Below are 72,089 nucleotides of genomic sequence, written 5' to 3' on the forward strand. Positions count from 1 at the left end.
CCCAGACCAACTTTGATGACATTTGAATAAGTGCAACACTCCAATCAAGACCCCCTGTTGATGAATCAGTTTAGACAAAACAAGGCTGGATGGCTTTTATGATGAACTTAAAGGGACGCTTGATTGGGTTAAACATTAAAAAAAATTATATTTGCGTTAAATTCTCCCTCAATAAAAACCTCAGAAGTGACAAGGTCATTTCTGTGTTGGCTTTCTATGAATTCTAGGATACCCCCAAATTGGGAGGGGTCAGCATGATTCCAGACAACGTCAGTGAAGGGAGAGGGCAAACATTGTAATGGTTCGCCCAAAAAATTCACATACCAACACTTGTCTAATTAAAATCGTGACAAATATAAAAACGATTGTCACAATATTTTGCATTTTTTGACAGCCAACGTGAGCCATTGTACACAATAGAAAAGAATGGAATAGAATAGCTGATATACAACTGAATCGGGAGCGCTGCTATGATTGGTGCATATCAAATAAATATAAACAATAAACAGAATAAATATTATAGAATCAAAATCATGGAGTGGTAATAGCTCAGAGGAAAAGCTTTTTGGAGCCCAGGTATACAACAAAATTGGGAAATAGCAGTGATCATTTTTATGTTGAAATGGGCACATGTACATGTGATTTTTGTAGCGCATGGTCATAGTGTTGAAAATTTTTTTTTGTTTTGTTTTTACAGAACGCGAGAAACCCTTTGGCTTGTATACTCCTTCTAGCAGCTAACTAGCTAACAAAGCTTATTAGCTAACCGGCAACTGTCACATTCACCAACATTCAAATGTTGATAGGTTAGCAGGATTAAATAGTCTTCTTACCGCTTATTTGAGTCGTAACGAAGCAAACGTCCGCTCCGTCGTTTAGCAAAGCGCTCTTGGTAAGCGCTTGTTGGAGTGAGTCCATATACGAATTGCAAACAATGTGAAAAGCCATGGTTTGTCTTTGCAAATGTTAAAGTTGGACGTTGAAAAATCTACTACACTCGAGTGCAACCCTTATGGGGATGGATGCATAGATGGAGTTTTTTGAAAAATGTAGGCCATCGGACCTGCCAGTGACAGTGCTGACTTGACAACTGTGTGGGGCCTGCATGAGAAGCATGATTTTTTTGGATCACGGTGCCAAGCATACGCCTCAGAGATGGATGTGGGCGAAAAAGGGTTTTTAAGACGCAGCTTTTCCCCCAAAATGAAGGCCAAAAGTATGGGTGCACCCTATATATGGTAACTTAAAAAAAAATAAAAAATGGTACACTGATGAACGCTAATTATTAGTGTGGCTAAAAACAATGTGAGATTTTGAATGAATTGAGATGAATTGGGTAAATATTTCCACATACAATTTTATCGTCGATTGAGCCCTGGTTTTTGACATTATGTTGTATGTACAACGATTTTGAATGGACAAACTTGATGTGTGTTTTGGAATTTGTTAGGTACTGATTTTCTCAAAACAAATTGATACAATTGAAAATGCAAGCTAATGTCATATTCTTGAATAAAAATATACATATTTTGAGTTTATTAGTACATAAAAACGGACAATCCTGACTGGAGCAGCCCTCTAGGACTCCTCATGAAAAAGTGACTGCTTCCTGGAGAATTTCCTGCTCCACTAGTGCAAAAAAAAAAAAAAACACCTCATGCTCACATCATCATGATGGTGCAATTAACCAAGAACTTTGTTAAGTTTGTTATTTTTTCTGTGTTTATCCAGGTGAAGTGTTGGTAGTCACTGAACATTATTAGGATTAATATGAGCAACCAGCACACCCAAAATAGGGTTAAGGTTAAAATCCCAATCTTGTAGGCTAGGTTTGGAATGAAGATTTATTTATTTTTTTGGTAACCGGTATATTAGGCTAGATATATTTCACAAAGTTCCCCAGGACATACACACAGTCCATTTTCATTAAAATAAAGCAGAACATTTAACTACAAACACACTGTGAGATGCTCTTCAACCACAAAATTCGCTTCTAATTACAACTAAAATGTCACCATGATAAAACTCTTAATCACTGACCGGACAGGGATTGGGGAAATTCAAGTGAATGCATCACCTGATTTGAGATAAAACTCTACTGGGTCATCTCGAACACAGTTAGCATCAAAGATACAGTGCTAGGTTGGCGGAAGTAGGAATAAGACCATGTAGCATGTGTGCACTCCAAATTCTACTACCACAAGAATATTTGGATTTCTACAACAAATCATACAGTTAACTCACAGTTCAATTAGTTACAAGCAGGATTTGCTAACCTGGAGATGACGACTTTCCATAAAGGCACAGTGGTGGCCTGCCCGGGGGCTTTTAGTCTTATCAACAGGTTTGGGTGTAAATGAGCTGGATTGTATTCAGGTCATGAGGGATGGATGGATGTCCCTGGTTATCAGTACACGAGCATTCCCATTATATTTTATAACTTCTTCAGCTACAGCTCTGAACAGCAAAACGGGTTCACACCGAAAATAGCAACGATTGCACTATGATTTCTGTCCTATTCTATTGATTCTTTATTCATATATCATTTATTTTATTTATTATTCAAGTTATTAAGATGCACCAATTGGAGCAGAGCTCCCAATTTCGTTGTATACCGGCGTAAGATGACAGTCAAGGCATTCTGTTCTATTCCCTTATCGCAGGGGTTACGTTGCTGTAACCGAAATCTGCAAAGTAGATATCAAAGTTTTATTATATTTTTTTTTTTTTTTTACATTAAGTTGGTTTATTTTGTTTAAAGAATAAAAACATAAGTGATATTTTTTTTTTCTGATCTGACTTAGAACAAAGGAAAAATATAGAGAAAAATACGCAGTTAAATCTGAAGACGATACGGTCATAAATGGAAATCAATCCTTAATAAAAACAATAGATATTTTTCGTATTTTCCTTTTCTGACTTAAAAAGAAGACAAAATGCAAGAAGCGTAGCGACATAAACCTGCATTAGAGCAAGTTACGGCAGTAAAATTTGTGATAGAGTGAAGATGCAATGACCACACCGTATTTCTGAACAAGAGAACAGAACTGATTTTGCCCAAATTCTACCCGGTTTGGTAATCTAAAAACAGTAAAGAGATATATTAAAAACAAAACAAATAAAATGTTTTTATAGCCTTTTTTTTTAATAGTTCTTTTGTATATTTTGCGAATGTCATCTATTTGGCAGTCCCCATGCGAGTCGGGGGGGTTTGTTTGTGTTTGCTGGGAGCACTTGAGCGTGCTCGCAGTGGGCGTCGGTGACGTCACCGCGCGCTCATGTCGAACCAATGAGGAGGCAGCGGCTCCGCACAAAACTGGCTGCTTCTGGTTTGCACGCACACACACAAAAGCGGTGCCGGTGTGGAGGAGGTGAAGCATTGGCACAAAAGGCGAGCCGGTTGTGCCACAGTGCGACGTTTTGGCAACGGGAAGACGACGAGACACTCGGGTAAGTCCGCCTTGGGACACGACTCGAGCTCGGCATTTTTCATCCCCACGATCCAACGCGTGTCACTTGACGAGAACCCAAACACATCGCTCATTTTTGTTTACCGCAGCTTTCGTTCGTAGAAGTACCGCAAACACTTTGACATCGATGCCACACGCACAAAATGATTTATGAATAGTAAACAGATGATACGCTCTCGTTTGGATGGGTTTCCCCCACCCCCCTCAAACTGGTCACTGAATTGTTTGGTTTATTGTGCACGCGCGATATCTCTCAGTGTTTGTCTGCTTCCTTTTCTATATATTTTTTTTTTTCCCAAACAAAATGTTCTTTGTGTGCTGATGAAGTGAAAACTCAGTGCACTTGTTGTGTTTGTGTCCACTGCCACTGTGGCATCGCAGCTTCTACGTGGTGCGCGTGCGCGCCTGCCACCTTTTTCTACCAATACACAACTATTACCAGTCTATAACAATGACTGCATGAGCTCAGATTTTTTTTGGTTTATCCAGGACACAAGACGGAGTACACTTGAACAGACTCATAGTAATGCCAGAGATTTTTTTTTTTTTTTTAAATTTTATCCTGATTGAAGTTCACTCGCAGTGACGTCGAACCACGGTGTTCCCTCGCTTCATCGCAGGTCGGTTATCGCAGCTTCACTCTATCACGGATTTTCATTTATGACCATACTTTTTTCTATTGCAGGTTTATTTTTCTATTGCGGGTTTATGTCGCTCGGAAAGTTTCTTCCTTGTAAGTCAGAGAAGTTAATTTATATATATATATATATATATATATATATATATATATATATACAGTATATATATATATATATATATATATATATACAGTATATATATATATATATATATATATATATATATATATATATATATATATATATATATATATATATATATATATATATATATATATATATATATATACACACATATATATATATATAAATAATTTTTTATTTAAAAAAAAAAATCTACCTTTCCTACATGGATTTTTATTTATGACCATATTTATTGCAGGTATTTTTCATCCTAAATCGGACCAGAAAAAAATTATTCTCTTTATGTATTTTTTTATGTATTATTTTTTTAACAAAAGAATCAAACTAAAGAAAGGGAAAAATAAGCACAAAAAAAAAAAAGACTGCAAATTCTGCTTGGCTCAGGCAACAATGACAAGCACCGAGTTTCCGGCCCCCTCAAGCAAAGAGCAGTTAGCGACGATAAATTAAAGTATTGCTTCGTTTGCCCGGTTACAGTGTCGTTTTATAACTTGTGGTAATATCAAGAAGTGCTCTTGTACTTTGCTTGACTCACTTTATTTTGCACAGAACACACAAAGGTGGCATCTATACTCCTATTTGGTGTTCTTCCTTGCCTCTTATTTCTTTTGCTTGATCTCATTTAAGTATAATTTAACATACTGCCCCTATGTGTGCTAGATGAGACACCGTATGATTGAAATAACTCGTAATACAGGCTACAACACAGTGGGAAAAATGTTTAAAACAACATGCATTTGGATGTTAAAATGTCAGTCCTGACATTAAGTTATAACTAATTATTGTAAAACAGTCAAATCTTTTGCCTGTAGTTTGCAGCTTTTATTTTTGTGAACATTTAAGCATTAGTTGATGATTTTGTCAATTAATTTTCATTCATTTATCCAAAAACATCATTTTCAAATTGACAGAGCAGAAAATGCAAAACATAAATTAATGACAATTTTGTAATAGGTTTGGTCCATAAGTTGGAAAAAAAAGAACCAAATTGTGTTGACGATTTTTTTAAAGTAAATGCTTTGATATTGATTCAACAAAAAAGATCAGTTAATGTGAAGCACTACAGTAACAGAATATTATAGATGCTGATATTCTGGGATTTGGACAATTTTTATACAATCATTTTTTCAGGGCAGTTTTGTAACTAGTTGACATCATTTGAAGAGAAACGTTATAATTTTTTTTTTTTTTTTTTGCATGGTAAATCCAGGGACCTGAAGCAAAGGTTGTATTAAATAATAAAAATATGAAAGTTATCAATTGTTTTTTCCCTTCATATACTCAACTGTTTTCATTACTTAAATACACACTGTATACAACATCAAACTGCTCTTTGTTGTATAGAAGCAAAAATTAAATTTGATATTATTATTATTATGAATAAAAATAATAACAACAATAATAATACGGTGATCTACTGGAGTGCTCCCCATCTAGTACAGATCTTGCAAGGAATGTGGAGACATTTGTATTTTAGTTCTAAGATAATGACTGAATATCCGCAGCCTTCTCATATGCTTCAATTTATAATCAAATTTTCAACACTAATAAAAAAAAAAGTTGGATCATTGCATCATCATCATCATGATCAGCATCAGCTCTTAGTAATATACAGTCATGATTTCCTTTTTTAGGGAAATAACGGAAACAATTCTGCAAACAACCGCCAGCATAACAAACATACATATTTTTACTGTGACGTCAAACAAGCATGACTATTTTTGTAAACGAAGACTCTTGCTAATCCAGATACAAACACTATTTGTAATTCATTAGGGGCGCAATACAGTGTGTTGCACTTGTGAACTGGTCCGTACTGTATGTAAAGGAGTTGGATTGGATTTTGAGTTCATTGAACAAACGTAATTAAAAGCCAGGACCAACATTGGTGGGGAAATAAGGCACTCTGAACGCTTTACATTGACCGCTCATTTGCGCAGCATCAGGTGCAACTGGGGGTTCAGTATCTTGCTCAAAGACTTTGACATGATTACAACGGCGCTCTATAATGCGCCAACATTTATTTATTTATTTTTTGCTGTCGTGACGTGTCCTCAGTTGTTGTACAATGATAAAGTCTAAGTGTGTTTACATGACATTCCATCATCCCTGGGGCAAAAGTGTGGAATGTCTAACCTTTGACACAAAGCTGCTAAGATTAAGCTGCTTTTTTTTTTTTTTACCCGGTTCTTGCTCGATGCAGGAGGGGGCATGTTTGTTGTCGTTTACGCGGGTTCTTCAAAATGACTGCAGATGTGACTGTGGATGCAGCTGGAATTAAAAGGGGGTGTTGTGTGTCTAAGACTTAGGTAAGACCGACAGTACTTTTTGAAAAATCAAAAATCCATTTGGCGGTGTATTGTATATTACCATTTCTAGGTCAATGGTAGCTAGCCCCCTCCTCCCTCCTTACGCCACCTAACCCTGAGCTCCCGATCCACCCAAGGCCGGCCCACACATTAATCTGCCGTGATGGTGTGTTAACCAGCCACGAAATTTCCACTGAGATGGTGCTTTTACTTTCATTCATCCATAAATCAATGTTTTTCAAACACATCAGTGTCCCTTTGAATCACCAAAATGTAATAATTACGTAAGAAAAAAAATGCCCGAAAATTGAAACGTTTACGTGTGGGTTTATTTACGGTGAAAATGATATTTTGGTAGTTGAAACTAAGTTGAAATTAATGTATGAACGATTTATTATTCAAATAAGAACTGAATTTGTTGAGTAGAAATACTATAAAATTTATGGTGCCAACAATTTTAATTTTGTGAAAAGTTAAAATTTTCAAATGAGCAAAACAGTACAGCACAATTTAAAGAGATGGAAAATGTTACATTTTTGATGTCTCAATTTTTTGCAGGTAGAAATGAGTTACCATGGTAAATCAAATGAGAGGAATATTTTGATTTTATACGAGGAATTAAATTAATCTCTTTTGATGAATCTCAATGGAAATAAATGTTTTTGGGGGGTGGAAAAAGTGAATTTGAGAAAATTTGTGAAACAAAAAAAAGAAAGCCAACCCCAATGGGAAGAATTTTCTGTTAAAGTTGAATATTGAATGAATTGAATCAAATGAAACATGTAAAAGGAAATTAAAGACAAAAAGGCTATAGTAGGCTTAAATTTTGAAGTTGGTCTTGGGAGCTGCATAAAAGTGAGACTAAAAAAAAGTGGGGTGGGGGGGGCTGGTAAAAGACGGAGGGAATTGGGGCACAAAGTTTAAACCAGGACTGTTCCGGCTAAATCAGGACATCTTGCCCCGCTAGTTATGTTACTCAATGCTAAACGTGCATAAAAAAATGTAGCTGCTCTAAATATTGTCACATAACTTCCCAAAAAAACAACAACTCTTAATAATCCATGCAAAACTGACCTACATCCTAGGAGATAGTAACAGCGCCATGTCACATGTGTCTGCAATAGTGGGGTTAATTAGCACATACGTGTGCTTGCTGATGGCACTAAGAAAACAATGTCAGGTAGATTTACATGGCTTTAAAGTGTGACACGGTCGCCTTTTTGTTTAAACTCAGGCCTTGTCTACATGTAACCGGCTTATTTAAATTCGCATAGTCTCCCCCTCATTATTGTTTGTTGATTTAAAGAAATCACGTCTATACGAATCCAGCACAGTGTGGTTTCATTCATTTACAAGCATGCCAAGGTGCTAGGTGGCAGTGGTGTCGCTAAATTCGGTCAAATCAGAAAGAACTTCTGCCTCTGATGTGTCCAATCAGAAAGAATGTCCGCTTCTGATGACACCGGTATCTGCGTCTTTGGCGGGAAAGAGTAGCGCGATGACGCAAATCTACGATTTAAGCATTTGAAACATTCGGTTTTGATGAGAAAAAAAAAAAGCCCTGCCACGTATAGCAAATTGGGCAAAACGGGGACATTTACTGGCGGTTTCCAAGAAGCCCGGCTACGTGTGGACAAGGTCTTAGTCAGCACGTGTTCTGCCTACACTTTGCATGCTAATGTGTCAGCTGGCGCGACTGACACACTAGCCGGCATGTCTCACATCTTGAAAAGAAACAAAATGTTCACATTTGTGTTATTTTGTTTATCGAGTAGGTTTTTGTCACACGCAGCTGTTCTTCACTCATGCTTTCAGCCTTGTGCACTGGAATAATAAGCTTTTTTGTGCGACGGCCACACGGCCGTTGCCAATGTGCCTCAGCCATATTGTGATGTGAAATTGCTTTTTTGTTTGTTCAGTCTTGGACTCTGACCGAAATAGAAAAGAACTTCGGGCCATTTCAGAACTTGGAGTTGGACAGGAACATATTTGAGAAAACAAAACAAAACAAAAAAAAATGGAGTAAAGATTTTTAAGCGCGAGTTACACCATGACAAAAGCCAAACGGCAACAATTTTTAAAAGTGTCAAGCATTATTCCATTCCAATTCAACTGGGCTTTGTCTTTTTCTGACAATTGACTTTAGTCTTGTGACATGCATCCCAATCAACTAAATAATCAGTGTTGGATTGGACTACAGCAAATCAATAATTAGGGACGTCCAAATTTTGATCACGTGATCGGAAATCCCGATCGGTTAGTTTTCAACTGACTGGAAAACAGCGGAATCAGGTCAGCTTTTAGTTATTGACTTCGACCTTTTTTATGTGCTACAAACCACATAAACTTTTTCCAAAAGAAAAAGTAGATACGGTTCTATACATTCTATACTATGTTTTGGTCAGAGGAAGCTTAAATGAAACCAGTGTCACGGCGAAAAGGACAGAGCTGCGTTTAACGCATGTAATACGTCATTAGAAAAATGGATGAATAAAAGAATTTCAATGTTTTAGTTAAACCACTGCCAAACTAATTATATAGAGGTCTCGTTGAGATAATATTGTAAAAACAAACAAACAAACAAAAAATCAATAAGTAAGACAATTTTGAAGCTTTTTTTTTTTTTTTCTCTCTCGATACATTGATGTCCCATTGAATGAGGAATTGGTATTGGCAAATCTTCAAAATTAGGTGACTGAGTCTTGGGTGCTTCGATATATGCTTCGAATTCAGTAGCAACATGAAAAGTGACCGCCATCTTTGTGACACCATCAAGAAAAACATGGAACCTACACTACGATTGTCTATAATGCCCCCCAATAAACAAACAAATCCTGACTACTGAAGAATGTAAACAGCCATATGTTGTCGCTTTCCCAACTAGGTTTAATCAGTAGGCGACTCGATGCTTTTCACATGCAATCAAATCTGACTTCTCATCATCACATCCCTTCACATGATGTTGTGATTGTGGACTGCATTTACCTCTGACACACCCGCTGAGTCAGTGTGCCTGCTTCCTTGATTGACCGACCTTCTTTTATATTTTCCATATAGGCCAAATTGCAGAGGAGCTCGGACGGCATGCAAAGTTGTGAAATCTCCTCAGACGGCACTGATGATCCTCTTAGTGGCGGCCTGCGCACTCCTCGGCAACCTCGAGTAGTCGTAATCGGCGCTGGCTTGGCCGGACTTGCTGCAGCCAAGGTCCTGCTGAAGAGGGGTTTCACTGATGTCACCGTCCTAGAGGCCTTAGACCGCGTCGGTGGGAGAGTTAAGAGTATTCAGCACGGTAAGACAAAATAAATAAATGAATAAATAATGGTACCTTACTACGGTAGCTTTGGCAGATCTTGTCTAACAACTTAACGCTGCCAAATAAAATACCCTTAGGCTGTTTTATGACATATTGGACAAGCATGAGATACTGTCTTTTTTAACTTAAATTTACACTGGGACACAGCATATTATTTCCCTGTCAAGAAACAATAATGAGACTTTAGACGAATATTTGTTTTATGAAACGAAGGGGCATCAAAACCACAGTAGCGATTTTTGCTCATTTAAACACCGCATTGGAATAAGACTGATGAATTAAAAAGTGATCAGTAGGAATGGCAACAGTGTCCGTTGAGGCATATACGGCTCTTTGACTTGTCTCGAGTGATCTCACCAGCTTATATGGGGCAGTTCAGTGCTGCTGGGCACTACCACAAACGTTAGGCCTGCTACTAATGGTTGGCTACATGTATAATATAATGTTAGTGTGATGAAGTCTCGCAATTGAAAAAGATTTCAGGACATCATAGTGTTGTTGACATTGGCACGCCACGACTCGACGCTTGGATCTACTTCAAAATAAAAGTGTAACGAGGCCTTATGTGTTACAGGTAAGGAAGCTAAGGTTTATTTTGCATTTGGCTTTCTCACCACATTAAGAGGGTGTTACTGTGATTAGTGGCATGGGTAGCTGGGGGTATATATATATTTAAAATATTCTATGCATTGTCTTGCAGGTGAAACAGCTTTGGAGCTAGGAGCCACCTGGATTCATGGCGGCAATGGGAACCCGGTCTACCACCTGGCCGAGGACAACGGGTTGCTAGAACAAAGTACGGATGGCGAGAAGAGCATAGGGCGCATCAGCCTGTACAGCAAAAATGGCGTCGCTCACTACTTGACCAATGTTGGCAAGAGGATTCCTAAGGACCTGGTGGAGGAGTTCAGTGACCTCTACAATGAGGTGAGAGGACAGATGTAGCAATTATTCAAGCATGCCTGTCATCATATTATCATAATGTTATTCGGACTTCTCCACGCTGTGCTTGAAAGCATAAAGTGAGGGTGATGGGGAAAGAGCAATTTTGCAGACAAAACATGCCAGTGCAGAAACCATTTAAGTTTAAAGCAGTATTTTTACTTCATATATTTTGACTAATTTTCAATTAATTGAGTCCTCCTTTGAAAATCAGGAGTGCCACATCTGGAAAAGAAGTTTAAGTGACACACAAATAACACAATCACACACTATGCTTTATTTTGCTGTTGTTTTCCCCGGGGCTTTCTTTTCTTTGAAATATTACACACCAAACCACCAAACCAGATGTAACAGATTGTCAGGTTGTTGTAAACATCGGCTGGCACTTTTGATAATATGCCTGAAGGACTGCTTTTTGGTTTCAAGCATGTTAGAAAGCCATAAAAATAAAACATGTTTATTAAAATTAAGCAGATGTCAGCTTGGCTGTATTTCTTTTTTTTTCCCCTGGCATACTATTTCCATTCTAGTAAAAGCAAGAAAAAAGTAAGCGTAACGAACATTCACTCAACTGACCTTGACCAAATAAAAAAAATTAAGAAAACACCCCAAGCACTGAGGATACACAATCAGGTTCTAGCACCAAGGGTCCAGTGTATACGAGTTCACTGCTGTGATGTCCCCTTCCTCATTTGCTCATTTCCAGTCTCCACATCCTTCTTCTTAACACAGACTGATGACTGTCAGTCTCCTTTGCCGTACTTCCTTCCTTTAGGTGTACGAGCTGACTCAGGAGTTCTTCCAGCATGGGAAGCCCGTTGACGCCGAAAGCCAGAACAGCGTTGGCGTCTTCACACGAGACGTGGTGCGCAAGCGGATCACCATGGATCCGGATGATTCCGAGACTACTAAGAAGCTCAAATTGTCTATGCTTCAACAGTACCTCAAGGTGTGCGCGCGTTTGCCTCCACTGTAAATGCTTTAATACATCCTCATCCGTTTGATAAGTTTTTCCCATAGTAATTTTATCAACTTATTTTTTTTTCAGTTTTATACAAATGTGTTTAACTGTCACCGTTGTACATTCTCAAATTTTCGTAAGCCTTCTCAATGTCATTAACTGTTGTGTTCAACTATTGTGTTTATTATAAATGCTTGTGTGAAGTTGTCTTGTATATGAAACGTGCGATATAAATAAAGCCGCCTTACCTTTCTTTAGGTAGAGAGCTGTGAAAGCAGCTCACCCAACATGGATGAGGTGTCTCTGAGCGAGTTCGGCGAATGGACCGAGATCCCCGGTGCCCATTACGTCATTCCTGCGGGCTTCAATAAGATTGTGGAGCTCCTGTCCAGGGACATCCCACCTCACACCATCTGTCTTAGCAAACCGGTGCGCTGTATACACTGGAACTACTCGGCCCAGCGCGACGAGAGCCACAACACAAACCGGGACAACAACCACAATCGGAACGACGGGCGCCAGGAACCCCGCGAGGCGGGGCACCCCATAAGCGTGGAGTGCGAAGACGAGGAGTGGATCATGGCCGACCACGTGATCGTCACGGTCTCCTTAGGTTTGTTGAAGCACGACCACGAGGCCATGTTCTCGCCCTCGTTGCCCGAGGACAAGGTGCTGGCCATCGAGAAGCTTGGCATCAGCACCACAGATAAGATTTTCTTGGAGTACGCCGAGCCCTTCTGGAGCCCCGAGTGTAACAGCATTCAATTTGTGTGGGAAGATGAGGCTCAGCTGGAACAGCTGACCTACCCCGAGGAGCTGTGGTATAAGAAGATCTGCAGCTTCGATGTGCTCTACCCCCCGGAGCGCTACGGCTACATGCTAAGTGGCTGGATATGTGGCGAGGAGGCCCTCTACATGGAGCGCTGCGATGATGAAACTGTAGCCGAGACGTGCACAGAGCTGCTTAGGCACTTTACAGGTCAGAACACCCACAAACAATGTGCATGATCAGAAAAGATAAGATTGAAAGCCATCGTGTAGTCAACGTAGTCTAAATCGCCCTTTCCAAACAGAACAGAGGAAAGAAAGTACGGCTTGACCGATTAATGGTCCGGCTGATTAAAGCCTTCAAACATCGGCTAAATAAATCGGCCAAAGGGTTGATTGAGGCTGATTGATTTGACCTTTATGTAGGCAAATTATTTACACTATTGCAGTTGTTACTTGTATACAACTGCAACTGCACTGGTTTCATTATACAGTATATTAGATAAAAGGTGCCATTGCAAAAAGAGAACTGATAAAATTTTTGACATTTGTTTTTATATAACAGCACATAGCACTGTGACGTTGTTGTTGTTGTGTAATTGATCTACAGATTACACCCAAAATGACTGTTGCTGCTGTGACATTACCTATTTACGTTCTTCAGACCCATCCCCTTGTTACGTTGCCTGCAATGGAAAACAAGGCAGGAGTCTGTATCAGATGATGGTAAATTATAATAACCGTGTGCAAAAATATCATTGTTTTATGATTTTGCAATTACAGATAACAAATATATTATTAAAAACAATTCTGGAAAGTGTTTAATCATTTTGAAACAATTACTTTTTTTTATAGCTTGAGGTTGATGGCCAGGACATGCCTACTGAAAACGTGGCTTAGAAACTTTATCTCTAGGGATGCAGCAGTATTCAGTTATTCTACAGAAAATGTGAACCAAATATTGATTATTCGGATAAAAACAATTCTATTTTTTTGCTTAATTAAAAAAAAAACACATTTCCACTTTTATGAATTCAGATTTATGAATGAAGAACTTTTATAAACTTTTGACTTTTTTTTTTTTTTTTTTAAATTAAATTCAAACTGTGTTCAGCAGTTCACTACTTTTTTCTCATGCTCCCAAGTTGTCCTTATAAATGTTGGTCTGTGAGACAAATTTGCTGGCTGAAATAGCACATTCGAGTCAGCATGTTTGTTAAAAAGTGATCAGTAGGAATGGCAACAGGCTATTGACATCAAAAGCGCAGAGTGATTTACGTCCATCACACCAGCCTATATGGAGCATGCAAGTGCTGCTGGCTTGCGGCTAATTTATGCTAGACATGGCTAATAACGGAGCACGAGTCACCGGTATACACTGGCAACAGATGCCGTGTTTCAATGTCAGCGTAATTAAGTTCTGTATTTTGTATTGTGGCTGTAATTGGCTAGAATATTTTTTTTAAACATAAACACTAATAAGCCAGTATTGGGGCAAGTAAAAATGACATGATCATTTTTTGAGAAAAGAGTTACTCAAAAATCCTCAAGAACATACTGTATTTTACACTACAGCCTCTGATGATCCGCATGAAACTGTTTTTTTTTTGTCAGGTTTCAAGTCGCCACTCAATAAGCAATCAAAAAAGGATCACTATGTGCCCGTCATTTTGAAAAGATATTTATCCGAAGGTTGCGCCAAGGTCACCGTATCAAAACACAACTTCAGAATTGATGCGTGCTGATTATTGTATGTCAACATGAGCTGAGGCAACGATCTTTGGGATCTTTCAAATTAGCATTGAACTGAGTTGTGACGCACAAAACGGCGACATCATCACATTATCCGGTTGAACAATAATATAAAATACAGTACACGATGTTGACTAAATGACTCATTTGACAGGTGTGGCACCACCTCAACAAATTCAACAACTCATTGTGTATCAGATAAAATGCAGGTTTGACTTTTTCAGTTGTTGATATAGACACGACATAATTTCTTACACCTGTAAATACAGAAGTCAAACTAGGCTACCGCCTTCCATTCTAGTTAATTATGTGCTCAGGCGTCCTTGGAAAATGCTGCTAATCACGATGGCATTGCTGATAGTGTTTATTTCCACAGGGAACCCTGACATTCCAAAGCCGCGGCGTATCTTGCGCTCCTCCTGGGGTAGCAACCGATACTTTCGAGGGTCCTACTCCTATACCAGGGTGGGCTCCAATGGCGGAGACTTTGAGACGCTGGCCATGCCCCTGCCTTATGCCAACAGCACCAAGGCGCCGGTAACAGTTGTTAGATATGCTGAAAGTTTATATTTTGGATATTTGTTTCCTAACAAAAGGGTGTATGCTAGTACGGGATTCAAGACACAACTTTTTGTCATTAGTCTTACATTTCACCTCGGTGTTCAACATTCAGTGGCAGCTACTTTCACAACCACCTACCTGAACCATAAAAATAATGTTAACAATAAAAACAAAAAAGAAAGAAAGGACCTAGAAGTGAATTTCTGAGGTCTTAAAAGATGCAAAAATACATCTTTGAAATTGTATGAGCCAAGAGAAAATGTTATGTTCTAGATCTTTTTAAACCAACAACAATGTGCACTAAAGTGCCAACAGACTCTACTGTACTATTAGCAATGCGACAAGAGGCCTGTTCAACCTGAATAAAATGCAGAAAGAAATTTGAAAACTGGATTAAACGTTTTTGAGAAATTGAGACTCTAATGTGAGAAAATGGCATATTTGGGGAAAGCTTTTGCATTATATTGCCTATTGGCTGGCATGTTTGAGTCGAAAATATTCACCAGTTTTTCGTGCCAAGCAATAATTCTGAGACATCAGTGTGTTAAATGTAGCATAATGTTTTGCTAAAAATCTCAACTAGAGCAAATAGAAGCTTATTGGTGAGAAAAACAATGTGGGCAACAGATTAGGTCATGTATAGAAAGAGAATGTATTTGTGATGGGGTATTATAGACACATTTGAAGTGCTCTATGCTTTTTTTTTTTTTTTGGCGTTGTCCCATGTTGTGAATAAAAGAAAAAAAATCACTATAGTAAACGATTCGTTTTAATGTAGACCATTTGAGCCGATTGCCAGCACATTGATGAATATCGACGTCGTCCCTATTCGTCCGATAAGAGATCACTTTAAAACTGAGGTGACTGCAGGAATCCATTTACTTCTTTTTAGATGAACTTTAGAAGAGATTCTGTTAACACTGGTGCAAAAACATGCCCCAAAATATGTCACAATAACCTAGATGCTTTAGCTTGAAATATCTGTCTATCTCACGTTTTCTTTGCTCAGGCCTTGCAGCTCCTGTTTGCTGGCGAGGCCACCCACCGCAAATACTATTCCACCACACATGGTGCATTGTTGTCTGGACAGAGAGAGGCCTACCGTCTGGTGGAGATGTACCAGGACTGGCACCATTCTAACACCACAAAGTCTGATATGTAAAAATTTGAAGGGGGGGGAATGAAAACCACACTTTTTTTCTTTAATACTGTTATGGTTTAATTTATAACCTTATTATATATATATATATATATATATATATATATATATATATATATATATATATATATATATATATATATATATATATATATATATATATATATATAGTGGGCATTATGACTTTTTGGTAATGTTTTTACTGTACTGTAGATACAAATCATGCCACATTTTGTGTCAGGTAAAATGCACAAATGTTGCCAATGGTGCTATGTCATTTCTTTACCACTAAACAATGAGGCTTTATAATACAAAAAGCTATCATTTAATGTCTTTAATAATGCAGCAACCGTGATTTAACGTGTCTTTTTTTTTAACGTTAAGTGCCTTCTGTATCAAATGTTGTTTTGAAAAATAATGTACATATATAGAAATTAAGAAGTTTTTAACAAATTAAAAGGTTTTATTGTCCTTACAAAATCATGTTTGTCAATTGTCTCACTTTCTTGGTTATGAATCAATGTAGAAGCGCAAGGAGTTAAACTTGACGACCATGAATATGAAAATTATGATCATAAATTAGCATTTGATGTCAAATGTGAGAATATTAAACTTTCAATAAAATACATCGTACTCACCAGAGATGCTCATTAACCGACGAACGCCATTCGCTTAGCTAGCCGTGTTGATTTGAGTGGGCTACGTAGTGGTTGCCTTGTAAAAGTGGTTAATAAAATCTTTTACCAGCCAGTCAGGTTTTGTCGAACTTACGCCTGCAATGTACAGGTTTTTTCTCTTTTGTTTTTGAAAATTATGCCATAAAAATGACTTTTCAGTCAGGTTAACTGTTGTAACGTATCCCGGTCGAGTGGCTCCAAACCAATTAGAGAATGAACAGGTGCTGTAGTTTTCGGAAGTATATTTCTGTTAAAAATTATGTGTTTCACTTTTCGTTGAGTACGACTCTCGCGAGACATGGGTGTTTCGGATTTCATAAGAGTACGACTCTCGCGAGAAACGACTCCACGTCTTTTCATGACGCTCTACTTATATGCAAATTAAGATGGTGTCACGCCAAGCGACCAGCCAGTTTTGTGAATCATCCGCCATTACCCAACACGCATGCGTATTGTTGACAGCTAGCCATACAACATCACCTGATTGTTTTCAACGTGAATGTCCAATTTATTCATAAACGGCCCATGACCTGTGACTCCTAATCCATTCATTACTATAAATGATAAATTGGTAAGAGATGAACTGCCACATAACCACAACAATAAGAAAATAAATTATTTTCGTTTGAAATTAATTAATCCTATTTTGTAATAGAATTGGTCTTGATGAGCACACCAACGCTCAAGTGGAATCCTAAAGTATTTTTTCAAATCAACTAGAGTGCTTGGTTCACTGTCCCAAAAAATAGGCCCGAAACGGCCCACAAAAGCTTCATTAGATCCACACATGCAATGGAGAGATTCATGCAAAGACGTGAAGTCATGTCTCGAGAGTTGTATTCATACGAATGATGAAACACGCATGTCTTTTTGGCAGCGAAAGTCGTGTAGCTTCATCCGTTATTTGTCCTTTGCAGTCTTTCTGAAAACCTGAAGATAAAAATGTCCTATAAAACATCGTTTTGTCTTCGTACCACACAGGAAAACGCATATAAATACCAAAGAAAAGTCCATATTTAAAACAGGTTTATTGATGATAACAAATGAGAGATAAAACCATCTATTGCAGTCATCATTAGTTTTGGAATCGTCACCATTTTTTTTTCTTGCCGTCATGGATGAAGTTCATAGATTCTGTTAGCATTTGCAACACACACATACAAAACAAACAAAGAAAAAAAACAGCACACTTAATCGCCCGGATTAGTGTTGAGGTAATATGCAAAATACGATTCAGATTAACGGGCAGAGTACAATCGTTCATACATGAAATACAAGTATGTACAGTTTGACGATAACGTCCATGTGTGACGGTGACATTTGGTTCATCAGTTAAATAAACCAAGAACTTGCTGACATTTGCAAAGGCAGAACAAGAATTTATTTGGCACCTGTCTTATGCTTATGCAGAGCATCTTCAGGGTTGTGTACTGTAATGTGATGCAAAATCCCAAATAAATATCTTGTTTTATAATGTTGTGCATAAGGTCATATTGGCATGAACATTAAAAAAAAAAAAAAAAAAAAATCAAGGATGCTAACTTGTACTACGAATCATTTCTCCGTGGGCTGATGATCATTAAAATAAAAGTGCATTTTATTGAGTCAAATATTAAGAAACAGCCCGACATCGAAAAACAACACTCTTCATAAACATCTGTAATATATTTGTATTTATATATATATATATGTATTTATATATACTATATGTCTATATGATTTTTTCCTCTCACTAGTGCAACAACAGACAGGAGTCAACTAAAGAAAAATGTTTTCAAACAGCAGGCAATTGAAGCTGTTGAACATCACATTTCTTGCCACAGTAGCAGAACATTTAAAAGGCAACTTAATGATGCGTCAACACAAACATGCCAACAATATACATGTCTCGCTCTTATTTTTCTTTTAAGTATTTATATATATATATTTATATATATATATATATATATATATATATATATATATATATATATATATATATATATATATATATATACATATATATATATATATATATATATATATATATATATATATATATATATATATATATATATATATATATATATATATATATATATATACATGTATGAATAAATAGCAGTGTCATCCTCTTTATCTTCTTTAAATAATTTCCATCTCTGTGAATGGTGTACATTTAATATAAAGTATCCAAGACACAATTCAAATACAGCTGATATACTGTACATCACATAATTCTCTCGCCTTTTGCTCAACTTGAGAATTCTCGCACAATGTAAACATAAGTGTCTTCCACCAGGTGATCAAAGGTTGCTGCTCTTCTGGTTTTTTTTTCTCTTTTTTTTTTCTTGTCAACTTTATATACAGGGTAGCTGACAGGAAAGGCAGGATCGTCAAAAATCTAAAAGTAAGCGTGTTTCTTAATCCATTTTCCTGTCAGTGATATTTACGATGATAGTTTAATGAGAAAACATGGTCAAAAGTACACATTTTTAATGATCAAAAAGGATTGAAAAAGATGAAAAATATTTTGGTTAAAAAGTGTGATTTAAATTGCTAATTATTTCAGTCATATTTCCTCAAATAGTGACCTCAGCTCGAACAATGGCTCATTTAAAAAAAAAAAAAAACATATTCCTTTTTGCCCTCCAGGAAAAATATTTTTGTTTAGGCTAACTGGTACAAATACAATTTCCTTCATGGTACAGAATCACAATATCCATAAAAAAACATTATTCAAGTTAAAATATCTTCTTGACTGACATTGACGGCAACAGACAAACATGTGTTTTTACAGGGCTGGCAGTGAAGTGACTGAATTAAATTACAAAATTATTTGAATTTTTAACATGTTTTCTCTAAAATACTATAACAGACGAGTACATTTGTACCAATAAAATGTACTTAATTTCAAAGCTAAATTGGCACAACAATAAATCACGAAAATAGTGGAACAAATACCTAATATCTATTTAAATATTTGTAACTCAAAAAAATACATCAATTAATTTCTCCGAGTGAAGGCCTCATCGCTGCTTAAAATAAATGCCTGATCATCCCTGTCCACTATTTGAGGAAATCACAAAACAAATTGAAGATCCAATTAAGGTTGAACCCAGCTGAATAAAAACGACAACAAAAAAAGAACACATTTCTTAAAGATAACAACATGATGCCTTATGAAGCACTGAAAAAGATAATGTCATGATTTAAGGATGGGTTCTCTTCTGCGTGCAACAAAGTGCGCGTGCGAGCTGGAAAACAAAGTAACGTGCACTAAATATGCCACCTGGGATTAGACGTTTACTCTTTCCACACTCCGTGTCAAACGCGTGGGCCTACAAGCAAATATGAGATGCTTGTCAGAAGCTTTTGTTCCAAGGCGAGCTTCTCTGACTTTATATTGCACTTTCAACAAATCCATGGAATATAACGGACGGATGTAGCAGCAGAAGAAAATTTGAACCTTTTGCTTTTGCCGTTCTGATTTAATTCACCTTCATTTCCTCCAAACAACGCTAACCGGAGCTACAAAGAGTCATGTCCACAGTTACCTGATTCTAAAGGGTAAATCCAGAATATTCCCTTTTATTTGCGGTATAAATTTATTGAAGTATTGCTAGCCTACTGTTCGTGCTCATCCACCTTCTATTGCCATTTGTCCACAGCCTGGTAGGGGGGGGGGGAATACACATATATATATATATATATATATATATATATATATATATATATATATATATATATATATATATATATATATATATATATATATATATATATATATATATATATATATATATATATATATATATATATATATATATATATATATATATATATATATATATATGTCAAAAAGGTGATGTCATTTCCAATCAGAGTAACTCCTGCCTTAAGCAGAAACTTGCCCCATCCAATATGGCTGCCACATTTACGCACACGGTGACCACACGACATACCTAGTTTTATCTTCATTTTTTTCTTTTTGTCTTCAGTTTTGTCTTGCACATTTCAGCAAATAAATTTAATGAGGTGTGGTTTTCCCAGCACCCAGAAAAAAAATGAAACATTTAAAGACAAAGTCAGAAAAAAGTTAAGTCAAGTTAGTGCTATGTGGTAGAGCAGTGGTTCCCCTGGGGGTACTTGAAGGAACTACAGGGGAGTACTTGGGCTCTTATATAAAACATACAAACAAACATGCAAAAAATACTTTTAAAATAATTATTGAAGTAATTAAATATTTCAATTTAAGTTCATAAAACACATTTTATGCTGAGGAGGTTATTCAATTTCATTATTTTAAAAGGCCATACTATTTTGGTTTTACCCAACTTGTCACGTTACCTGTGTTAGTTATTATTAATTAATTAGTAATTATTTATTTTCAAGAACAGGTCTGACGTTTTATTTTGATGAATTTTTGTGGAAAAATATTTATGATCAAATTATGTATTTATTTTTTTGAACAGAAATCCAAAAAATCCACTTTATGTTGAGTATTTTTCTGTGAACAAATATTTATTTAAATATATTTTTAGAACAGGTATGACACTTTAAGTTGATTATTTGTTGTGAACAAATATTTATTTATAATTAAGTTTGATTTATTTTAGTGAACAGTAATCCCAAAAGAGGACACTTGTTTGGTCTTTTTCTGTGGAAAAATATTTATTTATGTTTGACACTTTAGGATGATTATTTTTTTGTGGACAAATATTTATTCATAATTTATTTTTGAGAACAGGTCTGACACTTTCTGTTGATTATTTTTTGTGGACAAATATATAATAATAATTAAGTTATTTCATTTCGATCACAGATGTTCTATATAATCCAAAAGAAGACACTTTGTGTTGATTTTTTTTTTTTTTTTGGAAAACAACCCCTGCGTGTGTCATCACCAATTAAAACACATACGATTATAATGGTGCTTTTTGTGTTTAAGTTGAGAACCAAAAATTTACACATTTTATGTGCTTTAACAAATACGACACAAGTGAATTTTTTTTAATGACAAACTCTCCAGATGATCGTTAAGTTTTAAGTTAATGGAGAAAATATAATCAAATGCCCTTCCTTTACGAAATTGCTATAGTAATCTGTAATGCATTAACTTGCATTTAATATCACCAATTTTTTTGGCATCCCAGCAATCACGCAATTTTTTCGGTTACAACGATTTCATTCCTAGTCGGACGTGTCGTAGGCTTTCACAAACTCTAAAGCTATATTGAAATTAAAATGAATGTAAATATTTTTAAGAAAAATCCCTTTTGGGTCATAAATATTTAAAAAAAAAAGCTTTAAAAATATAAGCACTACGGTAGCTGAACTTTCTTTCGTGCATCACATTTTACGGCGCTCTGTTCTCGTTCGTGAACTCAAAATTAGGCACGGGACGATTTTAGATTCGGATGTTGGGAAAACAAAAATATCATGGTGTCACAGTAACATGGCAATAAAATTACAGCTCTATTTTTTTCCACTGAAAAAAATCTATTTTATTTTGAAACAAAATATTGATAAATTAAAAAATGAGTGCCATGTTTAGTGCAAATGAATAAATAAATACATTAACATTAACATCTTGTTTTTAGCAAGTCACAGTGCCCTGTGATTAAAAAGATATTTTAAGTCAAAGACCTTAGTCATCCTCAAAACAAAAACCATAAAAACGGCATCTTATTATTTTTTAAAAAGGCAGCTTGTTGAGTTAACTCTACAAGCACCAGTGATACCATATCACTAATATTTTAGTCGTGGGCCACTGTAGTTATGGCTCCTCTCAAAGGGCCATTTGATGATAAAACCAATTGAATGTTTTTTCATTGTATTTTCACACATATTACGCAACAAATTGATTGCATTGATTAGAAGAAGTCAAGGATAATAGTTAAGTTATTGTTCGAGTTATTGTGAAAAGGCGATCAAAACAAATATATTTTTACACAACAATTAAAAATTTGGTACATATTTTAGTATGGATCTTGGAAGTTGATATTCTTCTTTGCTTTTGAAGGCCACATACAATGATGTGTCAAGCCGAATCTGGCCCGCGGGCCTTGAATTTGACACCGATGCACGAGTATTATTATTGTTGAACTGCATCCCGTTTCTATGAATGTCCACTGGGAGGCGCACTCCACTGATAAAAAAATTACATGAAAAGCAAGTTTGGTTGACTAGCCTGAGGGTAAATATGTATTTTTGATGAAAAAAAATGAGCACTTATGCTTGCCTTTTTAGTGTCACATTTTGAGAGGCGTCTTGTAAAAAAAAAAAAAAAAAACTCACAGAGGGCGTGCTAAGTGTCATGACCTGATCTCGACTGGTAAACAGCATTTGCCATCTAATTATTTTCAAAGAGTTGCCTTGTTGCGTCAACTGTGTTGGATCAAGCAAAAAAGAAAAGCACTCATTTCGCACCACAGTAAATCGTCCAATCGGTTATCAGCCCGTGCCTACTCAAAACCTGCCATGTAAACTGAAAAGCCACTCAATTCTTCTTCTACGGAATTTGATTCTAGCGCTGAACATTGATCGTGGCTGGAAAAATCCAGCAGAAGCTGTCACAAGGAAGAAATAACACTGTAATACATCCGCACCTGCTCTCCACATTTTGCGATTAGAACGAGAAAGATTTGCACATCGATGGCACGTCGGATTAAAAAAAAAAATGTCACTGTAAGGGCAGACACGAATGGCACTACTTTGGAGATTAAAATTGGATCCCGCATGCTGTTCTCTGTTCGCCCGATACAGTTTTTTTAATAGTCACGAAAAAATAAACAATAGCTATCCATCGTGAAAGCGGAGGACGGTAGAGGAAGCGCATGACTGCCAAACCAGAATGTAGGAGCGGCACGCTTCTTGTGCGAGAAGCTGAAAGTTTCAATTCAGTCTTCTAAAGGAGAGGAGAACGTTTCAACACTCGGGTTCGCGTCAAAAGCCGCGCAGGTGGTCCGATGGTTCCGAGGCGACGCGATCCGGAAATGGGGGAATTGTTACTTTCTTTTTTTGAAGAGCCGTCAGAAGCCCGCCATGAGACCACATCGAGTCACAACCTTCGCAGCAGTGCGGCAGATGACTCCTCCCGCAACAATCGACAAGTGTCTCCTCACGCATGAATGTGCACATTGAGCCTCGGTTGGGTTCATCAAGACGGCCTAGTGTTACGTCTCTTGCAGGCGGAACATGCTTGCTTACTCTTACAACACTCACACACACCGAGAGCGCCGTCTCCCGCGTTGGCGTCTCTCAGGGCAATCGGCGTGAAACGATCTTAGCACAGACTGTCCGCTTTCACGTGGAGGATTTTGGAGAAGCCGGGTCTTTTCTTCAATGCCTGCAAGGGGCAAATAATACGAAAATAATTAAGGATACATGCAAACAATGACGCTCGGTTTCTTGTATAGTGTAGGAGGACCTATGCCTGATGTGGAAGTATGTCACTGGACCTTTTTTTAAATCAAACATGCAAAAATCCTTTAAAAAACAATTTTTGAATAAATTAATTGTTTCAGGAAAATATAAGTTCAGAAAACACATTTTATGCTCGGTAGGTCATTCAATTTCATTATTGTAAAAAGAGAGATTGTCCCCCATACAGGAATGGTTCGACCCAACTTGTCCTGTGCCTCCACTCGTTACCTGTCAACTACATCAGTGGTCCCCAACCTTTTGATCACCACGAATCAGGCAACGCCTTAGATATCCACAACATCCTTCTCACTATGTATGTAATATAAACAGCGGCCAGAGGCAGCGCCAAAAAAACAGAGATCAAGCAGACACGTATGAACTGTTAAAAAAAATCATCTCCAAAACATTATTTCGGGTGCAGCCCACGGGGCCCGGTACCAGTTGATCCAGGGACCGGGGGTTGGGGACCGCTGAAGTACATGATTTATTTTTGTGAACAGTTCTCTACTATGATCCCAAAAGAGGACACTTTAAGTTGAATAAGTTTCTGTGGGCAAATGTTTATTCATAATTATTTCTTTTTGAGAACAGGTCTGACACTTTATGTTCATTACTTTTTTGTGAAAAAATATTTATTGATAATTCAGATATTTCTTTTTGATAACAGATTTTTTTCCATGATCCAAAAGATTCAGAACATTTTCTTCAGATCGATATTTTGTAAAATATCAGTCATTTTACCTTCACTGTTGTTTTTCTTGATATAGGTCTGGTTTTATAAAATGATAAAAAGCATTTTATGGCAGTTTGACTACTGCATTTTCACTTACATCATTTATAATCTCTCAAAGAATTGTGAAGATAAATCATGAATGTATCAAGTTTCAACCACAACAAAAGTCAAGCCTGCATCTTATCTGATGCACAATGAGTTGCTGAACTTGTTGAGGTGGTGACACACGCGGTTTTTACTGGACTAACTGAATGAGTCATTTAATCAACACTCATGTACTGACTGCATTTTATATTATTGTTCAACCTGATAACGTCAATGATGATGTCATCTTTTTGCGCTACTGCTAGTCACAAAGATGATAGATGTTTGTGATTACATTTTGAATGGAAACAACAACTCGTCAGGTCATTTCATAACCATGTTTCTTCTTGATGCAGTATATGTAGGCTCTTATAGACTGAAAAAGCCTAATTGTTTAGAAAATTCCAGTTTGAAAACATCTGCTTTGGAAAGGTCTGATTGCATTTGAATGCACCATGTAGTGAGCAGCTAGTGCTAACGCTGGAGTATCAATCACTTGCGCGGGATTGACGGGCGGTTTCCTAACGGCATAGTGGATTTACATATATATTTTTTTAAAGGCACGTGTGTTGATTTTGGCATGTGATAGCAATAAAAAGTGAACTGTGAAGATGAATCAAACTAGAGAGTACATTCAAGCTAGAGTCTAGTCACTAGCGTCAAAATAAAAGTCTACTATGACATCCGTTATTTGCCGAGTTTATTTCGGAATTAAGAAACAAATAAATCAAGTTGTTGCATAACAGTGTAGCTCGAGCCATTTGTTTCTAATCTGGATACGTAGAGGTGAAATCCTACATCGGGGGTCCTCAACATTCTGCTCATGGGGACCAGGCGGTCACTAAGGAACGCATGAAAGGTCCAAGGCTAAAAATAAAGTTCACCTGGAGCTTGTTAACCATCTCATCAAACAGTTTCCTGGCTTCGGGGCTATTGGGATCCTCAAAGTAGTCTTCAATACCGATCTGCACCACAATGGATTTCAGGTTGCGGCACACACCTGCACACAGATGAAGTAATGTTAATGAAAGGAAAATGGATGAATATTTTATTGAAATTATTGAAAATGTTTTCGATGGATGGAGTTTCCTGACTCACTGTTGAAATGGAGCAATGCTTTGGGGGTGACTGGCGTGGATGTGAGCACCAGCATCTCCAGGCCCTTCAGGCCCTCCCTGCAGACCTCTGCTGCCACCTCCTGGTTGATTTCACTCACGTGGTCCAACTCAAGTACTTGGAGGCGCATGCAGTTCCTTGCTGTTGATACACGGGAGCTTCACTTAGTATTATCAAATTTCATTCTTGACGATTTCAAAATTGCACTTGTAGTGGAATGTTGATGTGCGGTCGCATACTGGGGTTCGGGGGTGTTTTCATCATGAACTAGATTGAAGTTATGGAGGGGGCTGCTTATAATGACGAAATCAGAAAAATGTGCAAAGAAAAAAAAAACACATACAGCAAAGTTGTGTTTGTAGACCTTCGTAAAACCGGTTTGACTATCTTTTGTGTTTAATCAAATAAGACGTTTGTTTTTACTTTAGGGGAAAACGATGACCGAACCAGTGACTGGATCAGTTCCAAAAAGGTTGATGAAGATGACATCAATTCCTTGTGAAATATCGTTACATTGTTGTTTGATTTTATTTGATTTTTTTACTTCCTCACTTACCCAGTGAGGCCAGGCCCTGAATGCCACATCCCGCTCCCCCGACACCAAGCGCACGGAGATGAGGCCAACATCTGCCGATGGTCTGCAAGCATCTGTTGCTAAAACGAGCCGGTTGTTGGCTGAAACCCACCAAACGACAATTAAGTCACTTCCGGTCATTTGTACCCTCCTTACAGTGGTCTTTATTTGATTACTCAGTGCCATGAATACCATGGATGTAGTGGTGCCACCTGCAGGGAGATAATGTCTCTGCAGCCAGCTCCGAGGGCCCAAATAACCTCTTGGCCAACTGGGTCTGTTGCACTCCTGAAACATAATAATATTATGTTTAATATTTAATTTATTGTTTTGCAGAGCAGTTTTGCAAATCATTGACTTAATTTGAGGTGCAACCTTCTAATTTTTGGGATTTTTTTGCTGATTAATCCCAGAGACATGAAGGGTTTCATTAAATGATCATAAAATAACCTAATTAGTAATTATTGTTATTACAGTTGTTTATGTTTAATGCACCAAAGGTCTTTTTTGCCCTATCATAGAATGAGAGTGTAGCGGCAGTCCTTAATAAGCAATTGAATATGATTAGTTTAGCGATTCCTTATGTTAACATGAGGCACAAAGTCCAAAATTTACATGGCAAACAGCAATTTGACACATTTCTCAACTTCGATTTAGAAGTCAAAAAATTCAAGCTGTTCACTCTCTCTTGAGAATACACAGCTTGTGATTCGAAAGCCATTCCAGGTCAAAAGTCACATAAAAGCTGAAAGAGAATAAACCAAGATGTGCTAAACTATTATCTGGGCAAAACTGCCTCTTTTGACAAATCTCAGTTTAAAAAACTATACCATATATATATAAAATATCATACCTGTAGGTGACGGCTTGCAGAGCCCGACAATAGCAGCTGGCCAGCCAGAGGGAGCGGTCGGTCAACAGGTTGGGACAATGAGAGATCTTGAGGATGAGCAGGTTACTTCCTGTGGCCTTCAGCAGCGCCTCCAAACCCTCTTCCAGACACCCACTAACACGGAGACATCACCTTAGCAAGCTCACAATTTTCATTACTACTAAAAAAACTTCAATGTTAGCTTTCATCTTCGAAATTCTAATTTTTCTCCCGCTCACCGTGTGCTTTTGAGGTACTCCTCTTTGGTTTCCTTCTTTCCGCGCTGTCGTGGTTTGAGGTTCTGCAGGATGAGCGAGTGCGTCTGAGTGCACCACTGAGACAACGTTCCCAGCAACTAGCAAACGGAAAAAGACGGCAATGATTTGAGGAGCTTCTATCTTGACTCGCATGACAGGAGGACATGCTTTACCCACAAGAGGTCCTTTTCATACCCACCTTTCATGTGTCCCTAACTACAGGAAACACCACATTTTGGTACCATAAGGCGTAAATTAAAGCCTTTAATTTTCTCAAAAATTGACATTGTCCCTCCCACTGACACATACATGTAAGGGACAGACCACCACAGTACGTACGCTTGCAACAATAAACCAATGCGAGGAAATTACATATTACATACAGTATGTACTGTATGCTGGGATAAACCATTCAGAGAATGTTACCATTTATTGCCGACCGTATGGTTGAGCATGTGCCTTTTAATACGGTGTATCCCGTGTATGTGTTAAGTACAAAAAAAGACTCCATAATTGAGCCTGGGCCTAACAATACAGAATTTTCCTCTCAAAACACTTCTATTTTAAAAGAGAATTTTCCTCAAAATGTCATGAAATTAATGGCAAAATTTCTATTCTTCTAACTTGTAGTTTGACATGTAAAAGTGCTCCAAAAGAGCAACGGATTCTAGTATCAGCTGTCTTCACGAGTACCGATACGTTGAAATAAGGTAAGGTATCAACTCGATACGCTACTTTGTATTGGTATTCGCCCATCCCTAATAAATTACATTTTAAGGCAGTCCAAACCCTGTCTTCGAAGGCCACTATCATGCATGTTTTTCACCTTTTCATTCTCCAACGCACCTGATTCAAATGATCAGGATTCTTATCAGGCTTCTCCCGAGCTTGATGATGAGCCGATCATTTGAATCGAGTGTGTTAGAGGACAGAAACATCAAAAACATGCAGGATAGGGGCCCTCGAGGACTGAGTTTGGAATCATCGGTTTTTAACACCTCGAAATTGCAAATTTGACCTGTTTTGGACCAAGACAGCCAAAATAGGATTAAAAAAATGGGATGGCGCAAATACTCAAGCAATCAAAGGTAAAACAAACACGCAAACGCTTTTCACCTTGGAAGAAATGCGTGCGTTCTCCAGCAAGACTCTGGTCCATACGGCTGGGTGGCGGGCAACAAACTTCCAGTCTCTGCAGACTTCTGCAGCCCTCAGCAGCGTTTTGGTGTCCAAGTAGGTGAAGATGCAAAACAAACCGGCGCGCATCTTCAGGATCTCGGGACTGATCACCTCGTTGGATTTGGACGGGCTCTTCTCGTGGCGGCATGGTTTGCTGTAGATGCCTTCACTTCGACCTACGGGCAGACAAACAATAAGAGGAAATGGTTAGTGGTGCGACTATTAATCAAAGCCTAATTTATGATCAAATTAAATGATTAAAAAATTGATAATCAATGCAGTTTTGTTCATTCATTCATTTTGATTAGCTTAAAAAAATGTAAACCAATTTGTCTAGTTTGTTTTGAGACGGCATCCACAATAAAAGACGCCAAAAATATTGGCCTCTATAAGCCTGATCTCAAAAGAACAAGAAGACAAGCGTTTTAAGAGAAAATACAGCACAGTGGCTGACAGCGGTTCTCAAATGAGGGTACAAAAACCCCTAGAGATACATGAAGACACTTCAGGGGGTATGTGAGAAAATGTAAAGCTTTTTAATGCCCTGACAGGGACAGTGCATCTCTCTTTTCAAATTGAGAACAAATCGATTGGAACAAGAAGCATTGTTTTGCTAAACTGCGTTACAGTGACTCAGCAAAATTTTGTATGCTTATATTATGTGAAGTTTTACACAGGTGTACAGTGCCATTAGTGATGCAATTTTCTCGCAAATGAAGCATAAAAACATGATCATGTTATCCCTTCTTCTGTATATTCTGGATTAGTTGAACAAAATTTGCAAAGGGATACCAAACTAAATGTACTGTAGTTACAGTTGAATAAATAGGATACAGATGGCATAGTACTCCATTTGAAGATTTTTTTTTTTTCAATCAGAAATGCCCTGCACCAGTTTCACGGTTTCTTGTGGTGTTGTAATTACCATAACATTGATGCTAATTTGTGTTAGCCTCTCTATGGCATTTACATTATTGCATCTTCATGTCTTGCAGGCGGCTGTTTGTTTTCCAAGTTAGTTTGAACCTTAAAAGGTACTAAAAATATGTGGTATGGTTCTAATTTTATCTATTCAGTACCGCACGACGCTAACGCTGCAAGGAGCTCATACGCTGCAGAGTTTTGGGGTTTCAAATATTTTTGTCACACTAGTCCTGGAATTATTCTGACAGCCAGCCCAATAATAATTTAGTTGACATATTTTATTTGATTCATATAATCAATCAGTGTTCCTCTCTTGCACCAGATTGCGTTGCATTTGTAACGGATGTACAGACCGTGTAGATGTATAGAGGTGTGAAGATATTCATCTGCAGAGCGATTCTAACAGCTTTGTGTGCGTGCAGCTTGCAAAGACGAGCGAAAATAAGCATCGGCGTCGATAGGAGATCGCTCGGAGGTGACTCATCTTCATCTTTGGCGTCCAAGGCCGTCTGCTTCAAACCATCAGGCCTGTGAACCACCACTGACACTCTCGCTTCTTCACATACTTACACACGCACGCACACACAAACCGCCTACGCTTACGACTGCCGAGTGAACTAAAAAAAAGGAAAAAAAAGATTTTGTATGCTAAGGAAAGAAACGTGCGAATGTGAATATAGAGAACACCCTGATAAAGCCATCTCCGAGTAAGGAAGTACGTCAGGGAAACGCCAGTAACATGTCGGGTGTGACATATAGTGTCATATGGGGTTCGTTCCATATGGTAGCACATTTTGAATCACGACATCGTACTGGATGGAGTCTTAAAAGCAACCCAACGTGATCGGCTTCCACTCAGTTGAGATGTGTCGTGCTAGAAAAAGATCACTAGGTGTCACTGTAGCTTTGGATAAAATACCAATTCATTCCACTAAGAGGGCATGTACAAAACAAATCAGCTGGAATGCGGGATTTGTTGCAGGAAAAAAAAAAAAGTGTCCTCATAATAAGTGAGTGATATCCTGGTGACCACTTTTATTTTGCTAGGTCGCTACTTCCTGTTTTGTTTCAATCTGTTATCTTAAAAAAAAAAAAAAAAACATTTTGATTGTTGTGATTGTTGTGCATGAGTTGATCAGTTTTGTTGAGTGAACATGTACTTTCGCTCGCAAGATTAGCTTGTCATGCTAGCCGCAGGTAATGACCAATAGCGGACCGGTTTTCTGACTGTTTTGTTAGTTTTTTGTAATCTACGTGTGTATCTTTTAAATACCTTCATTTAGTACTGATTAGTTTTAGTATTAATTTTTGTCAGTTTTTAAATAATTGAATGTAATCACTGCACAATAAAGTAAATTACGATTCTCAAATGACTGAATTACATTCTGTACAGATGTCCTAAATACTTAAAAAATTAGCTCATCCACGGCCAGCCAAGAAATAAAATGGATGTGTGGCATATATAGCTGTCAACAGCAGCGAAAGATTTCATTTAACCCGAAAATGAATTTTTATAATGCTTAAAAAAAATGTTTTTCTAATTTATCATGGATTCTAGAAATTAGATTGGAGCTTCTTGCCAGACATGCTAAAATAGCACTAACTCATTCACTGCCAGATCAGAAAAATACGTATATTCATAATTAATATTACATTCTTTGAAAATGTTGAAAAGACGAATTATATTTTTCCTTCAGTTAATTTTAGTGGGGGTGGTCCAATTCATTTTAGATGAAAAACAAACTACAAAACAATTGTCAAAAAAATAAATAAAAATAGCACCATTTTCGAGCCTTTCCATTCCAGACTAAAATCGAGCACTTTTATGCAGTAAAGTAAACTTAAATTGTTATTTAGCATTTCAAAGATTATAGTTTGTTTTTTACTTTATTAGGCCTAATTCTCAAGGTTTTTTAATATCATTGTTTTTATTGTATTCAAGTGCAGTACATTCTCAGGTTTGAGGTCGAATTTGTGTCATCTAAATGTGTCTCAAACGGACTGCAATGTATGCATCATTCTAGAAATTTGAGTTAGTTTTACGAATGTACTGTAAATCATAGTTGTCAGTACAAGAAGCTCATTACCCGCATTGGGTCGATATCCGGCCCTGCCGTGGTAAGGATAGGGGGCGCTGGACTGCTGCACTTCCGCCAGCGCTCTCCTCTCCTGCTCCCACATGTCAACTTCGGACTCGGTTGTCCGAGAGCCCACGTCGGACACGTCTCCCTCCTCGCCCTCGGTGCTGTTCCTGTAAGGCCGGCGCTGCCAGTTCTGGATGGCCTGCTTGCGGAGCCCCCAGTTTCTCCCTCCTCCGCCGCCTCCGGGGGAGCGCTCGTAAGCCACCTCGTTCAGGCGGCACTGCATGTGGTAGTACTGAGCCTCGGGGCATTCTTCCATAGGGTGCATCTCCACGCTGTCGCTGTCGTACCCGCCGGAGCCCTGTGACACTGACTTGATGCGACCAGATGCGCTATAATTCCAGATGACAAGATAGTGAGAAAATCCCACATGTCATAAGCACGTGAGGTAAGTTGCTTCACTTTAACTCAATCGATCACAAAGATGGATTTGGACAGGCTGAACAATTAATCGAATTTTAATCGCAATCACGATATTGGCTGCCACGATTAATTCAGCTGATCCTCGGCGATATTGACGTTTAAAAAGTCAAGCGTTTTATTTTTAATTACAAGTCAAATCAAGTACTTTGTCATTTACCAACAGGGGGCAATGTTTCCCACATGTTTGCATGACAAAAGCTTTTCTCACCCTGATATATTACCTGTGTGAAATGAGTTTCGAACCGGATTCCTAATATTTACAATGCTAGCTGTCGATTGAAACCCGTTTTGAAAAATCCAATTGGCAAAAAATTAGAATAAATCTTAAAATAAATTTTCACTACAAATTATTATTAAAATTTGCTAAATAGTAGATAATGTGCTTGGTTCTAGGTATTTTTTTTTTAAGTTTGTAGTGCTGCCCTGTGTGCCAAGTTTTTACCATTTATTTATTTTGTTTCTAATTTATTTGTAAGTATCAAGCCTTGAAACCTTGTTTATATATCGCTTATTTTAAAAGGGGACACTAAATAGACATGTTTGACCAAACATGATGACATGATGAATAATCATGATTTTAATATAGATAGATAGATAGATAGATAGATAGATAGATAGATAGATAGATAGATAGATAGACAGACAGACAGACAGACAGACAGACAGACAGACAGACAGACAGATAGATAGATAGATAGATAGATAGATAGATAGATAGATAGATATAGATAGATAGATATATAGATATATAGAGATAGATAGATAGATAGATAGATAGATATATAGATAGATAGATAGATAGATAGATAGATAGATAGATAGATATATAGATAGATAGATAAATAGATAGATAGATAGATAGATAGATAGATAGATAGATAGATAGATAGATAGATAGATAGATAGATAGATAGATAGATAGATAGATAGATAGATAGATAGATAGATAGATAGATGAGAATAAGATACTAAATACTAAACATACTGAATACTGAAAGTCAGTGGCATTTAATTAAGATAGTTGACCTGTGAGAGGGCTATGGCGATGCAGCTTTATTTAGCAAAAGACCCCAAATGGGATTTTTGATCGTTAGATTATCACTGTTTGTGTCCTAAATAGGGAAAAAGGATGATATTTTTTCAGTGGATGACCCACACGGCAAATAAGTGGGTCCCCATTGAGGGACGGCATGATTTGAGGAAATGCTTAAATGTCAACTGAGCACAGCTAATAATTGCCGGGGTACGATCAAATAAAAAAATAGCAATCACTTGTTGTGTTAAATTGACGCAAGATGGTCTTATGCCGGCGGTAAAAATATCCGCTGAGGTCACAGAACAGTTGCACAGTTAATCCAAGACGAGAAGCTCATCACGGAGACAGAAGGCTGTCGGACCGCCGCGTGTCGCCGTGACTAACTTGCGGCCGGCGAGTGTGTGACGTCCCAACAGGAAACATTTGCACCCCAACTGGCATCTCAGTCGGACCTCACGCAGAGACTGGATGTCAATGTGTGATGTAACACGGTTTATTCCAAAGATATCCGCTTGTACAGTCGCGCTCTTAGCGGACGAAAGAAGACAGGTGTGATTGAGACAGATCGAGCATAGCACGTCTCCGTCAATGACAGATTGGGCTTTGCTAGGTAGGAGATTGCGACGTGCGCTCACTCTGACATCACCTTTTCTTCAGGCAAAAAAACAGACATTCAGCTCTAGCCACTAGAAGCGAGGAGTTACTATGCTAAATACAATTCTCATAATATTTCATTTATTTGTTTTAGTAATGAAAAAAATTGCTGAATAAATAAAAGCAAAATATCACATCATCTTTGGAGTGTTTGAGTTAAGGAGCCTAAGTTTGAAATTTGAGGAAAAAAAACAGCAATTCAAAAGAATGAGTGTTAGTAAAAAAAATTGATAATGATGGTAAGGATCACAGAAATATTTCACGAGGAAAAAAAATCTTAATAGTTGTTTTTTGGATGCAATAGCTGTAATTTGAGATGATTAAAAGTTTAGTATTACAGAATACAGCTGAAATTTGTGGTTTGGTTCATATTACGAAAAAAAAACTCTTTTGCAAGACTACATATACTGTATATGAAGTCCTCATTCAATGAAAATTAAAACATAATTTTATTAGGGCTGTCACTATTGATAATTTTTCAAATTGATTATCCTGTCAATTATTCCATTGATTAATCAAGTCATCTCCCACTCCCATGCACACCCAATTTTTTATTGCTCTTTTTATTTATTTATTTTTTTAGCACACAAATTGCATCAGCCTTGAAGCCAAGAAAAAGACAAGCAATGTAGCCGAATGTTAACGTTATTGTTAATTTGATACTTAAGTATCTGACTCTTTAAAAACGTGAAAATACGTCTCTGGCATTGAATGAGTTAAGAAGGTCTTTGCAGTGGTATTGCTGTGGTATGCCTTATCCACTTTACAATAATTGACTATTACTTTATTTTTGTCACTCTTCTTTCAATTGGAAATGATTTCAAATTTTTGAAATGCCCTGCTTTTTGGGGGAGCCCTCCCCCCTTGCCGTCATTGCAACACTGCTTACATCTGCAAGAAAAGGCCATATGAAAAATTATGGCGCAGACGTGGCACATGGATATTTCAGTCAAACTATTTTTAAAGTAAACTTACCCGACTTGGTCAACTTTTTTTTGTCCTCAGCACTAAATTTTGCATGAAATAAGCTTGCAAGAAACACTTTTTGTCTCTCATTGGTTCTTTTTCCTCAGGCGCTGTGGTTTCTTGAATACTTCAGCTAGTGACAGTTGTTTTCCCTCCCACAGATCATATTTATTGTATAATTTTCAAGTCACAATGCCTTTTAACAAATGCGAGAGGTGTTTTTCTTTTCTTTGAAAAGTAGAAGAAAGGGAGCTACACCTTACCCAGTACTTGGAGAAGATCGTCTTTCAGATGCTTGGTAGATGCCTCTTGTGCTTCCAGAGATGCTTGAATTTCTCTGCAGACAAACATCAATACGTTGATTATTCAGAAAACGTAAGTCGGGAAAAATAAACTTGTATTAATATGGTGCCGTGGTATTGTGCCGCGACCTATGCTCACGAATGCTGGGCCTTATGTGGGCGGAATACCTTTTATGCTCCTGCTGCGTCTTTAATTGCTTCCCCAGTGGCTAGAAGGCTTTAAATACAACTATGCATAAAATCTTGCCTCTGCCTGATAACGAACAGCCTCATTTGCAGTTTCATCACATCACATAACACAAACTGTCATTGCTCACATGTCCTGCATTATAGCAGTATTACAAAAAAAATATGCACAATTGCATAATAGCTATAGCGAATCCTTGTTCATAAAGTGTGAAACTGATTCCTTAGAAGAGAATTGCCTGAAGATGGCGCTGCAGCAGCAGTAGTGGAGTGTTTAGAAAGCAACATCATGACGACTGCTTTTACAGAGCAAGCGCAAGCTGACCTTGACTCTCGTTTGCCCAAAGCTGTTTGTGTGCTGCCGGAGCTTGTGGATTCGGATCTACTGTACATTATGTGAATGTGATCTGCTGCCAAATGCAACAACGTGCAAGGATTATTTAAAAATAAAAAAAAGAAGCCCTCTGTAAATGTAAAATGCAACCTGCCGGGGCCTAATGCTCACTGCAAAGATCCACCAGGCTGACTTCATGTCAGCCAACAGTCACAGTGGAAACAAACATTAAATAAAACAATACCTCTCCACTGCTGAAATTGTCTAACTAAATGGTCTATCCCTTTAAAGGATATCAGCCAGCGAGTCTTTTTAGCGCTAATATAAAAAATACTTCACTCTAGCTCTCCAAGTACCATCATAATGAGCAGTATTAATATAAAGTACTTTAGTAAATTGGCGTTATTCAAAAACAAGGAGGGGATTTTACTCTCAATTTGTACCTTACTGTAGGGCACAGTCACAATACGCACAGTTTAAAATCTAAACAGTACTTAGAAAATTTGGGAAAAATCTTTCAGCATTAGAATTTTTCTCATGTAAAAAACAGAAGTATTCTTATATGCAATCTTCCCCTTGTAAAATTGCAATTTTATTCTGCAATATTTTAACTTTTTGGCATTGATCTTGTAAAAGTACAACTTTATTCAAGTTTATTCAAGTCTCTTTGCTGTGTTATTCTAGGATTTCTTTCATTTGATTACCCCTTGTAACGCTAAGATTTTATAACTGTTTCCTTATGAAATCATTAATTTAATTAAAAAAAAATTGGGATTGCCTTTCAGTCTTCCAGGCTGTTGTTTATACCATGACACTTTTTGAGTGTTAGCTGTGCGTGAGCGTGTGTGGCTGGGTGACGTCTCTGGGCTTTCCTTCATGCAGCAACAAGGTGCCAACTATGACTCAAGTCTTTGACTTTACATCACATATCTAAATTCAGAATACAACACTTGAGGTGCACCTAATGTTAGAGACGAGCACACATTAAGATCCTAGCAGCTCACGTGTTCTTACATAAGAAGAATCATTTGGCGTCCTATGACTCAGCTAAATGAGCTGAGGTGCATTTTTAGTTACCTGAGGCCCCTTTTACGCATCGACAACTCTGGGCCACCACATGACACTACTTTGAAGTTAATTACCTCCATTAAAATTGTTTCTGTGAGCAGAGAGGGGAGGGGTGAGCAGTTATGCATGGCGGAGGAAAAGGGAGGGAGCGAGACTTTGATGCCTTTTTGCTCTGTCGTTCGCTGTCTGAAAGCTATTTTGGAGGGGATAAATCAAGGGATTTGTGTTCCTGCAATTAATGTGGCTTCTCTGTGTCAAAGAAGCTCAAGATGGACACGCTGTTTAGTGGATAGCGGATCTGCAGCCTGTTACATCACATCAAAAATCATATCGCAACCTTGAATGAGAAGCAAGAACTGGTTTCCACGGAAACGCATCCATCTGTGAGATAGAGCAGGTGGCCTCTCTCTCTGTCTCCTGAGCCATCGCTTCGGCGATTCTGGATGATGATCTAAATAAGTGACGTGCTCGGCTGTTGCGCTTTAATCAATGCGAGATAAACAAGCCTATTGTATCTACTTTATCCGTTTCTGGTAGTTTTAAAGAGCCCAAATCATGATATGTGTGAGCTTTTCACAGTGAAATATATGCATATAAATTATATTTGGCACATTGGTGATTTCATTTCTTAGTAAATATGAGTTTCATGGTATCGATATTTCTAACCAAGAGGTGAAACGTCTTGTTTACTGAAGCCTCATCTCACACTATGTGGCTGCCTCGCCCCTTTCGTGACCTTGTTCAATGATGGCTGTCCATTACCTTAACTGCTTATCCCCACACAGGTGTCGGACTCGCGGGGCGCAGGATACTACTTTAAAATCATTCTAGTTTTGTGTTTTACATATATGTAGAACCCAAAAATCAAATTATTTTCAATAAATATATAAATGAAATTCAAAAAATAAAATTATGAGATATATATAACTGCTTATCCCCACACAGGTGTCGGACTCGCGGGGCGCAGGAAACTACTTTAAAATCATTCTAGTTTTGTGCTTTACATATATGTAGAACCCAAAAATCAAATTATTTTCAATAAATATATAAATAAAATTCAAAAAATAAAATTACACTGAATTACTTAATTAAAATCACATAACTATTACATAAATTGCATCCCATACTGCCCAACTTGCATACCACAACAGGAGAAAAAACATGAGCTTCGGCTGAGGGTTGTAGTACACCCTGGAATGGTCGCCAATCAAACTCAAAGCACCGCAATGGAACTTCTAACCCTGCGGGACACCTGGACTAACCACGACTCCACTATGTTGCTCATGCTTCTCTTTCCTTACCTGGCGTCCGTTGCCCTTGCCCTGCAGACTGCATCGTCCCAGGCTTCCATTGGGCGTGGTGCCGCAGCTGCTGATGATTTGCAGCTGCTTCTCGGCGCGGTCGGCTCGGTCCAGCAGCTCCTCGATGAACTGCTGCAGGCGAATTTTGGCGTTGGCCTCGCGTGCCGCAGTCTCCTGCAGAAACTGGTCGATCTGGGCCACCTCCCTGAGATTAGAAGAGATGAGAATAGAATTACTATATGTTTAAAAAAAAAAAAAATCTAAGTGTCCCAGATTTCAGGGGTGCCCCCCCACTAATTTTCTGATTGAGATTAAATATGCCATTATATTTTTCAAGATCCTCCTCAACTGATTAATTCATTTCATTCATCTGTATTACAATGAATTATATACGATTTATGATACACGTGTGTGTGTAATAGATTAGGCTTATTGCCAAAAATAAAAGGTAAATGAGAGATAAGATCCACGTTGGGCTTGAAAACCGATGCACAATGGCTTTCTTTTGACTCCAAAAGTAATATGTGATGATATATGGGCATTAAGAAGGAAATATGTTGTTTTCAATGAGCAGTTACTGTACCTCAAACTCGCCGACTTTTCGGTCATACTCAAAACTGAAAAGGAAAATGAAGTGGACAGCGACATTTAGCATTAAAAAAGGCCAAGAATAGATCAAATTGAAAAGTTTAATATTATAAAGAAAAAGTGTTCCATTCAGGGTAAATATCTTATTTTTTTCAGTGATGATAGCATATTGTAGCTTGTTGGTTTGTTGATTTCTCACTCTCACTCCCAAAGTATTATTTTCCTTCACTGATGCATTTCTAAACATTCCTTGCTTATTCTGCACTCTCGCACCAGCCCCACCTGTGCAGATTAAAATGGCTTGAAGTGCGCTCCTGACGACAGGAGCAGGACAGGAGCAATTAGTACCTACCCTACACCTCCTTGTACCGCCTATGCAAGAGAAAATACAAGCCAATCTTAACCACGTCTTTTAGTTTTGTTTTCGTTCCGGAGCTGAGGAAGAGAGATTTTGCACGGTCGGCCAAGTAAACAGCAAGTTTCATTTATCAGCAACAACATTTTACTGTAGAAATGCTGAAGTGGTCAAAATGTGTGTTTGGGAGCACACAGCAGGACAATCAACGTCAGTTGTAAACAATTCAAGCAAGGCCGGAACTATTGTTAGGAATACTGGGTTCCCACAGGGACTGATTTGATAAAAGGACTGTAGTTTAGCAAAAGTGGTATATTGACACCAATTTGCATTTTAATGTCAGTAAGACGCCTGTTTATGCAATGATTGGTAAGCCGAATTTCAAAAAAAGTTCATCTAAATGTAAAATCACATCTCTGTATTTTCTTGCTTAGCTTTATGATGAATATTGCTTTATGATATGGAAAGATTTTCCCTTCATAAATGTTAATTTTGAGTTAATAGCGTGACTTTATTGAGCTCCTAATATGTTTGAGACCATTTGAACTTGAAGGTGTTTCCAAACTTTTGACTGGTATTATTAAGTTTTTTTTTTTTTTAGTTTGAAAAAAACAGTGGCAGTACACTTCAGGAAAAAAAATCAAATGAGGCATTTGTGCCCTTTTTTTGTTTTTGCTGTTATTAAACGCTGCAATAAAAAACACAAAGGTTGGGACCTTGACCCTTGCAACATGTTTACTCTCCATCCCTCCCACTTCCTCATTGGTAAAAAAAAAAAAAAAAAAGAAAATCAGCCTCTGAATTTTGATTGGAGGGTGCTCTTATGCAAGAGTCGCGCTAACATTTCTTGAAATTGGGACGCTGCGGGCTAAAAATAATACGCCATCGGGCTCAGATAACTTCTCTTTCGTCGTTCCAAAATGAGTACCGGAGATCCACCGAGGCAAATTATGCGACTCGAACTCAAAAAGAAGCACCATGTGACTGGCTGCCAGTAATTGCACAATTGACTCTAACCCATCTGCATAAAGCAATGAGATCAGCATGTACTGTATGTCAGTTATTTGTTCCTAATAGAAGAACAAAATGATTCACGTCTATGTGGAACACTTTGACAGGCCAACAATTGGTGAGGAGAATTCTCAATGTCTGCACTGCTTGAAACGATGTGACCGTGTGTGTGTGTGTGTGTGTGTGTGTGTGTGTGTGCATGTAAGACAAAGACCATTTTATCCATCTCAACTGTCTCCCCCATCTGCTGTGTACGGCTGACACTCTGATTCAGAGCTCACACAAATAGCTTTTCAAATATACTGGCCGAAATATTAGGCACTACTGCATATCACAGCGTTTTTTGTTTTTTTTTTCGAAGACGTGCTTGCATGTTATGTAAAGGATTGCAAAAATAGTCAGTGATGTAAAACCACATTCGAATAAACACCAACGTTTCAGCTAGTTGACAGCAAATGGAATGTTTTTTTGCAGTGTTTACAAACAGTCTGTCTGATCTGCCAATATTTTACAATCCTTTTGAAAAACAAATGCCGCCACACTAAATAAACCAAAAAGAGTTAATAATGGAGAAAGTTTGATCTTCGAATGACTTTATCTTCAATCATTTCTATGATAAAAATGGTAAAAAGAAGAAGAATTTATGATTGCTATTTGTAAACAGCATGTCACCAATTAAATCCCAGATTCCATGAAAAGCGGTAAAATAGACATTTCAATCATGGAAGAAAGAAAAAAAAAAGGAAATTGATCGAGAGAAGGCAAAGCAAGGACGTATACATTCATGCACACACACACACACACACACACACTGACACGTATCACCTCAGACATAAAACCTCAAGGTAAAATGCGTTTACATGGTCAATAGGAGATGAAGAAAGGATGGCTGCCATCATATTGAAGTGTATACACTTCCAGGCGCAGATTTTGTGTGTGATTTTGAATTGGACTTTTTTTAAATAGGTTGTGTAGACCAGTGCTTCTCAACCGTTTTTCAGTGAAATATGTTTTCAGCCAAGTAGCAATTAACCAGTGGGATACAAAAATAATAAATAAAAAAAAAAGACTTAAAGTATGCCATCAATGTATGATTATGATTCCCTTTCAAACTTCATTTGTATTGGTCCACAAAAAAAAATAATCAAACTAAAGTGTCCTCTTTTGAATCAGAAGAAATCTGTTGTCAAAAAAGAACTGAAATATTTTCCCGCAAAAAAATAATCAATATAAAATGTCATACTTGTTCTAGAAAAAAAGAAAAAAAAAAGAACAAATATAAATATTTGTCCACAGAAAAATATTAAACATAAATCGTCCTGTTTTGGGGGTTAGAGTAGAGATCTTTTCACAAATATAAATCATTAACATCATTATTAATAAATATTTGCCCACAAAAAATAATCAACATAAAGTGTCATACCTGTTCTTGAAAGAAATAACTATGAATAAATATTTGTCCACAAAAATATACTTAACTTAAAATGCCCTTTTTTGGGATCATATTGGAGACATGTTCACAAAAATAAATCATGAACATGACAGGTAACGAGAGGTGGCACAGGGCAAGTTGGGTCGAACCATTTTAGTATGGGGGAGAATCTGGCTTTTTACAATAATGAAACTGAATAACCTACTGAACATATTATTTGTTTTATGAACTTATATTTTTCTGAAACAGTTTATTAATTCAATCAATCTTCAAAAGGATTTTACATGTTTGTTTTCTTTGAAACCTCTAGTACCCCTTGAAGTTCCTTCTAGTACCCCACCCATTTGAGAAGCACTGGTGTAGACTCTGTAATGCCCACAGTTCACACACAAAGACCACAGCCTGGATTTGAATCGAGAACATCGAAAGAGTCATGCTAACCGCTAGTCTCAGAGCTAAAGTGATAAAGTGAAACTGTTCCTAGCTAAAACTCATGTTTATAAACGGATGCGGTACCAAACCGCAGGTCCCAAAAGACCTTTCATTACAATTCGATATTTCTGTCAGGAAATTTCAAAGCGTATTGCTTTTGAAAACCTTCCAGTTCACCCACATTATTTATAACTATGCTAACTAGCGCTTCGTTGCCTGTCCTGTTGTAAGAACAAGCTCGTCCAGTACGGTGTAGACACCTTGCTTTAACAGGCATATGAATAATAAGCATACGATCCTCTGAAGGAGGGATTCTCTTTGAATGCTAATTAGGATCTTTTCACAGGTGTCACCGACGCTTTGCGCAAATTCACGACGCCTCATTAATATTTAAAAGTTGCAGATGATTGACTTGAAAACGCCTAAATGAGAGACGAAGCTGTGTGAAAAGGAGCTTCTAATGCAACAATAAAAAAAAAAACATTGTCCATCCTGTTTCTAAAACGCTGATATTCTCAGATTTAGTTTGGCAAAGAGCTTTGCTATGGCTTGCTACATTAGCGTCTTTGTTGCTATTGTTCTGCAGTCACACCTGGGTGCTTCGTATTTATGTGGTAAATAATGTGTATGTTCTGGAAGATAAAATGCTTGGGTACTACCCTGTTTAGATGTACGCTACCTCTCACAGAGAATAATTTATCGGCCTTCAGCCTATTTGTCACATTTATGAATACCTCCGCTTTTAGGACTTAGTGTAAATGTCCTGTTGTCGCCTAGCAACTCACTTCTTCTGTAGTTCCCACCTCTGATGGTCCGGTGGGAATCTGCTAAAGCCCCATGACATGCAGTGACTTTTCAAAGACCATGTGTTAGTTAAGGAACGCTTAGTCATGGATTCAGTCGAAGACGCAACGACAGCGATGCTCTTTTTCCAACTTTGTTTAGCTGGTCCGTACTTTACAGTGTGAATGAGCTTGCTGCTTGACTGCCAGCTTTTCCCAGGAGAGAAACCGTCAGAGAAACTGCGTGGACAAGGAGAGGCAGAGCAAGAGGGGAGAAAAATGGTGCCTGTTTTACACAGTCAATCTTGCTACTGAGCTTATTAGAGTATGAAGGTGTACCTAATAAACAAGTTCACTGATTGACTCACAGACATTTATGATTTATTTATTTTACAAATCCATCTATTTTCTAGCGCACTTTCCCGATATGGGTCATTTATGAGCACGAGCCTATCATCGAAGCCTTTGGGAAAGATATACAAGACACACACAAAGAGGCATTCACTGTCACATGAACATGGACATTATTAACTCGTGATTAAATAACTAATGGATTTAATTCTCGTTTGGGCAACAATAATGCAAGATGTGATTCAGTTGGACAAAAAAAGGATTCAAAATAGTCGTAGTCATAATTAGTCCATAGCCATGCTTTGGGAGAACTTGAAATGTGTTCATCAGATTCATGTCCAGATATGACAACAATCTGCGCGATTCATGTCTAACCAAGCTTTTTATTAACGGAACCTGAAAAATGAGCCAGCTCATGAAGCAGCCCAGTGAAAAGGACAATCAGACAAACGCCATATGGACAAAAGTATCGGGGTACACTATGACGCTAACATAGCGCTTGCACGAGAAATTCTTACCTCAAAAGGGTCTAACAAAAACCAACAAAAAGACAACATCAGAATCTCTCACTCAATTTCAGATCGGTAAGCATTTAATCTATTCATCAATAAGCATCTAATTAATTTTTTTACTTTTTTGTGTATCCTGGGGGCGGTACAATTGTCAATGACAAACAAAGAAGATTGGCTCCATATTGTCACTAATCTCCCTGACTCAATTAGCTGTGACAAGATGCATTTTTTTTCACAGAGGATAAAGAAAATATGCCTATAAGTATTGTGACATTGTCTGTCTCCATGTGTTGCTTGGACATTTGTGTTAGAATATCTGTTTCTTCAAGAGCTCTTAAGGACTATTATTGATGCTTATTGTTAGCATGTCAATGTATTGAAATAAGCTATTTATCGTTGGGTGCAAGCAATTTTTCATTTTTCACAAGCTCAATTGGCACAACATATCCCACATTGATAACATGCCACCAGAACCGCTCAGATCAAGTTCAGTGTGACTACATTGCCCATGAATCTTAGACAAAAAACTGAAAATAATTTGAGTTCTTCAATGCAGCAAACATGAATGTGAAAGTAAATAGGAATTTAAAAAAAGGATGCTGGCATGGGACTTGTGTAAATCTATAACCTAAAAGATGTCAACTGGCTTAGCTGCACAACACAGCAAGACATTTTAAACACAATAGTCTTTATGCATAAATACACCTGCTAATGTAGAAATATATTTTTTTTATTTTCAGTAGTGCTGTATTCTAACTTGTTTTCAGTCTACAGCAAAAAGAAAGGAAATGACCTCCCTCTTTCAATACTTTTGTCTGCAAATGCGATTTTTTTTTTTATGGATTCTCATATCCCATGGTGAAACAGGACACAGTCTCGGGCCGCAGAAAATCAATCTGCTAATGAAGGCTGATAGAAAAGGATTTGGACAATGTTGAGACAGTAATACAAATAGCAGCAAGGCAGTGTGCACATTACCCAGAGATGAATTATGATTTGGTCCTCTGTGATATGTTCCAAACTCATAATGAGGTTTTATGGGTCGCCTAATTGAGATTCTGAAGGACTACTTTTAAATGAGCCTTTAACCATTAAAAAGGGTTTACATAGTCTATGATTGGGGAAGTTTGTTTTCCTAAAGCAAAAAGTGTATTCAAGGTGTTTTACTGCATATGATCAAGCACGCCACTTACTGCTGCTTGTGGCTGAGCTCAGCCTCCTTGTTGACCAGGTCCTGTTTTAGGTTGGCCAGCATTTCCACCGAGACGTCCACCTGCCGGGAGAGCTCCAAGGCCTTGTCCTCGAGCTCTTGTTTCTCCTGGCTGAGCCGCTCGCTCTCATGCTTGGCCCGTTCCAGCTCAGAGCTTTTTCTCTCCAGCTCGGCCTGGAGACGGCCTACGCGGGCCGCTATTTTCTGCTCCACCTACAAGATGACAGATGTTTGAGTTGCACTCGTGTACTTTGTATATGAAACCGATGCTAACTCCACTCTTAACGTTGGGTGTCACAAAAGAAGGATACAGTCATGTTTGTAACTGATATACTATAGGACAGTATAGGACAGGTTTGGGCAAAGTTTTAGACTCGAGGGCCACGAAGGCTTAAAAAATTTGAGAAGATTTGAGCAGATAATCCAGCCCATAATAGAAAATAAATGTGAGATATTTCAATAGAAAATTAACATAAAAATTACATCAATTTTATTCAAGTCCCGTGCATTTAACTATTCAAATGACTTTTACAACAACTGAAAATCAAATGAACACAATAAAGCTTTTTTGTTTGTGCTGACAGTTACTATCTGGTCCCGCTTATCCTTCAGGATATTAACATTATCATTCTCCTTCTGATTGATAATTTCCTCAAATTTGGCAGGCCGGATTAAATAGCTTAATGGGTCGTAGTTTGCCCATCCCTGGGATAGAAAATTGAGGGTTAATATAGGGGCGTAAGACTACTGCATGCATACATAAATGGCAGAAAAATCACAGGAATGAAAACTCCCGTATTGGCCAGGGGGTGACAAGGAGTGGTCTTGGCTACCATGTAGCTCCACCCATGCCTTGTAGTACACTAATTGGGGGCTTGAAAGCCCTATGAATGTGTTTGTGTCCACCCCTCAAAGGACTTAACTAATTAACGTACTTGAAAAAAAAAAAAACTGAAAACCGATCCTATTTACCTCTTCAGAAAGCTTCTCCATCCTCTCATCCAGCTCGAGACGTTCAAAGGCACGTGCCTTCAACCTGGCCAGGCCTTCTTCATAAGCCGCCTCCACTGCGCTGGCGGCCACGTTAGCTGCTACGGCCACGGCTGTACTGGGGTTCCCATAGGGACCGGGGTCTGTGGATGTCATGGCCGTCTTCATCAAAATCTCCCCCAGTGGAAACTCCACATTGGGGATGTACCTGGCGGAAGCGTTGGAGCTCGCCGGCGTCAAACTCAGGTCGTCCACGCACGGAAGCTCGCGGCAGGGGAAGCGACGCTCTTTCAAAGCCGACGGCTGCAGAGGCTCGAAGGGGTCCTTATTGTTGGGAGGTGGCAGAAAGGCTCCCTCTGTCACGAGGGGGAGCAGGGCGGCGGCGTCGCAAACGCTATTGGACTTGGACAGGACGTAGAGGGTCTCGTAAGTGTGGTTGTACTCCAGGTGGGCGCGCAGGGACGACAGGCTTCGGAAGCGCTTGTGCTCCCCACAGCGAGGACAGCGGTACGGCAGGTCCAGAGAGGCCATGCCTTGCGGGATCTGTGGGGAGGGTTGGACGGCGCTCACGCAACCGGACGGTGGCGCCGGTGGGTCAAAAACCCATCGGATGCTCTCATGGTGGCGACAGTTGCAGTCGATCAGCAGGGTGATGACAGATCTTAGAAGGTCACATAGCGGCAAATCTCAATTGGCCTTTTCATGTTAATGTCACTGCCTAGAACAGAAGAAAACACAAAAACTATTTCAGAGAATACACTAAACACCTCTCCGTCGTGGATTTGGGCTTTGCAATTCTATTACATGGATTTTTTTTTGTCCATATAAGTCAATAACTGTATTTTGGTCAACTGAATACATGTCAAAAGTCTGGCACAGGGGCCAAATACGACCCATGGTCAAATATTATCTGACCCGCAACCTGTGTCACAAAATTAATGTCTGGCCCATAGCTTTGTTGACCTTTGTATAAAATACATGCTAAATGCAATTTCACATTCACCCACAAGAGGGCAGCATCAGTCAGCCCAGTTCCATGACCTAAATTGCAATGTCACTGGCTCCTTGGTCCTTATAACATTAAACACAATCCAGAAGTTGATTTCAAGTCACCATATAAATAAGTGTCTGAATTGAGTTGAATTAATATTGAGATGCGAAAATCAAGCATTGATAAGCACAAAACATGCCCAGTTAAGCAGAAGACGACAAAGAAGAAGAACAGGAAGTAATTGACCTCATAGAAGCAAACAGGCAGTTTGCTGCAGATTGTAGTTTACTCATGAAATATTGTTGAAACATAATCTGTAAGTGACTGAAGGCCAATATTACATTTGTATTGTACCTATAACATGTACTGTATGTGTGAACTAAATGGTAGTTAGTTTTTGTTGACCTTTGATGGTTATCGCTAGCACACAAATGGTAATGTTGATTGATAACCAGTTAGCATAGACGTTTTGATGGTATCTAAAAAGACATGCATAGAAAATGATAAGTCGTTACATCCACTCATTTCAACTCACGTTCAATCTTGGTATATTATTAAAAAAATGGTGAGTAGAAAGGTTGACTACTGAATTATTTGATGCAATAATCCATTTTAAATACACTCGATAGTGGCAGCGAAATATTATGTGTACACTTTGTATGGCGCTATTGATTTGCAAGTGAAGAGATCAAGAAATATGAAACCCATTTTTTACCGACCGATACTTGCACAGTGTCATGTAAGCTGAAGTACTCAAAAAACAACCAGGGGAATCAACAGGAAATGGAGCTATTATTGAGAGTGCTCATGGGCACTGTCTTCCTTGTCTTCAAAGACAAGGGCACTCTCTAATCAAAACATAATCCTCTAATCAAACCAAACTAGTCTTGGATGTCGAAGAACTGAAAATAATTGTTTACAGAATTAGGACCCGTGTTTGCCTCGATCTTCAATGATGTTTTTGTTTTTTTTCAACAATATGATACAATGTAGGAAGTAACGCTACAGCTATCACATATTTTTGATATTCAGATATATAGAGAATTCAAATTGAATATCAAGTATTCAGATTTTTTTTTTTGGCTTGGCGAAAAACTGTTAAAAACAGACACCAATATTGAACTTAACATTAGATTTTAGACAAATCACTCACCAATAAATGTTATTCTAGCAAAGAATTTGCCATGTGAAAAAGCAAATTTGAGTCAGCGTGGTTTGTTAAAAAATGAACTGTAGGCACGACTACTGTGCCAGACTGTGAGTAAAATGTGAAGTCATTTACATGCATCACACCAGATTAACTGGAGCACTAGAATGCTGCTAGAAAGCAGCTAATTTATGTTTGCATGACAAAAGCCTCTCAACTTTCTCCCTCTAATATATTATTTACCAGTGTGAAATGACGTTGAGTTTCCCATCTGATTCCTAATATATATATATATATATATATATATATATATATATATATATATATATATATATATATATATATATATATATATATATATATATATATATATATATATATATATACAGTGGGCCCCCGGGTTACGAACTTAATCCGTTCAGCGGGTACGCTCGTATCTCGAACTGCTCGTATAACGGGCAATCCAAACCCATGTTAATTCGTGAATGCGTGCAACGCGCGCAAAAGCCCTAGGTAAAAACACCACGACTGTACACATATATTAAAATTGAGTGACATAATCTATTGTATATTTGCATTAAATAATAAGTACAAAGGAATAATGACTTTTACCTTTGGAATGACGTGACTTGAGCTGGGTGGAAGCGGAGGGGAGCAGAGACCATCGCTCAAAGTCAACACGGCGAAGTAGATATGCTATTGGTCTTATAGTGTCACAGTAACTCTTTCAGTCAGGGTGCTAATCACGGAGATACTAAAACATCATCCTCTTATTTCTTCCTTTACCGCTGCTAGTAATTTTGGAAGCTATGTCTAACAGATAAAGTTTGCAAAGTCTTCACAACATTCCTCCCTTCCGTTTTTCACTCATTTTCTCTCCTTCCTTCCATCCCAACCAGCTGTGCCATCAAGCTAGATAAAGGCGTTCGGCCAATAGCATATCGGCACTTCTGTGATTGACGTGTGACGCCGGCCAATAGCATCTCCGTGAGTGAGACCGGGTGACCTTAATCGACCAATATCATATTGGCATCTCCGTGACTGACTGATACTTATTCGCACTTTTTTTAAACGGTTGGAATGTATTGACAATTAATTTAAAAAAAAAAACACCTTTAAACCAATGACAATTCTTTGTCCTGCAATCTGCACATTTAATTTCATGTCAGCTGTTTTTCCCTTTAGCTGTACAAACACTACACTTAAATGGTAATATATTTACACACCGTGACTGAGACAGTCACTGTGACGTTGTAAGACCAATAGCGTTCACGTTACTGCCACAAGTATCTACTGAAGGTTTAAATGACGCATCTGCTGATTTTGTTGACGCATTTAAGCGAGAGACATATTTACATACTTAATGGCCGGCATGTCGGATTGCTCGTAAGGCGAAAGGTTTGTTCGTAAGTGGGGGACAAAAATCTTCGTGATCCACTTGATTTGCATGCCTGACTTCTTGCTGACTTGAAGTAACCATTCTTGGGTTTCTCCTTGGCCTATGTCCCATACCTCAACAACCCAAACTCCAAAACTACTTGCTAGTAAAACTACCTTGATAAACAAACAGCTCTGAAAACATAACCTTCTTTTTCTGAGATGGCACAACAGTCAGCCAGTCAATCTTCAGTCTTCTTTTGCAAAGGAAGCCAGAGTGTGCCAGCAAGTGTCACCTTCGTCAAGCACAAATAAACAGTAAAAGCACGGAAGCATTCCAAGCTTGAATGCCTGAGAAAAGCCTCCTGCAGGACACAATTCATCTCCCACAGCAGGTTTGCGACACATCTCGCACACACACACAAAAGGGGAAGAATTCTGTCGTTCACTCAACGGGAAAACAACATGTCAGTCAATCAAACTAGATAACAAAAATAAGTGTTTGTGGTTATAGGAAAAAAACAGCCTTTAGGATCAGAATACAGCAACCTAAAGCATTCACAAATTTACCAATTTGTGTTTGTCTCCAATATTCTTTCTGAACTACTGACATAAGATGAAGCCAAATAAAAAGCAATTTTTGTCAAGGAAATATTTTGAAGTGATACATCTTGACACAAACTTGAAATGTCTGGGAGAAGTTTAGTTTAACCTGTGTTGTTAATGGAAGTTGTCTTCACAGAATATAAAATATACATTTTCTTTTTTATTCAAATACTCTACAAGCAGTTTTTTGGGGGAAATATAAGATGAGACTGCAATAATTGGCATGTGGATTTGTGGTATATTTACAGTTTATTAATAGACTGTAGAAACAATTTCCTACATTTCCACTCCTTAGCTCTAGCCAATGCTCTCTCAAATTTCTTCCAAGACTCGAAACGCAAACGCCTCCAATGTTCCAGTGCGCTTATGAAAATTCCATCCAGTCGCATGGTGTCAGTGAATGTTTAAGGTTTAATTTGTATATGGATGAATCGGACATCTTTCATATTTGGATTTGTGATGGGAAACATCACAAACAGATCCAACATGGCAGATGCAACCACAGACTTCAGTACTATATTAATAATTGTGTAGTAAATAGTCTGTGATACAATATTATTGTGTGGCACGCTAACGACATTTTAGGAAGGCCGACTTCAAAATAAACACACCAAATAATACACGGACGATGACGCAATAGCCGTAGTACTCTTTTTTTAAGCGTAGTGGCTAGCTTAAGTCCTAGCGACTCCATTTTTATTGCCGTCACATCACAGAGGTCCCAACAACAACATCATATTGAACTACTTATTGAAGATGCTAAGAAAACACAAATTAATTGCGCTGTCAATTTATAATACGGCACAAGTCTCCGGCGCTAGTGCTAGCTGCTAACGTGGTGCATTCAAATGTTATCGGTCATTTCATACTCAGCTAGAAAAAGTCCATCTATGTATTCAAGCAAGAGTTTTGTGATCCAAGTTTGTGGTGTTTTACAACCTTAAAGGAACAATGTGCAAGATTTAGCTACATCTAATAATATATTTATACAACTACCATTACACTACGTTTGTGTAGTTCTTCTTTTTCGGGTATCAGTAGCAGAAATCAGCAGCGAAACATGCCAGCTTATCTTTACGCGGGGGGTAACCTGTGTGACATTATTACAAATTACTAGAGTGACGTATAATTGTAAAAAAGAAAAAGACAATGTTGACGTGATAGAATATACGTTTTTGCATGTTATTGAAATTTATAGTGGATTTTTAGAATGAATGGATTTTTTGTTTGCACACTTCAATATAGCCAATTAAAAGCATTTTGAGTGGCACCATTTTTTCCCTATTAGTGACATAGTATCAAACGAGTAGCGGTAGAAAACACTTGAATTTATTCTTCTGCTTATGCAAAGGGTCGCTCACAGACTTAAACAACATTAATACCTTAGAAATCGTGAAGTGCGAACCTCCATTATATCATCAAAAGCAATTGTTTGTTCCTTTGTGTCCGCGGTCTTGAGTGCAGATTTGTTTTGCTTGACTGTGAGGAAAAAGTGCGTGAATCACGCCTGCCGATTATACTGTATTTTTTTTTTTCTTAGCTAGCGATATTGCAACATCATGGTCAAACAACCGGCATGTTACCATGCACATAAGAGCCACCGAGATTTGTGCTGTAAGAGGTGTGACACGAGCATCAACCCACACTTAAGAAACTGAGCTTTTTTCACCGTATATTCACAGTCCAGGCCGACATCAAAACGCAGGCGGGTAAACAATAACGGGGCATATCACTTAAGAGCTCGACCATTTTCACAGTACAAAACTTTGACACGTTTCCTCACTCAGGTATAAAGACATGGAGTATAAGCTACATAAGAGGGTAGCTAACAGCTCAACGGGGCCCGTGGGCTTCGTGCTCCTGCGTGAGCATGTCAAAAATGTTTTCGTCCCGCTGAACGCAACGGGACTCCCGTGACAGGACAAGTTCACTACCTGAGGCTCCTCTACTGACAGCCAAGGGCGCCGCAAAAGCAATTGCGATAAATATGATTACAGAGCCTTGTAACTCCACTTTCTGACATCATTTTTTGGCACAAAAATACTGTAAAGTGCCACAGATAAAAGTTGACAGGTAGTAAAGTGCGGACTTGTATAAAACTCAAACTGCGGGTCCATTTAACGTAGTAGCAATTCTAATCTATCGTCGTGTATTTTCTACAGCACTTGACCTCACAACAGGGGAACGACAGCAGGGATCTCAGACTTTGGTGAAAAATACAATCAAATTCAAAATGCACCAAAGTTTAATAGCATTTCAAATGCATCACACAAAATAGCCAACCCAGAAGTCAACCCAATAATTTTCTTTACAATAGTACTATATGATCTACTGTATAGGGTTCTACTGTATAGGGCCCCTTCAGTATAATTCATGTTGCCTTTGAGAAATAGGAATTTTGGCCTTTTTGCCACTTGCTGTCCCTCAAAAATGACAACACATGCTAAAGGCTCAGGTAACAACCATCCACTGCTCACCAGTTTGCTGTATTTGCTCATGTCACATTTGAAATCTGAGCAATGATCGATTATTAGCTGAGTCCTGAGCATCTGTGATGTCATTTTCAGTCGACAGCAAATGGCAAAATGGCCGCCAACGTTAGACAATCAACTCCTAAAATAATTCATTACTTTAGTACACCATTACATAAAAACAATAAATTATATAAAAACGTAATTACTTCAAGTATCGGTAATTGATTACTTTAGTAATTAATTAATTGAAAAAAATTGCAGAAAATACTGTATAAATAAGTAATATAAATAAGGGCCGGAGATTGAATGTCTAGGGGGAAAAAAAAAGTAAAAATATGATTTATGATCGAATTACTTTATTATAGTATGCCCCCATTAAAACTACCACTCATAAAACCGTGCAGCGTATGCCGAGCACGCTCGAAACTAAAACCATAAACACATAATTGCCTCCCTAAATATTTTACGATAAACACCCAAAGATGATTTGTAAATTGGGACTTGTGATTTAATTATATGCCATATGGACACATAAGAGTACATGTTCACACTGTTAATTGCTTTCCAACACAACGATACTATTAGCCTTACCATAATAATATAGAAATGCAAGACCAATGCTTGACTGTTTTTGATTTGTTTTGACGGTCGGCACTACGGTACTTTGAAAATGTGCTACCGCGGCCTCCAGGATTGGCCGGAACAGTGTCACTTTTCCACAAGACAACAAGAATGCGAAAGCAGCAATCAACGTGGCTCCACTGAATGATTATTGACAGCGAGGTCAGGGGAGAAGATGGGGCAGTGAGACTGAATGACTTCCTCCGATATGAGCTGACGGCCACACTCAAAACAACCTTTACCCCGCCTGCCACAGTCGAGTATCGATTCAGACAAGCGTCCGATGAAACAATTATACCCTCACTTGCGGACATCAACTAACGAATGCACAACGGGGGGAGCTCACAGGTCACTGCTGTGAAATACAAGTTGTAATAAGTCAAAATATAGAATGAGAAGATATTAAACAAGATGATTTCACTTCTGAAGAAATTGCGTGTGAATGTGAACGTAAAAAAGGTATAATGTTGAAAGACTTGGAAGGATGTGGATTGATATTGAAAATTGTAAACAGTGCTAAAAAAAGGTGGAATCATATTGAATAAACAGCTAGAGGGAAAGTCGACCAAGTCGGGTCAATCGACTTTAAAACTTAACTGAAAAGATACGACTCAAAGCTCTGCCAGAACCGTGTTTGCGCCACCTTTAATGCAGATGTATGCAGTGTTGCAATGGCGGCAAGAGAGAAGGAAGACTTCCCCAAAAAACTGGAAATATCACAACTTTTGGATCATTTCCATCTAATAAAAAGAATGAAATGTTCAATTATTACATTATATCACCGCAGTACTGAAGGGGGAAAAAACATACGCAGTTGATTTGCTATACTATTACTTGTCTTGAAAAGACAACAACAAAAACATTGTGTGTGTGTGTGTGTGGGGGGGGGGGGGGGGATTACTGTACTCAATTAGTTATGAAAATATATTGATTCAAAAATATTCAGCTGACAGCCAAGTGGTGTGGAACAACCAATTAAGAACATATATCAAGATAAGGCCTTTTTGATTTCATTTGCTGGGACACGTAGTTACTCAGACATTCAAATGTATTTAAAGGGTATTCGGTCTTTAAGGGACACCCTGTAGACTTTCAAACAAACCAGATGTGGAAATGGTCCTTGTTGAAAGAAGCACGCAAAAACTGTTATGTGTTTAACATTGCCAACACAACCTCCGGGAAGGAGATGTGAAACAAATGAGGAAGGCAACTGCTGCTGCTGGGATAAGTGGATGAATGTCTGAGGTCTTCTAATGCATATAGCACACCCCAAGCCTAAGAGGACGTGATGTGCAAGAGATGAGCCATACTACTAAAATACTGCACAAAATCCAGATTTTCCTATGTGGGGAACATTCATGTTAATTTGGGGGATTTACAATTTTGGGAGAATTTTTTTTTTCTAGTGGATATCAATTATGTGATGATTTTCATTACTGGTGAGTTTATTTGGGGTAAAATCATCTTTCTTATGAGTGAACCCATTGGGTTGAATGGCCCGTATTTGGCTACATAACACTATGGAACAAAAATAGGAGACATCCAAAAAGAAAAGCCAACATGTCAGTTGTAGGTCATTTTTTCCTCTCACTTGCGTTACAAAAAAGGAAGGCTATTTAATATGTTACATAAGTGACATTTCCATATTAACGTCAGTATTTTGTATGCTCAGAGACTTTTGAAAAGTTGACACACCAAAGTACAGATTCATTTTTTATCTATAAATGATGTTTGAATGGGTACCATTGCACTGGCAGCCCCAACAATACTACAATGGCCACGAGCCAACATGCACCAGAACTCACACACTCATTGCCGTTACCGTAGCGAAAGAATCAATAAATGTACATCGCGCCAAAGTAAATTACAATTAAAGTTCGATTATTATGACAGAAGTAGAATCAGTATGACATATTTTGCCTATTAAAGCAGCTCTCATGAAACATTAACGTGGCAAAGCGTCAACCCGACTAAATATTATTGTCTTTATGTACATTTATCGTTTATCTGTGTCTCAGTCCATCACTGTCAAGCTGTAAACATGATGGACTCCTCGTTTGACGGAGTTAATGCCACACGCACGACTTAATGGATTCTCCTATACCACACACAGACAAACTCAACTAGCACATAGCAGCAAGGCGAGGGAAGAGATTTTTGGGGCCTATCATTGATTGGTTAGTTTCAAAAAACAATCAAGAGGTCTATCAGAAGCACAGTGGTGACTTGGGATAAGAGAAATCCGTCAAATTGTTAAAAAGGGAACAATTTACCAAAGAGTATTCAAGCTGTTAGAACACTTAATATCAGCGTACGCATAAAAATAAGAGTAATATGCGTTGTTTATGTACTGTACAGCAACCAAACAAGATTACTACAAGAATAGCCCAAACTAGCTTAATGCTAACCTATAATGGAAATTTCCAATGACATGGTAACGCTTGTTATCGATAGTGCAGGATGCTTGATATCACTTTTTTAGACCGATACCTGCATGAGCACTAAACTCTTGTGTAGTAACTGATACTGATACCAAGTACCAAAACCACTGGTACTTTAACACACAAAATTTCCTGAAAACAAAACAATAACAGATTAAAAAAAAAAAAGACCGATATATTGCGGAATAGACCAGAGTAACTTAATGCGAACATACTGTATAATGTAATTTACATGCTAACACTTATTACTGATAATAGGAACGTTTGATATCGCTTTTTTTGTTCAAACCTATACCTGTACAAGTACTCAACTCTTGCATAGTTACCAATACCTAGTGCCGATACCACAGTACTATTGATGCATGAAATGTTCCCCTAATTTTAGATAATTTTTAAGAAAGACCTATATTCCAATACATTATTTTTCAGAAAAAGGTAATTTTCTCTTTTTTTAGTATGTATTTTCTAGTTAGGCCAATGCTGGTATCATCTGCCATCACAAATACCGTTAAATTAGGCTAGTCATCAGTTGATACCAATAGTTAGTATTGGTACTGCCTCATTCCTAATCGATCCATAAGAAATGGATATTTGAAAACAAATGGCGAAACAACACACGCAGACAAACAGTAAATCAATACTCCAAATGTCGGTATGGAAAATGAAGGACTCCTTTACTTAGATTAAAAACATGCAGGACATTTGGAAGGCAGATTCTACTTCTGTCACATGAGCAAACATCTGCCGTTGTTTAAGAAGTAAGTCAGCTGGATAGAATAAAATTATACTCCACAAATCAATGCAGCAGTAAACAAGGTCTCGCTTCTTATCGGTCTTGCAATTCCCTTACTGCCATCATGAAAGCACATTCGCAGTATTGCTTTTCACACGAGGGCTCCATTCATCCATGTCCTCATTACAGTCGCTAGTGAGCTGCGGCCTATCCCAGCTGACTAGGCGAGAGGCAGGGTACATCTGTAATAATGCATAGTAATAGACACCACTACTGCAGTTGAGTAAATAAATACTCCTAGGCCACCATTTACAAGAATACATGCAGCAAGCCAAATTAAAGCCTACACCAAAGATGGAATTAATTCATTAGAGTGCATTCCATTAAAAGCAACTACCTTTTCAGTTGAAAAAGTTGACCAAGCCCGGTAAGTCAACTAAAAATTGGTCGACTAAAATATCCAGCTCCAAGTTCCAGCTGAACCATTTTTGTGCCACGAACATTTCTTGCTACCATACACAGTGCAGCAATGGGGATAAGGGAGAAAGACAAAAAAACAGAATATTCAAACATTCAATTCAATAATCAAATGCCTAATAAAATGGGAGAGGGAATATTTGATTATTCAAATGCAATAATCAAAGGATAATCTATTTTTAAAAAGATTTGGTAGTGTTAGCCCGAAATAAAACATTGTAAAATATGACATGTTGATATGAGCAAAGCATCTGGCTTTTATTTTGAAGTCATTGCTTCATGACAAAAAAAAAATGAAGTAGAGGAAATGTATTTTAACGGGCATCATGCGTTAGCAATGTTTTACTGTAAACTTCATCATTATGTGTCTCATGTCCTGAGACCCAGCCTATTCATTTGAATCCACGTTAGTGGATATTTCTATTGTGCTACCCTTATAAGTCCTAGTGTACTCAACAGAGGACATCCTGGCCGTTCCAATGATGTCTTATAGATTGAGATGGGATGCAACGAATATTGCTGTCTTGCTGCAACGATATGGACACACAATGGACACAAGTACTGAAAATAGGCCAGGTTCTCCGGAGGATAGATGGCTCAAATCTTAACCTAAATTCATCAGTTTTTGCATGTTTGCAATGAATAAAATATTCTGCCCGTAATGCATCCATTCATTGTTACTGAAGTATTATTATTATAAGGGACCAAAAAAGAAGAAATCTGACTTAAAGTTATCACACAAATGTGTTCACACTACCAAAGTGGAGTATGTTACATCTCATCTCAGTGTGCTGACAGCATCTTTTTCTTGTTGCCCAGTTTTCGACAACAGCAGCAGCACAGCATGCACATGAGAGCACCGGCCCAATTTGTCACGCCTTGTAGTCACACCACTTTGCCAAACTCTTGCACTCTGCTTGCCTCAGAAGAACGGGTGACATTTTCATAGCGAGTGTCAATAGTAGTGAAGAGTGTCAATTTTCACAAATGAAAGCTTTCAATGAATACCAAAGGGAATTAAAAATAACAAGATAAATCCAGCAATTTAAAAAATAAAAAGTAAAGTTTGCTCGAACATTCAGAAGCAATTTTTGGATCAAAACAGTTTTTGATCCAAAACACTTTGATTCAAATAAAACTGAAGTTTCTACAAGGAAATGAACAAGGAATATTTTGTACAAATCAAATCAAAACTTTAAAAAAAACAACAACAAAAATGACAATTTTTCTCCTTTTGCTAATCTGTCTTGCAAAGCAGACCAAAGTAATATGATTATTCTTAGCATATATATATATATATATATATATATATATATATATATATATATATATATATATATATATATATATGAATCCCCATCTTGACGTCCTTAACAGGAACTTTCCCACCCCTTTGCAGCAAAAGTGTGCACCATTCTGTGACATGATGAAAAATATAGGATCTAAATGTATACGTCACGTTCGCAAACCCCAGCATATATAGAATATGCGTACGCCCCATTATTCCTCATGTACTAGCCTTTCATGCAGGCCAAGATGGCCCATTGATCAGCATCACTCATGGCAGCCAGGCAGGTAGGCACAGGCTGCAAAAACATCATGTGGGCGTGGACCAGCCCCAACTAGCAGCACATGACATTCTCGTAGCGTAAACGGTCGAGGAGGACCCTGATAAGGTGCGCGGACATGGGTGCAGCTGCAGAAAAGAGCCATGCTTAGTTAACCCCCCCACCTCCTCCTTTTAGCTTCCCACCGCTAATCTGGGAACGTCAATTAGCCGCACGGGAGGCGCCCGGGTCCCGACGGATTGACCGCACACACACGTACACACACATTGACCTTTTTTTTTTTCCCCCCATTTTTTTGTGCAAGAATGAAAAGCCTTACCTCGCAATGTCAATCTTCTCGTGCTCATTTTTCCTCCGTTTGCCGCTACGGAGCAAGGAGGAAACGCTCCAGCCCTCGTTGACGTCACAAGGCTGCAGCACGGAGAGAGACAGACAGAGGAAAGGGAGAGCGAGAAAGAGAGGACGACAGAAGAGGAGAGAAAAGAAACGCCAGATGAGGAGAGAGAAAAAGGGAAAAATAAGGCACCCCTCCCATCCTCTGAAACTGTGTAAAGTGAGGTGCACATTGCTCAGCACAGGGGGTTCTCAAACTGAGGTCTGTGGTCCCTCCATAGGACTACAAGACCAAGCTTGGGGTCCTGCAAAATGCTTAAAGCATTTTCATAAAATCAGGCTTATGTCTCCGAAAATGAAGAAGGAGATATGGATATGTTCTGATAATCTAATTCCCACACTTAATTCCCGTCAAAATGACGTGTATTAAGTGGCGGTAGTGTAAAAATGAATCAAGTTGCAGCAATTTGAATATTGCCAAGTCGAAATTCCTAGTTTTGAGGAAAAAAAAAAACGTTTTTAAATTTTTGGCATGTTCATCTTTCAATGGTGCGCGTCATCTAGAAATCCCTTTTTCAAACCGATTTCTGATATCAAACAGAACATTTGGGCTGTTGGGGAATGAATGTTGAGACCTTAAGAATTTTTTTTTTGAGAAATTCCAAATGGGACATCTCATCGAAAATTCGATTTTTCGTCAATCCCTCAAAACTAATCGCTGCGACACTGGTTTTGTGAAAATCCTTCACATATATATTTTTTGCAATAAATGTATGTATTACATTTAGGGCTGCATCTATCTAAGTATTTTGGGTTTTTGGCTATCTTACTGACAATTTAATTTGAATAACTAAACATTTTTCTGCTTGTTGAAAACAATTCTAAACACAGATCAAATCACAAATTCTCACATAATTAAGAATGAAAAAGTGATCAGTAGGAACAGCATCTACATCAGGCGTTCAGCATGAGGTGTGCTGAGTTATTTAGGTCTGTCACGCCAGCCTATATGGAGCTCTCGAACGCTGCTAGCTAGCAGCTAATTTATGCTACAACTATAGCGGAGCCCGAGCCAACAGTAAACATGTCAATGTTGGCGCCCTGAATCGACGACAGAACATGATTTTCGAATTTCAAAATAAAACCATGCCAAGGCATATGTGTCCATATATTATTTGGTAAGCAAAGGGTTTTTTTTTTTTCTGAGGGAGACAGCAGTTGAATAATGAAACTATTAGATGTGAATTGAGGAGAAAACCTTATTGTCTTAAAAGAAGTAAAATAATTGATTAAAAATTGTGATTGTGGAATGGCTGCACAATGGGTTTGTGTGTGTCTACTATATATAGAAAATTAATTTATATTGTTACTATATATGATAAAACAGGGTATAGAATACAGGTTCTGGATGCAATTAGACAGTTCAATAAATTAACTCCAGTTAATAATGCTGAAAGTTAAAAACCCCATTCAGGGAAATGAATTATTCATGCAAATGGAAGTGTAGTCAGCCTCCTTAGTATGGAATTTCTTACCATTTTTATTCTACACCACATACTTAGTATTGAATTTCTTAACATTTTTATTCTAAACCACTTACTTTGTAAACAATAAAACTAAATTAAAAAAAAACACTTCCTACCTAGACTGTATAAAAGTTGCCAGCAGAGGGCGACAGCTCCGTTTGTAAAGTGTTATTTATAAGAATGGCAACACGCTAGATCTCTTTGCCAGAACATCAATCGATCTGTAGACAGACAGACAGACAGACAGACAGACAGACAGACAGACAGACAGACAGACAGACAGATAGATAGATAGATAGATAGATAGATAGATAGATAGATAGATAGATAGATAGATGCAATGTCAGTTCATTTGTCATGTTATTTCCTATTAAATTTCCTGCTTTGAAACCTGAAATACTGAATATCACGCTGCAAACGTTTGTGTTGCTTTTTTTTCCACCTTCAAAATGGGGGTTCCCAGAACTATGGAGTTAAAAAAAATGTCAATTTCGAGCTTTGATAAAAAAAAAAAAAAAAATCACAAAGTGGTCCTGTTTTATTGGCCCGAACCACGATAATAAAAAAATAACAAACATGCTGTCCGTAAAAGTTTTACTACCACTAAAAATTTCAACCATAGAATGCAACAGTTGCCATGGGTTAGGGGATGGACGGATACTGTACAGTAGATGAGCGGAAAGAAAGATAAACGGATAGATGCACAGGTGTGAAGTTAGATGGTTGATGGATAAAAAGATGGGTGAATGTGCTGGTGGGTGAACGCGTGGACAGATGGCTGGACGAACAGACAACGAACTACAGATGATGCATGACAGTACATGGTTAGATATCAACATGTTGTCGTTACAGTTCACTTGTTAATATTCAAACGCCCTGAAGAGTGTCCAACATTTTACCCTCCTCAATTCTCTTGCATTTTCAATCAATTCATTTCCACTTTTCTCCATCCCAAGTGATTGCAAGCAGCTGCACAGAACATTAAGGTGTCAAACAGGCCCTAATTCATCACACCGCCGAGAATGTCACATTATTCATGCCAAAATGTCAACACTCCCCTCGCTGCTTTTGCTAGTGCCGTAACCCCCTTCCTCATCTTACAGGATGGAAGAAAAAAAAAAAAAACACCACAGCAAGTGATACAAACAAAAAAAAAATGTTTGAACGTGTCGCATTACATTGTTATTGCCTACTTATTATCAAGTCTTTTATTTCTACTGGACAAATACATAGCTCTTCAAAATACTGTACATACAGATGGACAAAATATACAGTAATACAGTAGGCCTAAGTGTTCATCTACAACAATTTACTAGAATAGGACGTTTAGCGCAATTTCAATATTAATGTATTTTTCCACTTACCACTAGAGGGAGCTACACTGTGAGAGTCAATGTTAAATGGAAAAAAAACTAACTATAGTAGGGAGGCTTTGTATGTATGCATTTCCAGAAATTTCCATCCATCCATTTTCTAGAGAAGCTTATCCTCTCAGGCTTGCTGGTGCCTATCCCTGCTGACTTTGGGCAGTTGGAGGGACACACCCTTCGCTGGTTTCCAACCAATTGCAAGGCACACAGAGACGGGCGATCATTCATGCACCCAATCACATCTAAAGACAATTTAGTATGACCAACACACATGCGATGCATGTTTTTGGAATGTGAGAGGAAGCCAAAGTGGCTGGAAAGAACCCTCACTGGCTCAGGGAGAACTCCACACAGCTCGTGTCCCCTAACTGTGAGGCGCACCTGCTAACCACTGTGCCACCGGGCCACCTTTCTAGAATTTAAAAAATTAATCAAGTAGTGGTATCTCATCTTTGTGTTATTTTCTGCACACACAAAATAAAATCCCTAAAGTGTTTATTTCCTCTTCTGTAGATGCAAGAAAGCATCTTTGTTTGCACAAATAAAATATCAGTGTCCTGTATCATACAGGATTTTAGGTGGAATAATAAACAGAGAACTTCAGCTTTACAGATAGCGTGTCTGCAGTGATTGTTGTAGTTTCCACCTCACATATAGATTTCATCGTGTGATGATGATTACTACCTGTTGTTTGTTCTATTTGAGGTGTGGTGTCTATTTATTTAAGTGGATTACTCCCCCTGGGACTTAATTGTAGCATGGCATCTCTTAGCGCAAAGGGCTACTATTAGGGAAAATTAGCAAGCAGACAGTTGGCTCTTTTATTAGTGTGTGTGTGTGTGTGTGTGTGTGTGTGTGTGTGTGTGTGTGTGTGTGTGTGTGTGTGTGTGTGTGTGTGCGTGTAAATGTGTGTTTTAGAGATGGGGAGACGAAGCCTCATGAACCACTTGTGAAGCTAGTGAAATGGAAACGTACTAACCGTTGAGGATCCGTCAAAAAATTGGGGTGTTTTGGAACTGATTTTGTTTATCTTTTAACAGATACAGATTTGTGACTTGTTTGGATTAGTCTTTGTTTTTAGCGCCGCCTCTGGCCATTGTTGAGAGTGCATTGAAAGTGCGCTGTCTACCTAGATAGAAGCCTTTGTAACGTCAAGAAGGACAGAACATTCGGTTATTAATCCAAAAAATATATACAGTATTTGTATTTTGTATTAAATTATGAAAGTATTCACGACTCTTCAATAAAGCAACCAATTCGACCAGTTTAATTATATTTCAAAAGTAATAATTTTAAAATATGTGGATAGACAGGGTAACCAAAAAAAATGGTAATTTTTGAATTATGTATTGCTAGACATGAGCAAATGGCAACACTGTGATACAGTGACCCTGAACAAATAATTACTCCTCCGTTTTAGTAGCCATGAATCAGTAGAACGGACAACATGTTTTATAAAAACGGTGATAGTTTGACAGCTGCGCAGAGGGAGTTGTGGCGTTTTTATAATGTAATGGTGCCGTTTCATCAAAACTGATCTATCTATCTATATCTATATCTTTATATCTATATTATCTATATCTTTATATCTATATCTATCTTTATATCTATATTATCTATATCTTTATATCTATATCTATCTATCTATCTATATCTATATATACAGTCAGCCCCCTGCTTACGAGCATCCTGATTTGCGAACATTCCGCCTTACGAGCGTGGATCAGGGAGAATTTTGTCCTCCGCTTACGAGCAAACCTCTTGTCTTGCAAGCATTCCGTCAAACCAGCCATTGAGTATGTAGAAATGTTCTCGCCTAACTGCGTCAATATATTCAGCAGTTGCGTCATCTACAATCATTAATAGATACTTATGGCGGTAACGTGAACGCTATTGGTCTTACAATCTCACACTGACTGTCTCACTCACGGTGTCTAAATATATTACCATTTAAGTGTAGTGTTTGTACAGCTAAAGGGAAAAACAGCTGACATGAAATTAAATGTGCCGATTGCAGGACAAAGAATTGTCATTGGTTTAAATGTGTGTTTTTTTTTTAATTAATTGTCAATACATTCCAACCGTTTAAAAAAAAGTGTGAATAATTATCAGTCAGTCAAGGAGACGCCAATATGCTATTGGTCGATTAAGGTCACCCGGTCTCACTCACGGAGATGCTATTGGCCGGCGTCACACGTCAATCACAGAAATGCCGATATGCTATTGGCCGAACGCCTTTATCTAGCTTGATGGGACAGGATGGAAGGAAGTAGACAAAATGAGTGAAAAACGGAATGTTTTGAAGACTTTACAAACTTTATCTGTTAGACATAGCTTCTAAAATTACTAGCAGCGGTAAAGGAAGAAATAAGAGGATGATGTTTTAGTATCTCCGTGATTTGCACCATGACTGAAAGAGTTACTGTAACACTGTAAGACCAATAGCCTATATGCGTTGCCGTATTTACTCAAGAGGTTAATCTCTGCACCCTATTACGGGTGATGATACAGCGCCATATAATGGTTGCTAGACAAGATTGCATGTCAGGTTAGTCGGCGATCTCCCGATATGCATTGGGACAGCGTCATTGTTGCAATTTTGTGAGTTGTAATCAAAGGTGAACTGACGCTCGAACAAGCCATAAGTGTGCTGCCTAGTAAATGCAACACACACAACCACCTCTCCGCTTCCACCGTGCTCAATTCACGTCGGGAAAAACAGTTGACATGAAATTAAGTGTGCCGATTGCAGGACAAAAAATCGTCACAGATTTAAATGTGTTTTAATCAATAAGATGTCAATACATTCCAACCGTTTAAAAAAAAAGTGCAAATAATTATCAGTCAGTCAAGGAGACGCCAATATGCTATTGGTCGATTAAGGTCACCCGGTCTCACTCACGGAGATGCTATTGGCCGGTGTCACACGTCAATCACAGAAGTGCCGATATGCTATTGGCCGAACGCCTTTATCTAGCTTGATGGCACAGCTGGTTGGGATGGAAGGAAGTAGAGAAAACCCTGACTGAAAAAGTTACTTTGACACTGTAAGACCAATAGCATATCTGATTTACCGTATTGACTTAGAGCATTCATCTCTGCTCATCTCTGCTTATCTCAGCACAAGTCACGTCTTTCCAAAGGTAAAAGTCATTTATCCTTTGTATTTGTTATTTAATGCAACTGTACAGTAGATTATGTCACTTAATATTAATTTATGTATACAGCGTGATGATTTTACCTAAGGCTTCTGCGCGCGTTGCACGCACTCACGAATTAACATGGGTTTGGATTGCCCGCTATACGAGCAATTCGAGATACGAGCGTAGCCGCTGAACGGATTAAGTTCGTAACCCGGGGGCCCACTGTATATATATATATATATATATATATATATATATATATATATATATATATATAAATATATATATATATATATATATATATATAGTGATAGGTGTAGCAATCCCGAGTAACGGCATCTGATAATCACAGCAGTTATGTTAACATGTTAGACGGTGCAAAAAGAAACCCAGTACATTCAATTTGTACTCTGGTACAAAAAAAAAAAAAAAAATGAATTGGGTGACACTGAAATGACTTTTGATGGATGTTAATGAATCATTTGCTTTAAATCATGCATATTCTCGGATACATTTCCATTATTTCACAGTAACAGCTGACACAAAAGGAGCTTGAAAAAAAGCATTATCCATCTCAAAATTTAAAAACTTGGAAAAAAAAAAAAACTAAATCCAAAGTTTCTCCATCAATGTGCAGTCCGTCGCCGCCCTCCACAAGCTGCACTCATGCAGTCGTGACAGCACAAGAGTGACACACAAAAGCTTTAAAAACTCTTTCCCTCAGGAGGTTTTGATAGGATGAATATGACGCGGGACCATGTCAAAAAAAAAGTAGCAAATTTAGACCCAACACCTTCCCTCCATCCCTCCCTCCTCATTCATATTTATGAGCGGTGACTGGCAAAGTCATTGTTGGCTAATTACAGTGTGGTGAACCTTCATTGTCTTTTGATTGGTGGAGACTGAGACATGCTGTGCTTTGCTTTGCTGCACTTGTGCAAACCTCTCACTTCCATGCACATATTTGTATTTGTGATTGTGTACCAGGTTACAACATACTTCTTTGCATCATACAGGTGGAAGGCTTCTATAATTGCTCAGAAAAATTATGTCTTTACAGTCATTGCAATGATATTAGTAAAGGTATTTCTCAACCTTTTGAGAACAAGTACCACCCAAAAAAAAGGGACCACTGCAGGTACCACTCGGTACCAACAATGAAAAACAGCAAAGTTACATTATTAACCCTTGTGCAGTAGTTTGCCCAATTCTTGGATATTTACATCAAAAGTATTTCACATCAAAGGGAAAGCATTGAAAGAAGACAGCAGGGAGCTGAAATCTCACCCAGATGGTGACAACATGTCAAAGTTCAACATGAAATACTATGAGAGAGAAAATCAAATATCTGAGCCTAACAATAGGACAATACAAAAAATGCCAATAAAAAATATAAACAACGATGAAGTTGTTATGTTCAATATACAAAAAATATGTTGTTTAAAACAATGAATCATAAGAAAAACTATATAATTTGACAGGAATACAATCAAAAGGTTAACTAAATCTATTTTGTACTAAAACATAAAAACTGTATGTTAAAGCTGTTAAAACCAAAATATTTATTAGTTTTATGGGTTATTAATTACCTATTTTCTTGTTTCAACATATAAACCCAAATATTGAGTCATAACCATTTTTTACACGTCAGTAAAATAAATGATTCATTCGACCAATGATAAATGATTTATTGGGTCAAATGAATAACCGAAAAAAAAGGGTGAAAAAAATGGGTAAAAGAAATCACCCAAACAGTTGGGTTATTTTTAACCCAATTACATTTGGATTGTACACGTTTTTGGACGGTGGCAAGTATTTCTTTTCTTTCTTTTCTTTTTTTTTTTTTTTACTCAAACGCTAGAGTATCCGCAGAAAACGATTGCTATGCACTTTAATGTAAATAGCTGCAGTCGTATTGCATCAACATGACGTAAAGCAGTGATGGCTAATAACAGCAGGGGGCACTAGAATAATGCAAGGATCATATGACTAAACAAGGAAAAAGTAGGAGAGAAATGTTTCTTTTAATCACCACAACCAGCCATAACCCTCCATTTGAAATATGAATAATTATATTTACCGCAGTCTGTACCTCATTTTCACCACATTTTTCTCTATTCAAAAAGGACACTGTTGACACTTGACATTTGAATGATTCTGCACTACTGCGTGTAAGGAGCCATTAAACCAAGTATCCTCACTATCAATGTATTTAAATTACAAAAATCCTAAAGTAATCAAGTCCAATTGGATTCTCGCCAACAGAAAAACAGATGAAATGTCACCTCCAGTGACGAATATTCTCGTTAAGTGGCACAAACTGGTCTTAAAAAAAAAAAGATGAAAATCATCACTGACTGTTCCTCACTCCAAATCTAAGTGAGCATGTGTGCTGACACTCCAAACATTCCGAAAGCAACAAAAGCATTTGTGTCATTATGGCACTTGACAGTGTTACAAGTGATTAATTGTATTATTATTATTTAACCCAGCGGAGAGAATTGCACGTGTGCAATTTTTTTCTCAGCTCGGTCCAAGCTCTGCTGACTGAACGCGCCAGCTTTTATTTTCACTCGAGCAGCACAGTTGGACGTAGATATTGTGTTGGCCGGGTCTTTTTTTAATGTACTTGTGAAATTAAAACGCAATAACAAAAGCAAAAATGTGTTTAGTTACATGCCAGTGCAACTCGGGGCAAACTCTGCCTTTTGTCAATTTTATAAAAATCCTCTTTACTTTTTTTATCATGTGCACAGGTTGCATTGTCAAGGAAGCAGATGATGGGTGGACAGCGGCCTTTTGTGCTGCACTTTCCTCAGCATATGCATTGAAAGCTATTGTTGAGATTCCCACTGAATGGAGCCATTAATGTGCCAGTGTAGTATAATAATAACGCGCCTGTTAGCAAAACCCACGTTTAAAAAAAAAAATAATACAAACATGACAACATTTCTCTCTGCGTTCTTAGCTTGAGCCACGGATGTTGCCATAGTAACACAAGTATGTCTTATCAAGTACAGCCCTTGTGATTTTTTTCCCCCCCACTGTTCACTGTAGGTATGACAACACACAGGCCGTGGAGTTGTTGCATTCATTTCCATGTTTAATGGTGCTCGTAGCCTTCGCGCGTTGCCTTAACCTTTGAACCCGCCCCACTATTAGCTCATGTTAAATTAGCCTGGTAGCACTGTCAAAGCTTTCCATGATCTATAAATAGACATGAAAATGAGCATTTGTAGGCATATATCATGGAGGTTATCTGGACAAGTTAAGTCGATGACAGAAACGTTATTACAAGGGATATGGATTGGTAGTGTATGCTGCGGCGGGTCAAATCATTTGCATATCATAGAAAAAAAATCACAACAGGAAAAAAAACTGTGCACAAGGCCAATCACAAGATAGTATGAATAATAAAAAGTAATATAATAATGTCATGTGATGGTGAGTTTTGGATTTGCATTAGCATTAAATCATCCAGCCATCAGATATTTGAACACAAATGGTGGAGCAACAGTAGACAGACAATATCTAGAAGCTACGATCCATAGAACATATGCAATTAGCAATTAACTATTGCTTCTGATTAGCTTGTTTATGAGCCATATATTGCACTACATTGTCAAATAAAGGACGACTGATCATTTTTGCCTACTGGCTGAGGACACGAATCTTGCACTATTTAAGTGTGCTTCACCCCACTGCTCATCTTTACAGGGTCAAAAAAAAAAAAAAAAAAAAATATATATATATATATATATATATATATATATATATATATATATATATATATATATATATATATATATATATATATATATATATATATATATATATATATGCGGTTTAGTCACACATCCTGTATTTTTTTTGGATGTTTGTTTTTGATTGAGGGGTACAGAAAGCATCTCTTTTAAGTTTGGTTTGGCTTTAGTGATTCACGTGACGCGATAATTAGCACCATCGTTCTGCCTATGCAACGTTTGATTGGAAAGGGCTATCAGCAAAATGCAGCCTTGAATTTGAACTTGGTCATCACTTTGTTTATGCGCTCGCTGACTCGCTTGCTCACTCTTGTCAGAATTAATGACGCCGTTTGATGTGAGGCCACCATGAGCCCAAACGAGAGAAGTGGACCATCTAGGCCACATGAAAGCTCTTCAGTGCATTTGGGGCTTGACACCATGGGAGGGCTGCTCAGGCCGTTTAATGAAGGAAGCAACAGATAAATAGTGTATCCATGCATGTGTCTTTCAATCCCTTCATTAGAGTTGCGGGTCAGCTAGAAGCAGAGGACACCCTGGACCGGTCAGCAGCTAATCATCGGAGAGAATCCCATTAAAAAGCCATCTATTTCTTGTAGGACTTGTTTACAATAGGCCTGACGTGTCTATTGTAAAAAAATTAGTTGGTCACACAATGTGAGTATTCACTGGACATCATCTGATTTGATTTTTGGAATCATAGGGTCGCAGGTCTGCACACCCTGAACTGGGAGACAAACAGAGACAAACAACCATTCACATACCCAATCATACCTAAGGACAATTTAGTATGTAAATGAAAATAGTCCTGTGATTTTTGTGTGTGTGTTTTTTTTTTAATTATTTGTTATATTTATTATTGTTTGTTTTTTTTACTATTTTTCCCAAGCAACCTGTTGCAGCCCAGACTAAGGTTGCTTCTCAAATAGTCCACGATTCTACCTCGTTCCCTCAACTGTGAGGCGAATATGGTAACCACTTTTCCACCACGCCGCCTTAAAAACTGTATGCCGCATTGAATTTTCCATAATTAAAAATGGGCCCCATCCACATAAGTGAAAGACTGATTATAGCAGGTCTCGCACCCTTTAAGTGATTGTTCATCTTTGGTTTGTAATGATAATCTCAACTGTTACCACATGCGGCTAAGGTACGAGTCCATAAAACTCTCTTCTTTTCTCGTCCAGGGGCAGGAAGCGGTACATCTTTCACTCATCATATCAATCTCTCTCCTCTTTTTTACAAGTCGCCAGCGTCAGCGGTGCCAAGGGAGACACAAACAGAGAGAGGATGGATGAGTAGGAGGAAGGAGGAGCGCCCGGTGATGGAAGGATCGGCGGCTCTTGATTTATCCGTGGGACGATAAGAGGAAGAGCCCCAGCTGGGATGGGGTTAATATTTCCCCAGCCTGATATAGTGGAAGCGAGGGTTTCCACTAGTGAGCCACCGGCGTCGCGGCTCGAGTAGTTAATGGTTACACCGAGCATCCTGCCACTCAGACGCCATTTTGCCTGGCTGACAAAGGAAGGCCTTGCCTGGGTGTCCCAAAGGCGTCGTCATCCATCCCGAGGAGCGACGGCCGGCCCAAACGGCCAAATACGCAGACGGCGGGAGGCCAACGCTGACACTGTAAACATGTCTTGTTAACTTCTTAACAGGAAGTAGGCCCTACGACGCGGGTGCGAAACGTAAGGTCCGTCGGGCCAGATTCGGCTAGCAAGGACTTTTAATTCAGACAGGTTTCATTTACACTTTCCACAGTGTAATATATGCACAGATAACACAGATGGCATTGGTACTTTAATTTTGGTACTTTAATTCCATATTAGATATGAGTTTTATAGGACTCATATTTCTAACCAGGAAGTAAAACGCCATGTTAGCAAAGACAGCACCTCTTACCGTGTGCCTGCCTTGCCCCCTTCAAGACGCGTTCAATGCAGAAGGCCCACAAAAGATGCATCCAACCATCATCTTGACCCATCATTCTCACAAGGCTCATGGTTGATGGAGACTATTCCAATGGCGTGAATACAGGGTCAAAAACAAGAGTTTTACTGACATTCAAATGCAAAACAGCGTCAATGCAACGTTTTCACTAACAGCGTCCCTCTTATCAAATCAGTCCCTGCAGAAACCCAATATTCATAAAATCGTTGTTGTTTATTTGCTAAAATCTCGTGGCGCAAAATCTCACCTCCTCAACTTCGAAGCAAAAACAAAACTAAAAGACGTGTATGAGGTCGTAGTGTATTTTCTCTTGCACAGGCAGCGCAGAAGTAGGGGAGTTGCGAATTGTTCTGTCGTCATAAGCGCACTTCAAATCGTTTTAATCTGCACGGATGGGGACGGTGAGCGCAGAATAAGTATGGAATGCTTAGAAATGCTTTAATGAAGGATAAATAGTACTTTGGGAGTATTTCAGGTGAGAAGTCAACGTTGGAACATGGTTAAGAACTCAAAAAAGTTTGTTTTTAATGTTATGACCCCTTTAAAAAATGAATAGGACCAAACTTTTTGGAACCTTTTTGGAAAAATCTCGAGGCACACCAACGGGCGAAAATTTTAATCTATGAGTGTAACCTACAGTAATCGTATAAAGTCATTCTAATGCAAGTTTCATCAACAGGAATCAAATAAACACAATTTAACACCCCTTAAATCTATTGGCGAAAAGTATAGCAGCACACTGAACTCAATTAATAATTTCCCACAACACACATGATTAATCCCGTCGAAAACAACAGTGCCGCATCACAGTGGTTGAAAAATACGGCTTTTATCAATAAATATTCTTACTGAGCACTGCAACTTTCCAAGTTGACCTGAGCAGTTCACACTCTTATGCAAAATAGCTTGTTGATCACTTCAGTGACAAAAAGTTGAACGCTACACTAGCATTAGCATTGACGTTAGCAGCAACGTGATATGATGGCAATAACAATTGAGTCATGGATGTTTTAAACCTGATTTAATACAACCACAGCAATTTATTGATAAACCATATGTATTTCTCCTCCTGAGCGCCACAGGTTTCGCCACATGAAATAAAAATCAGTAAACATCTGCCTCCTTGAATGAATTTTGAATGCTCTTAATGTTATGTATGTCAAAAATCGCAGGTCCAAATGTACTGCCCAAATATACTAAGTCAAATATTCAACACGGCCTTATATCCCAGAGATTTTGAAACCCGGGATGAAACATACGTTGAACGAACTTAGAGGAAGTGATGAGTTTTCAGATGTGGTGAAGCACCCCAAAAGGCAAATTATCACATAATAATAAGAGTAACAATAGACTGTGATTACAAAAGAGTGCTTGTACTTCCTGGTGCTAGGCCCTAATAACACCTTTGGCTTAAACTTCGTATAAAGTGACAAAAGCACCCCCCCCCCCCCCCCCCACACACACACACACACACACACACACGCGCGCACACAAACATTTAAATGTTATTTCATAAAGTGCTGCCAAGACAAGGGAATTAGGCAGCCGAGAAAAAGTGTTTTGATTTTTAAATGTGTGCTGCTGATGTGACTCACGCATATGAAAAGCCCATTTAAAGAGGGGCGGGTGTGGGGTTTGAGACGTGTCTCTTT

The 72,089-nt window shown here is 38.1% G+C and overlaps 2 protein-coding genes across 2 annotated transcripts; one reads left to right on the plus strand and one right to left on the minus strand.

Annotated features, from left to right (window-relative positions):
- The first annotated feature begins 3,325 nt into the window (after window positions 1-3,325).
- Window positions 3,326-16,121, plus strand: smox (spermine oxidase). The gene is made up of 7 exons (XM_088420234.1): window positions 3,326-3,450; window positions 9,619-9,853; window positions 10,578-10,804; window positions 11,595-11,768; window positions 12,039-12,759; window positions 14,677-14,837; window positions 15,871-16,121. The coding sequence occupies exons 2-7, from the start codon at window positions 9,646-9,648 to the stop codon at window positions 16,021-16,023; spliced, it is 1,644 nt and encodes a 547-aa protein (XP_088276360.1). The 5' UTR covers window positions 3,326-3,450; window positions 9,619-9,645; the 3' UTR covers window positions 16,024-16,121.
- A 4,401-nt stretch (window positions 16,122-20,522) lies between these two features.
- Window positions 20,523-58,723, minus strand: fbxo41 (F-box protein 41). Its single transcript, XM_088418569.1, has 14 exons — window positions 58,671-58,723; window positions 45,899-46,634; window positions 44,910-45,139; window positions 38,254-38,458; window positions 35,326-35,399; window positions 31,930-32,315; window positions 28,856-29,094; window positions 27,722-27,837; window positions 27,465-27,617; window positions 26,804-26,899; window positions 26,594-26,712; window positions 26,020-26,178; window positions 25,806-25,921; window positions 20,523-24,027 (listed from the first exon to the last, which is right to left on the minus strand). The coding sequence occupies exons 2-14, from the start codon at window positions 46,445-46,447 to the stop codon at window positions 23,965-23,967; spliced, it is 2,505 nt and encodes an 834-aa protein (XP_088274695.1). The 5' UTR covers window positions 46,448-46,634; window positions 58,671-58,723; the 3' UTR covers window positions 20,523-23,964.
- Window positions 58,724-72,089: the final 13,366 nt, after the last annotated feature.

This window comes from Hippichthys cyanospilos, chromosome 7 (assembly GCF_059441005.1).
Source record: "Hippichthys cyanospilos isolate Australia breed blue-spotted pipefish chromosome 7, RoL_Hcya_1.0, whole genome shotgun sequence".
Classification (NCBI taxonomy): Eukaryota; Metazoa; Chordata; class Actinopteri; order Syngnathiformes; family Syngnathidae; genus Hippichthys; species Hippichthys cyanospilos.

Bases quoted from the DNA above. Each gene is read 5' to 3' on its own strand.
- smox (XM_088420234.1), top strand. From the start codon at position 9,646: ATGCAAAGTTGTGAAATCTCCTCAGACGGCACTGATGATCCTCTTAGT. The intron at 12,760-14,676 runs GTCAGAACACCC...TTATTTCCACAG, and splicing joins GCTGCTTAGGCACTTTACAG to GGAACCCTGACATTCCAAAG. The intron at 14,838-15,870 runs GTAACAGTTGTT...TTCTTTGCTCAG, and splicing joins CCAACAGCACCAAGGCGCCG to GCCTTGCAGCTCCTGTTTGC.
- fbxo41 (XM_088418569.1), bottom strand. From the start codon at position 46,447: ATGGCCTCTCTGGACCTGCCGTACCGCTGTCCTCGCTGTGGGGAGCAC. The intron at 45,140-45,898 runs GTAAATAGGATC...GTCATCTTGTAG, and splicing joins TGGAGAAGCTTTCTGAAGAG to GTGGAGCAGAAAATAGCGGC. The intron at 25,922-26,019 runs GTGAGTCAGGAA...ATCTGTGTGCAG, and splicing joins AGCATTGCTCCATTTCAACA to GTGTGTGCCGCAACCTGAAA.